Below are 62,538 nucleotides of genomic sequence, written 5' to 3' on the forward strand. Positions count from 1 at the left end.
GACTGATATAGATGGACCTGATCAAAATATTGTACGCAATTAACACATAAAGAGAGAGTCGGATAATCTTGCGAGGATTAAACAAAGAAACTCTGCGCCTAATTTTCAATTACGAGATGGTTGTATTCAAATGTATTCAGCTGAAGCTACGAAGGAAAAGCATAAAATTTACCAGATAAATACTTTATAAAGCTATACTGAAGAATTATTGACCGTATTCCCATGACTTTCAATTTATCTGTGTCAAAATCAATAGTAATAAATCTGAATATAATCTTGAGTCAAACGCTCAGAAAGACTCGCTTCATGTTGTTCATGTTGCCTATGGGGGGGGGGGGGGTGGTTACGCCATGATAAAGATTATGATTCCCCCTCATTGACAGTGAATTGGTGGTCAATCTTCTATAGTACTCTCGTACACTCTGTTAGAGACGACTGAGCACCCTACCTTCCTTAAAACCATGTGATCCTCCCTCCATCAAAGAAAAAAAGGAAGAGGAATCTCCCATCCCCCGGTGGTAAATAAAATGTTTGGTCTCTAAAACTCTTTTCATGACTGTGGGAGCAAGATGGGTTGACATTCACTCTGACACCTAAGTTTGTTATCCATTCGCCGAATTTATTTAAAAAGTTATTTCCTACATTCCCTAATTTAATTTATAATAAAATTCGGATATAACGAGCGCTGTCATTGGTTGAAAGAGCGTGCTCTATGAGAGTATAGAGCATAGAGTTGAGCTAAAGCTGTCACACCATCTGCCAATTGTACTATGTTCGACCTTTTCCGGGACTTCTTTTTAGCTTTTTTCCGATAATTGAAAGTGAAATTTCGGAACTGAGGCGAGCCGGCAAGTAGCGACAGAAGAATCAAACAAAAGTTTGTAAACATACCAGACGCCGTAATTTACGTTATTAAAACGTGAGCAGATACGAAAATCCTCAAAGGAAAAACAAAATAGACATTCCGAGTTTTAAAATTTTCACGCTCAGTTAGATTTTCAAGAAGTGAAGACAACTCAAGAAGTGGGAACACTTCTTTCGTGCTCTAGCCGCTTCCTGCGTGCTTTATAACAGAACAGAGCACAGTCAAGGTTTCTCTATTTGTTAAACGTTATTCTCTTCATTAACCTGTAGAACTGGTTTTTTTGGTCTTTCACCACAGGTATTTTAGCATTATCTCGACCAAATCCTTAGCATCCAAGCAAACTTCTTCCATCCTGTTTCCTTAATATCGCATGTCAATGGAATCGCTTCGGTAACAAAACTGTAATAATAATGGCGTGGTACACTTCCGTTATTGGAATGGAGCAGATATTTCAACAGAAATCTCATCTTTGAAAACAAAGTTTCGAAGAAGTTACACAGCTTACTGCAAACGGCTTGATTGTAATTCCATTATAGGGTGCGTGGATTAAAACGACTTTCAAAAGAAGGAAAAGCCATCAGGGTCCTTAAATCAGTTTAGCGCAATACATATGACATTGGTATATGAGAAATACTACCTTTTGCTCTCAGAATTGTTTCCTCCTTTTATTTCTCTTCCCAGGAGGATATGTTGGTGTCAAACATCAGAAGCCACTTACTTCCGGGAAAGACTGGAAATGGGCTTTGACAACAAAAACAAATGAGATGGGAGGGGGAGGGGGGGTCAGAAGGGAGGGGAGGGGAAAACTACTTTTCTGTTTCTACCGCCGAGCTCTTATTAAACTTACTGATGGAGTTTCAAGTTTTCCTCCCCTTACAGCCTGTGTGGTCAGGCAATTAACGGAGGGATCATGGCTCTTGTAGGATAAGGAATGGATGAGAGGTGAGAGGGGAGGGGAGGGGAGGGGTTGTACGGGGAGTGAGGGAGCATAGCAGCGTTGCCTTAGCAGCAGTCAATTTCCTGTCCTTCCCAATCCCACTATTATGGCTTTGCTGAGGAAACATTAAGATTTTGCGATGTTTCGTTTCCTTTACATGTTTTTGCTGTTAGAAATTAAAAACCCAACGAAAACAAAAACACTTACTGAGTTGTGCTCCAAATCGTTAACTGTGAATACTACCCGTTGTTTAGATCACTCGACTAGCTAACAGTCGTCCACCTGGTCCTCATTGTTCGATAACGATAATCACTGCATAAATCTCCATCCGATGGATGGTGCAGTATTCTTTGTTAACACATCCGCTGGATAGCGATGTATTCATTGGATAGCGTTATCCGCCCTTTGAACAACTGGGTCCTGTTATATTTTAGAATCTATTAATTTTTTTAAAGTATTTTTAAATGACTTCGAGGATTTCGGTTTACGTTTCAAATCCGTTGTCTTTATTTCTGATGAAAGTGAAAAGACTTTATCAGCTCTATCTTTCAGAGAGTTCCTTATAAAATTTGTTCAAACGATTTGGCTACAATCTGTTGACCAAGCTCTAACTGCCAGTCTCTTTAGCAAAGAATCTATAATTGGTACAAATCCAGATCTTCCTGCATGGGAAACCGACAATCATCCCTTCATTTCTGGGGCTATGCGTCCTCGCCTGCCGAATGGCACATCTACTAACTCGTAATTAGGCCCCAGACCTGTGTGGAAACAAGCATCCGCTGGCAATACATTACCCTTTAAGAGTTATCCACAGCACACTTTGTTTACCTCGCCCCTGTTGTGTCCCCACCCATCCCCTTTCCCCGCACACCTCCCCTTTAGGAACCTCCCAGTGGTCAAATTTCATTTAATGGCTGTGCAGATCGAAATAGAAATTAAAAACAATGCCTATAAACTTTTTTTTGCTTTGGTTTATATTGAAAGAGAGGCGCTCGAGGCTTATAAAGAATGGAAAAAATATTGCTGCTCGTGGATGATACATGCTTATGATATTCCTTTCATAACAAAACTCTAAAAACAATGGCGTTTTACACTTCTTTTCGTCTAATGTAAATACCTCAGAAGCATAAGCATCACCTTAAACGAAAAAAACATCACAAAGGTAGCTATTATAACTTGAATGTAATCTAATCAAAGAGCAACTAAAGACAATTAAAAAAGCTCCTTCCTGCATCTGCAAAAGGGAAAATTTAAAAAACGTTACTTAAAAGGAAAAGTACAAAAGGAAAAGTACAGTCACTTCAATCATTCCCCCAGAAGTCAGTTCAACTCACTCACAGTCTTGTTCACATTTGTTACCATTGTTAGACAAATCTTAATTGGTCAGAGTCTTTCTGACTTTGATTGCCTCGGCTTAAAAGGATAAGATATGATGAGGAGAGACTTATCACCGCCGCAGTGCAATCGAGTCAATCAATATTTCCTTCCATAGCAAAGTTCGAAATAAAAGATTTAATGGAATCATAATGTCATAATTCCACCTTCAAACAACTTATTATCCACACGCAAAATGGTATTTCTGACGAATGAGTCTGCGAATAGGGCAGAAATAAATATTTCGTCGGCACGAGATACGACAAGGCCTGGGCCTTAGGCCCGAGCATCATGGGTAATGATGCAGTGGTATATAAGGGAAAGTATAGCACGTGGTGTCCATCTAGGCCTCAGAACCAACCGTTCACCTCTGGCTGATGACAAATTTATTTTAGTTTGAAAACATATTTTCTTTAGCTGTGAAGCCTCGTAGGATGGGCTGCCAACTGCTCTGAGTTTGGGCCATGGTTCCTACCCAGATTTCCTGTCATGTTTTTTCCCCAAAGGGGTTTTTTCTGGCAGGTTTTTTCTGGCCTCTGTATAACCGTAGTTATGTCCTTGTAAGCGGTTGCCCATCTCTGTTAATCCAGACTTGGTGAAGTTTGCATGTTAGTAATGTATACCTTTTTTTTTTAATGTGTAAGGAATTGACTGTATATCAGGATTGTATATGATATATCAGTTGCGAATATATGTATGTATGCATTCCCCGGACTATATATGCCTCGGGTTGGTTCTCGGCAGGCTTCCCTAAATAAACTTATTTGGTGTACACTACTGTGTTATTTGTTGTGTAGTGGAGACAAAATTTGCAACTTGTCACTTGAACGAATTTTCCCATGGTTAATATGTAATCTGGATTGCTTCATGTCCTTCAGGAAAAAGAAGAGTCAAAGGTCTCTTTGATTTTTCCCTGAGGTGACCGGCTCACCAGGAGGAAACAGGAGATCGTTCGGTCCAATAACGTTGGTCTGTAGAGATTATCAAGCTAATAACTGAGCAGATGGTGCCCTTGGGTAGTGTATACCTGAGGGTTATTTTTAATCCCTTCTATACCCTCTTGGGTAGTGTATACCTGAGGGTTATTTTTAATCTCTTCTATACCCTCTTGGGTAGTGTATACCTAAGGGTTATTATTAATCACTTCTATACCCTCTTGGCTAGTGTATACCTGAGGGGTTTTTTTAATCTCTTGCATACCCTCTTGGGTAGTGTATACCTGAGGGTTATTCTTAATCTCTCCTATACCCTCTTGGGTAGTGTATACCTGAGGGTTATTTTTAATCTCTTGCATACCCCGTTGGGAAGTATATACCTGAGGGTTATTCTTAATCTCTCCTATACCCTCTTGGGTAGTGTATACCTGAGGGTTATTTTTAATCTCTCCTATACCCTCTTGGGTAGTGTATACCTGAGGGTTATTTTTAATCTCTTGCATACGCCGTTGGGAAGTATATACCTGAGGGTTATTCTTAATCTCTCCTATACCCTCTTGGGTAGTGTATACCTGAGGGATATTCTTAATCTCTCCTATACCCTCTTGGGTTGTGTATACCTGAGGGTTATTTTTAATCTCTTCTATACCCTCTTGGGTAGTGTATACCTGAGGGATATTCTTTATCTCTCCTATACCCTCTTGGGTTGTGTATACCTGAGGGTTATTTTTAATCTCTTGCATACCCTCTTGGGTAGTGTATTGCTGAGGGTTATTTTTAATCTCTTCTATACCCTCTTGGGTAGTGTATACCTAAGGGTTATTATTAATCACTTCTATACCCTCTTGGCTAGTGTATACCTGAGGGTTTTTTTTAATCTCTTGCATACCCTCTTGGGTAGTGTATACCTGAGGGATATTCTTAATCTCTCCTATACCCTCTTGGGTAGTGTATACCTGAGGGTTATTTTTAATCTCTTGCATACCCCGTTGGGTAGTGTATACCTGAGGGATATTCTTAATCTCTCCTATACCCTCTTGGGTAGTGTATACCTGAGGGATATTCTTTATCTCTCCTATACCCTCTTGGGTTGTGTATACCTGAGGGTTATTTTTAATCTCTTGCATACCCTCTTGGGTAGTGTATACCTGAGGGTTATTTGTAATCTCTCCTATACCCTCTTGGGTAGTGTATACCTGAGGGTTATTTTTAATCTCTCCTATACCCTCTTGGGTAGTGTATACCTGAGGGTTATTTTTAATCTCTTGCATACCCCGTTGGGTAGTGTATACCTGAGGGTTATTTTTAATCTCTCCTATACCCTCTTGGGTAGTGTATACCTGAGGGTTATTTTTAATCTCTCCTATACCCTCTTGGGTAGTGTATACCTGAGGGTTATTTTTAACCTTTTCTTATCCCTCCTAACTCGGCAGTCGCGTAAGACGATATTCATACGTGTGAATTTGTTCCCAATGACCTAAAATGCAATAACGATGTTTTAGACCAGCTTCTCCTCTGTTATAGTCGATTTTGACAAGGCTGTTGTCTTCGGAAAAGCTATACCGTTCCAAACTGAAATCTTCGCACATAGAAGGTCATTATAAGAATAATTGCATTGCGCCGAAGCTTGAAGACCGAACGAGGAGACCATCAGTTGGAAGCGATGTGTATTCTCTGGATTATCTAATCAACACAGTTTCTGGACTTTAAAAGTTAAAAACCATGACCTGTATGAAGAAGGTTTTGTCGGAGTTAATCTTACCTAGGCCTAGGTCTTCGATCATGGAGGTGAAATCAGCTTTACCGGTGCCGCTTTTTATGCTATTTTTGAGTTTCTTCGTTTTACGTGTTTTAAATTATTCCTGTTATATGTTTCTGTAATATTTGGTCAGGAATATTCGTGGACCTTGTGTTAACGATTTACTGTTGTCTTCTTTAAGACATGTATTGTCTCTACAGAGAAAATAAGTGAAGTGTACCGCCCTTTAAGTTTTTTCGAATTAGACCCGTTAAGTTTGTATGAGACATTTCTCTGGACTCTTGTTTCTGGAAAATGAGTGAACAAAGTAGAGTTGCATCTTGAAAATGATTAGAATTGTAATCATCGGAAGTTGCGGTTTTTTCCATTTCATGCGAGGGGAGCATAATTACATTTTTTGAAGCGATTATCGGATGTCCTGGAATGTTTAGAGAACACCTCATGCCACCAAGAGGCGTCGAACCTTGGCTTGAATTACTTATGCAAATTAGCTGGCTGCACATTCAATGTGCAGCCAGCTAATTTGCATAAAAATTTTTTTCCGACGCAAAGCTCGTCATGAAGGAAAATAAATCTCAAGGCTCAAAGCCAATATAACGTTCGAACACGTGAAAGCCTTCCTGAAAAAAGCTAAATTTTTGGAAATTGATTGTGATGAAATCCCTGTTCCGTTTGCTGTACTGCAGGGATACTGAGTAGTTCAAAATCTCCACTTGGTGATGATTTTCGTGCGAGTCTTACAAATTGCTATTGTGGCGACTGGGTTTTACATGTAGTACTGCCGCTGAAAAGTTGTGATTTCTGCCCTCTCAGTGTTTACGAGCGTTCAATCGAGGTTTTCTCCTTTTTGGTTGTTTTCACCTAGAATGCGCGGAAATCTGCTGATATTTCGAAAACTGTCCATTTCTCGTCTTCTATGGGGCGACCGATGGAAACTTCATGGAGAAATACGGATTCACGCCATCGTGACAAACTTTCATTCCCAAAGATGTTTGATTCTTACAGAGACTTGTTCTTAATTCGGCTGTTTCGTTCTGGTTAGCAGCTAAACCTCGTCGCAAGCGCCCTCCAAAGGTTTTCAACACAGCACCACCACCAGGTCCAGGATCTGCAAATGAGGATGTTCCAGTGATAATTGTACATGATGTTGGTATACAGGCAACTGATGATGACGCCCAGTTATTCTATTCTGTAGAGGAAGAGGTAGAGGAAATCTCCAAAGCCTTGGAGCTGCCAGATTTGGATGCCGAAGATTCTGATTGCAGCTCTGAGTTTGAGTTTTCAAAAACTCTACAAAAAGTGTCAGTTTCACACTTTATCACTTTATTGATAAAATCGATGCTGAACATTTGGAACTATACCTGTTGGATGACCTAAATTGAGATTTATTACCGGACAATGTCAATACTAACTCTTCCCACCTCTTGAATATTATGGATATTTATGATCTGATTCAGCTGATCACTGAACCTACTCGAGTAACGCAACATTCGCGTACCCTCATCGATTTATGCTTAACCAATTCTCCAGATAAAATATCTAATTCAGGTGTTGTTGACATTGGCATCAGCGATCACTGTGCCATTTTCCTGACACGTAAACTTTCACATTTTCGCTCTTTTGTTCATAAAACAGCTGAAGTGCGACAGCTTAAGAATTTTAACGAAGATGAATTTTTACGTGATCTTCGTATGAATCAATGGAACCGTGTTTCCATACTCAATAACCCAAATGAAATGTGAAACTCTTGGAAATACCTTCTGCTGAGTGTTATTGATAAGCACGCACCACTGAAAAAAAAAAGAATTAGAAAAAATAGATCTCCATGGATTACTAACTGCCTGAATCTGCTCTTTGAAAGGAGATGCCTATGTCGTTCAAATTGCGATTGCAACCGGGTTTTACATGTGGTACTGCCGCTGACAGTTACGATTTATACTCTCAGATTCTCAGTGTTTACTAGCGTTCATTCGAAGTTTTTCTCTTTTTTTTCTTTTTTTTTTTTGGGTTGTTTTGTTTTTACTTCAGAAAGCGGAAATCTGCTAAAATATATGAAAAATATCCATTTCTCGTCTTCTTTGGAGCGACCGATAGAAACTTCACGGAGAAATACAGCATCGTGATAACGTACATGTTTATGACAAATGACCGGTTTGAGGATAGTTTCGTGTAGGTCCGCCGACTTCAACATGTTTTAAATGACATACAAGTTGAACAGTGCACCTTCAGAGGACTTCGGATTGCTCAAATTCCCATGAAAGAAGGTGCAGAATTCTGGACTAGTGCAGCACTATCTGCATGATATGCACACGATTTGAGGTATATGTTTGTAGCTATGTCGAGTTGTCCGCCATGAAGCTTGATCAATTTTTTTTTGATGACAACCAGAGGCAAGATTTTAATACGACTCTAACCAATTTGAATTGGTATGACAATCATATTAGTGATGCCGGTGCTGCATCTATTGCTAAAGCAATCAGAGTCAACCAGACAATAACCAATTTAACTTTGTCTCACAATCGTACTAGTGATGCCGGTGCTACATCTATTGCGGAGGCAATCAAAGTCAACAAGACGCTAACTAATTTGAATTTGTCTTAGAATCGTATTAATGCTGCCGGTGCTACATCGATCGCTAAGACAATCAAAGTCAACAAGACACTAACCAATTTGAATTTGTCTGTCAATCTTCTTAGTGATGCCGGTGCTACATCGATCGCTAAGACAATCAAAGTCAACAAGACACTAACCAATTTGAATTTGTCTGTCAATCTTCTTAGTGATGCTGGTGCTACATCTATTGCTGAGGCAATCAAGGTCAACAAGACGTTAACTAATTTGAATTTGTTTAACAGTGGTATTAGTGATACCGGTGCTACATCTATTGTTGAGGCAATCAAGGTCAACAAGACGCTAACTAGTTTGAATTTCTCTCGTAATCGTATCAGTGACACTGGTGCTACATCTATTGCTAAGGCCATCAAAGTCAACAAGACGCTAACCAATTTGGAGCCTATCCGGCAATGATATTGCCGGTGCTGCATTTGTTTCTGGGCAAATTTAAGTTAGCAGGAAGCTAACCAATTGGCATTTGTCTTAGAATAGTATTAGTGATGCCGATGCTCCTTTTTATGCCGAGGCAATCAAAGTCAGGAAGACTCTGACCAATTGATTGAAGTGACTGTACTTTTACTTTTGTACATTTCCTTTTAAGTAACGTTTTTTAAATTTTCCCTTTTGCAGATGCAGGAAGGAGCTTTTTTAATTGTCTTTAGTTGCTCTTTGATAAGATTACATTCAAGTTATAATAGCTACCTTTGTGATGTTTTTTTCGTTTAAGGTGATGCTTATGCTTCTGAGGTATTTACATTAGACGGAAAGAAGTGTAAAACGCCATTGTTTTTAGAGTTTTGTTATGAAAGGAATATCATAAGCACGTATCATCCACGAGCAGCAATATTTTTTCCATTCTTTATATTCCTCGAGCGCCTCTCTTTCAATATAAACCAAAGCAAAAAAAAGTTTATAGGCATTTTTTTTTATTTCTGTTTCGATCTGCACAGCCATTAAATGAAATTTGACCACTGGGAGGTTCTTAAAGGGGAGGTGTGCGGGAAAAGGGGATGGGTGGGGACACAACAGGGGCGAGGTAAACAAAGTGTGCTGTTGATAACTCTTAAAGGGTGATGTATTGCCAGCGGATGCTTATTACCACACAGGCCTGGGGCCTAATTACGACATCGGCAGAAATATTGGACAAGATGGCGGCCGCGCTGGTGCATTTCGTTCATAATGGCGTCCAAATATTATATTAAGAAACTGTATGGAAATTTGTAAAATTTCTAAAATATAACAATCAGGAGCTCATGGTCCCGTCTGCTCTCGATCGAGACATATTCATACTGATTCTGCTATTCATCAAACCTCACAGGGACTCGATAAATAAAAACCACTTACTTCCCGAGCCAGTTCTTTTGTCATTGATTATTGACCTAGGTCGCCATATAATTCTTCAAAATCCGTCGTTCTCTATCCCAAACACTCGCCTATTACAGGAAAGTGCATCAATAAAGTCAACTGCTCTCGATCGAATTGACTGCTACAGAGTTCGAATCGTCCAAATATCCTGTAAAATTGCCATTTCCTCCTATCAAAAAAGTTCCCAACGCGCCAGAATATCCCTTATTTTCCATGTTGAGTAAGTGACGAGACGCCATGTTGAAAACTATGACTGAAATAGTTAAACACGAGCAACGCTGATCTTCGAATCGTCGGCCATATTTGTTTATGTTCTTGTATGGGAAATACATTAGTTCTCGGTCCTTTTCGGAATAAAAATATTCCAGGCATTGAATGCAAATTCAGTAGTCTTAGCGCGAAAATTAAATTAAAGCAAATCAAAATTCTGACATCATGTCATCGCTCTGCCTCGAAAAATCCCAAAGATTTACTTGCAGGTCTTCTTTTCTTTTTCTTTTCATCAAATAGAAGATCTGCGGTGCTCAAATTGTATAAGTCATGGTACGAAACACTCTTCTTTGCAGATCGAGCCGTAATCGCCGTCATATTGAATTCTCTTGATATTCTATTGTTCCGGAGTGTAATACGATATACCGCTGATAATTGTTAGCGGGCTCGAAATGTCCTTGATTTCTGGCGATGAGTTAGTAGATGTGCGATTCGGCAAGCGAGGACGCATAGCCCCAGAAATGAAGGGATGATTGTCGCTTTCCCATGCAGGAAGACCTGGATTTGTACCAATTATAGATTCTTTGCTAAAGAGACTGGCAGTTAGAACTTGGTCAACAGATTGAAACCAAATCGTTTGAACAAATTTTGATAAGGACAAGACAACGGATTTGAAACGTAAACCGACATCCTCGAAGTCATATAAAAATATTTTAAAAAAAATAATAGATTCTAAAATAGAATAGGACCCAGTTGTTCAAAAGGCGGATAACGCTATCCAATGAATACATCGCTATCCAACGGATGTGTTAACAAAGAATACTGCACCATCCATCGGATGGAGATTTATGCAGTGGTCATCGTTATCGAACAATGAGGACCAGGTGGACGACTGTTAGTTAGTGGAGTGATCTAAACAACGGGTAGTATTCACAGTTAACGATTTCGAGCACAATTCAGTAAGTGTTTCTTTTTTCGTTGGGTTTTTAACGAAACGAAACATCGCAAAATCATAATGTTTCCTCAACAAAGCCATAATAGTGGGATTGGGAAGGACAGGAAATTGTCTGCTGCTAAAGCAACGCTGCTATGCTCCCTCACTTCCCGTACAACCCCTCCCCTCCCCTCCCACCCCCTATCCACTCCTTATCCTACAAGAGCCATGATCCCTCCGTTAATTGCCTGACCACACGGGCTGTAAGGGGAGGAAAACTTGAAAACTCCATCAGTAAGTTTAATAAGAGCTGGAGAAGTCTGGGAAGGAACCATGGCGGACGGACGTGTTCTTCGCGCTCTGTGATTCCTTCGTTGAGAACAGTCATACCAGGCCATTTAAGTTCACCCAAATGTAACAAGAAATGTATTTTTCTTAACATCGACACAACCAGGTAATTAAAACAATTGTTGCTCGCTGCTTATTCTCATGTCAAAACGCTCTGAACGCTCGTCAAGTTCAAGCTCCGCCGACAGGCCAACTCCGAAACGAAACAAACAGAAGAGCGAAGAAATGGAAAGAAACCAGGAGACCGCCTCGCTCAGCTCTACGGAAATACTCCTTGATAAATTAAGTGCCATAGAATCTCGTATGGAAGACAATTTCTCTAATCTACACACACAGATCTCAGAGCTTACGTGTGAATTTAAACACGAAATCAATGTCGTCAAATCAACACTGAATGAGCTAGAGAAATCCGTGAACCTCGCGTGGGCAAGCATCGAGGACCTACAGCAAGAGTCAAAAGCCTTAAAAGATTCAAAAAGCACTCACCAAAAAATGATGGACGAGCAGTCTGCGGAAATCGAAAGCCTAAAAGCTGATCTGGAAAAGCTCCAAGCCGAGAACGAGAAGCTTAAGCCCGCTTTGAAAGAAGCACAGGAGAACCTCGTCGCTCTTGAGAACTATACGAGACGAGAAAACTTGCGTTTCATGAATATCCCCGAAAGTCGAGGCGAAAATTGCCAGAATATCATCTATGATGTTCTAGAAAACGATCTTAAAATGAACATCCAGCATATACGTTTTCATGCCGTCCACCGCGTGGGCAAGCCACAAAGCAATGGAGCTACTCCTGCTAGCCCTCGTCCGATTATCGCTAGGTTTGCTGTGAGAGAAGATAGGGATGCTGTATTCAATGTTAAAAACCGGATCAAGTCCTCACCCAGACACAGTGAGGCATACATTACCCAAGACTTTGCTCGAGAAATCCAGAAAGAAAGGAAAACCCTTATACAATCCATGTTTGCTGCTAAACAAGCTGGCCGCGTCGCGAAGGTAGTCAACAGATCTCTCTTTATTGATAATAATGTTTTTAACATCTCGAATATTCCAGTTGAATATCAAGTAGCTTCTACTTAATTTTTGTTATCTGAATGAAGACATTCAAAGTCGAAAAGAAGCCTGGAAAACTGTGCCGGGTTAGTGACTCTATCTCATCGAGCTAAGTATCCAAATTTCCTTTTTGTCCATGTTATTACATAAGCACTATGTGGTTGTTGTAGTCTTCATGTTTATTATGCTTCACTTTCTTTGCTTTACATGTTACACCAACACGCTTCGGTTGAAACAACCATCTTCTTTTTCTACTCGTTCACGTTCTCGTAACAGCCCATCAGCGAAAATTACAAATTGGTTCATGTCCCAATTTGTTGTGAATCAACACAATTCGGTCGGAAGAAATCAGTGTTTACTTATCACTCCGCCTGGCTTGTGTTTCTTTAAATCGCCAACAAAATGAATACCGTTAATACTGCCATTGCTTTTGACCTAAAATGCCTGTCATTAAATGTTAGAGGTCTTAATTAATCGATCCAACGTCGAACCGTTTTTCGATGGTTACACAAACAAAATCATCATATCATATTTTTGCAAGAATCATACTGCTCCAAAAATCTTGAACCCATCTGGGAAAACGAAAGGGGTGGCAAAGCTTTCTTTAGCCACGGCACAAACCGCAGTAAAGGTATCATCACACTAATTAATCCCTCTGTGAATTTCAAAGTTGAAAAATTCATTCCAGACAAACAAGGAAGGTTCATTATTTTAAAATTGTCACTTGAAGAGAAAGCTATTGTTCTCGTCAACATTTACGCGCCTAACGATGTCGCTCAGCAAGTTTCTTTTTTCAAAAGACTATACCAACAACTCGAGGAATTCGCGCAAGATACAATTGTAATTGGTGGAGATTTCAATTGCGCACTCACTCCAAATGATAAAAGAGGCGGAAATCCTGTGTCTAAAAAGGCAGCTGTAATCCAAGAAATTAACACGCTTTGTGATTTGTATAACCTTAGTGATATATGGCGAATCCTGAACAATGATAAGCAATGTTTTACGTGGAGAACTAAATCGTTTAAAATTCAATGCCGCTTAGATTTGTTCTTAGTGTCGCAGGAGTTAATTCAATTAGCAAAGAAGTGTGACATAATCCACACACCCGAATCTGACCACTCCGCTGTCTCACTTGTTCTACAGTCTAATCTCCTAAACCAAAAAAGAGGACCGGGATTCTGGAAATTTAATACAGCTTTACTTAAAGATGAAGCATACGTAACAGCACTTAAGATAAACATTCCAATTTTTAAAGAGAAATACAACGAGACTCATGATTTAAGTTTAAAATGGGACCTCATAAAAATGGAGATAAGAGGCTTCACGATCAAGTACTCCAAACGAAAACCAAAAAAATATCGAGATGAAGAAAAATTACTGCACAAAAAAGTAAACGACCTCCAATCCAGAGCGGAAAATAACCCGCACGACAGAAACATCTTACTAGAACTTCAACGTGCCAGATCGCATCTTAAAAAAATCATGTTGATTAAAACTCAAGGTGCAATCCTGAGAAGCAAAGTAAGATGGCATGAAGAACGAGAACGCAACACTAAGTACTTCTACAGCTTAGAAAAACGACATCAAGATATTAAAACAGTCTCAAAACTCAAAGTTGGGGATAATTGTTATATAGAAGATCAATTCGATATCTTAGAAGAAGAAAAAAAGTTCTATGAGTCGTTATACCGCTCCACCAATATCAATCCCGAAAATTTTAAAAACTCGCCTTTTTTTTTTCCAGAAAACGTAACCGCACTAAGTGAAGAAGAAAAGAATTCTTGTGAAGGATTGGTAAAGGTAGAAGAATGCCAAAATGCACTCAAAGACTTTGACAATAACAAATCCCCGGGCAGTGATGGTCTGCCTGCTGAATTTTACCGATTCTTTTGGCCCGACATCTGCCATGATCTGGTAGCGAGCTACAACTTTGCTTCTCAACATGGCATGCTTTCTATAAGTCAAAGACGAGGAATAATCTCGCTTATCCCAAAAAAATCTAAGGATAAAACTATTCTGGAAAATCTAAGGCCCATCTCACTTCTCAACGTCGACTACAAGATTCTTACTAAGGTTATAGCCAAGCGAATCGAAAATGTCTTGCCAACTTTAATAAACCCTGATCAAACCGGTTATGTTAAACGCCGCTACATTGGTGAAAATATAAGGCTAATTTATGACCTAATACATTACACAGATAAAACAAATAAAAAAGGTATTGCCATTTTCTTGGACTCCAAAAAAGCGTTTGATTCCGATGAATGGAACTATCTCTTAGAAACATTGCAGCTCTTCAACTTCGGCCACGACGTCCAAAATTGGATAAAAATTTTTTATAATAATGTTACTAGCTGTGTTCTGAATAACGGTCATGCCTCAACTTTTTTCTCCCTTCAGTGGGGAGTCAGGCAAGGTTGCCCTTTGTCTGGCGTTCTCTTCGTTCTCGGCATAGAACTCCTCTCTAAAGCCATAAAAAATGATCCTACTATTAAAGGTATCCAAGTCAACAAGCACGAGCTTAAAATAAGTCAATATGCCGACGACACAACAGTATTTGTTCGTGACCTCGATTCCATCGTGAGTCTACTGAAGGTTTTAAATGAGTTTAAGGAACTTTCTGGCCTAGAAATAAACACAACTAAAACCGAAGCAATGTGGTTAGGCAAATGGAAAGACAGAACAGATGAACACTTTGGTTTTAAATGGCCAAAAGAACCTGTCAATGCCCTTGGTGTCTATTTTTCTCATAACCAAGAAAGTGCTAATAGACTGAACTTCGGTGAAAAAATACGTAATCTTGAGAAAACGCTAATCACTTGGCAACGGAGAAATCTAACTCTTTATGGAAAGATAAACATAGTTAAAACACTTGGGATATCTAAGTTAATTTACTCAGCCTCCGTGCTCCCTGTTCCAGATCACTATATCCAAGAAATAAATAAGCTAACTTTCAACTTTACTTGGGCAGGAAAACCCCCTAAAATAAAAAGAAACACCATAATTGGAGAAAAGAAAGACGGCGGTTTGAAAATGTGCGATTTCAATATCATGGAAAAAGCACTCAAAATAGCTTGGGTCAACAGAATTCAAGATGACTCACAAGCCTCCTGGAAAATTATTCCTAACTAGCTCTTACACAAACATGGTGGTCTTGCTTTTCTAACAAAATGCAACTTTACACCAAGCACATTAGACCTCGATGATAAGCTTCATGCATTTTACAAAAAAGTGTTAGATTATTGGTGCGAGTTTAAAATCTCAACGGGCATCGATTCCAAAATAAATTCTAACAACGAAATAATGTGGAACAACAGAAAAATTCTTATAGGAAAAAAACCTGTCTTTTACCAAACTTGGTATGACGCCGGTATTACTAAGATAAGCGACATTTTAAACCAAAATCAGAAATTTTTGAAGTGGCATGAATTTGTCACAAAATTTAATTTAAATGTGCCTTTCACCACATACTATGGCTTGGTCAACGCAATCCCAAAAGACTGGAAAGCTATTCTTACAAACCCTATTCCAAACGTCACACACGCGAACACTACTGTAAACATCCTAAGAACCAGTTCTATTTACTCTACTCTTTTAAACACCGTCTTTGTTCCTCCCACTGCCGAAACCAAAATTCTACGCCACGGATTTACAAAAACTACCATCAAGAACGTTTATCTTATGCCATTTAAAGTAACAAACGAAGTTAAAATAATAATGTTTCAGTATAAAGTGATTCATAACGTGCTTCCAACTGGCGCCACTCTTTACCGAGACGGCATTTCAGAGAGCCCCTTATGCAACCTATGCAATACAGAAAAACAAACGTTGCATCACCTAGTAATAAACTGCACACTAATACTCGACTTCTGGATTCTGTTTCAAGACTGGTGGCACCAAAAAACAAATGAAACAATAACGTTATCCACAAGTCATATACTCTATGGCTGGCATTATAGGACAAAGCATTGGCAAGTCCTAAATTATTGCCTATTGTTAGCCAAATATCACATTTTCTGCACAAGCCTTTGCGGAGACATCCTAGATTTTCAAATCTTCCTACTGTTCATCAAGGGAAAACTTGAAATCCTAAAAGAGATCGCGACCGCAAAAAAAGAACTTCCGAAATTTTATCGCACGTGGGCTTTTTTACTTTAATTTTTCATACTGCTGTTGTTTTTAGGTTAGACTTATACTTAACTTCATTTTTGAGACCTGTATGTTTTACTTGTGATTGTCTTTTAATTGAAAAGAACTTTGTAAACACGCCAAACGTAAATTAAATTAATGTTAATAGTATTGTAATACCTGTATCGTAATGTAGTGTATGCATAATTTGTGTAAGTATAAGTATCAGTAGTGTTAGTAGCAAGTACAATGTAAGTGTAATTAATGCTGTAAGTAGTGTAAGTGATCGTCTTGTAAATAAAATTGTTTAAAAAAAAAAGTTTCATAAGAGCTTGGCGGAAGAAACAGAAAAGTAGTTTTCCCCTCCCCTCCCTTCTAACCCCCCTCCCCCTCCCCCTCCCATCTCATTTGTTTTTGTTGTCAAAGCCCATTTCCAGTCTTTCCTGGAAGTGGCTTCTGATGTTTCACACTAACATATCCTCCTCTGAAGAGAAATAAAAGGAGGAAACAATTCTGAGAGCAAAATGTAGTATTCCTCATATACCAATGTCATATGTATTGCGCTAAACTGATTTAAGAACCCTGATGGCTTTTCCTTCTTTTGAAAGTCGTTTTAATCCACGCACCCTATAATGGAATTACAATCAAGCCGTTTGCAGTAAGCTGTATAACTTTTTCGAAACTTAGTTTTCAAAGATGAGATTTCTGTTGAAATATCTGCTCCATTCCAATAAAGGAAGTGTACCACGTCATTATTATTACAGTTTTGTTACCGAAGCGACTCCATTGACATGCGATATTAAGGAAACAGGATGGAAGAAGTTTGCTTGGATGCTAAGGATTTGGTGGAGATAATGCTTAAATACCTGTGGTGAAAGACGAAAGAAACCAGTTATACAGGTTAATAAAGAGAACAGTGTATTAAATTAGGGTATGTAGGAATGTAGGAAAGAATTTTTTCAGTAAATTCGGGGAATGGATAACAAACTTAGGTGTCAGAGTGAATGTCAACCCATCCTGCTCCCACAGTCATGAAAAGAGTTTTAGAGACCAAACATTTTATTTACCACCGGGGGATGGGAGATTCCTCTTCCTTTTTTTCTTTGATGAAGGGGGGGGGTCACATGGTTTTAAGGAAGGGAGGGTCATCAGTCGTCTCTAACAGAGTGTAAGGGAGTACTATAGAAGATTGACCAACAATTCACTGTTAATGAGGGGAATCATAAATTTTATCATAGCGTAACCAGCCCCCCCCCCCCCCATTAGCGATAAATAATGAGCGACCGCTAACAACATGAAGCGAGTCTTTCTGAGCGTTTAACTCGAGATTATATTCAGATTTTATTACTATTGAGTTTGCACAGATAAATTGCAAGTCATTGGAATACGGTTGTTTCGTCAATATAATGAATATTGACTTGATTTTCCTGATTGATTTTGATTGACCCTAGCTTATGTAATTAAGCCACGTGAATAGTTCAGTTTTCAGTTCAGATACTTAAGATTCGAAGATACGTACAAGTTCTGCTAACCTGTCTTGCTGACCCGTGTTCTGTTATACCCTGACCTGTTTCATCTGTTGCTGACCTGTACGTAGCTATACACCGTGAAACAATCCTACTAGACATCGTCATAGAAGTAAGTTCTCAGTGATGTAATTCTATCTAATAGTTTTACTCGTGTTTTTATGAATCGATGGATCCTGTTCAATTTCTCAAATGTATCTCGTTCTTTTCTTTAGATCGAATAATAATATATTGGAATAGATTATACGATTTGCGTAGCCTAGTTGGATTGCCTGTTTGGTTTTGTTGGACCAACGGTCAATAATTCTTCGGTATAGCTTTATAAAGTATTTATCTGGTAAATTTTATGCTTTTCCTTTGTAGCTTCAGCTGAATACATTTGAATACAACCATCTCGTAATTGAAAATTAGGTGCAGAGTTTGTTTGTCCCCGCAGATTATCCGACTCTCTCTTTATGTGTTAATTGCGTACAATATTCTGATCAGGTCCATCTATGGCAGTCTCTCTGGCCCAGTCTTTGGACGGGTCGACGATGGAGACGTCAAAGGAATAGACTCAAAGGCTTGGTTTACAGTTTAGCTCTACTAATCAGATTCCAACAATTAGTCATGAGAAGGAGGAAAGTTTTGATTGGGATTAAGTCGCAACTACGAGCGTGGAAGGTTAGAGTTTCAAAGGGGTAGTGGGTGGGAGAGGCAGATTCCTGCCACTAAAAACTCTGAAAATATAAGAAGACGAACGCATCATTCGTAGTTTTGGCAGAAAAACGCTATCTGACGCTGATACGCCCAAATATACAAAAAAAAAACCACGAAGGATCATGTTTCTACTATAGAAGGGAAAACATTATCTTTCTTTGCCAGAGGAAAGGTGCAAAATAAAGAGATCACCAAGTGAAAACGGTAAGTCTTTAACTGCAATGCGGAAACTGCGGAAAATCTGCCGTGCGTGTCTTGTTTTTCAATCTTAAGATGCGTGACCTGTAGCGAGAGGTGATATGAAAGCAATCGCACGATGTTGTTTGGAAGCAACTTTAACGGCAACTCGTCTGCAGCTTAAAGAGAAAAAAAGTTACTTATTGTTTAGGTGAATCTTGAAAGAGTCCTGTGATAATTTTTTTTGAAACGATGCTTTTGAGTTTGTGCTGCCCTACTGAACTGTTCGCTTGAGAGAAGGCTAAAGAGCTAGAGAACTTGCTCCTGCTAGGGGAGGATTGTTTATACTGTTTGCTACATTTAGTACATGTGCTTGACCTTGTTAATTACCGAACTGCTTTTAGTCGCTTATCTTGGTCACTAGCGCGTAAACCCCGCAAATTCGCTTAGTTATTACTTTGTTTCACTGTTTTAAATAGTTTCATTGTAATTTTTTTTAGCCCCCTTTTGCATTTGCTTTTCCGTGGTTAGAAATCAGGGACACTTGCTCTTTTGTTTACTGCCATTTCTCATTTTATTTTCATCTGTTGTTATTGTAATTGGACACACGCGTTTGTTCAAAAACGTGCTCGCTTCATTCGTTTTTGTTTGCACGATATTCGCACAGTTCGTCATAATTTCAATCAGTTTATTGCAAAACAACCTTTATTCCTTTTACGACTCTTGTTGTTGTGCTATATTTTCTTAGTTTTGTTCTCACGTGTCGTTCGTTTGTGTCGCTTCAATTATAGTTTCTATTTTATATTTTTCCATCTAAGCTAGAACAATTAGTTCGCCAATAAGTGCTTTTCCGTTCCATTTTATTTTTCTAAGATTCGCTCTAACCTTGCATACTTGTATGTAGAATTCTCTTGTTGTTCAGTTGTAGTCGTCATACACGGTTTTACCGCAGCATTTTTCAACGTTTTTTGTCGTTCATTTTACGATTTTTATTCGGAGATTGCTGATCCTTTTATTTTCATTCATTATTAAAGTCAGCTTTTCTTGTCAGTAAAGGGCTGCGGTGTTTAAACGATAAACAGAATAATACATGGTTGCTTTCTGATATGGAATTTCTCATCTCACTCGTTCGCTGCACTATCTACGCGCGCCCTTAGAATAAGAGAGATGGTAAGTTTTAAGCTCGGTAAAGAAATGGAGAAAGATGTTTTTCGTCTTGTCACAAACGTGGGATAAATAGAAAATCTTTCTCTATTTCTTTACCGCGCTCAAAACTTTACCATCTCTCTTAATCTATTTACAAACATGACGTTATCGACATCGCTGATCCCAGCCGTGTGCAGGACGCGTGTCATATGAACTTCGCAATAGACTTCGCTCACTGTAGAGTCTCTGTGGCTCAGAGGTAGAGCATCGGAGCGCGGCTTCCGCAGGTTTGAAATTCGATTCCGTGTGGGGACTCAGATTTTCCTCTTTGTCCCGCGCTCGTGAAAAGACGAAAAACATTTTTCTCTGTTGACAGGATACATTGCTAAATAAGAAGTTCAGCTATTTTTCAAAAGTGTTAACTTTACATATATCCTTTATTGCTTTAATAAACAATGGGTGGATACAAACTCAAAAATATAAAAATCGAGAGTAGAGTTGCGTAGCTTTTCAATTTCCGGGAAAAACAATCTAGATTGCAAAATTCAAGTGAAAAGCAAGCCAACTGTCATTAATGCCTTGAACAACTGGAAGTCAAGATACTCTTTCATCGTCACACAACAAATTAGCAAACGTAAATATCATTCTTCTTGATGCCTCTCCCGGTGTCACCGATTTCTTTTCCCGATGCCTCCTTTGGTTAATATAGCATTTATATTTTTTGAAAAATATTATTACAGTCAAAGCGTTTGGAAAATTCCTTAACTTTTTTAATTAGCGAAGTATAACTTAGTGACACTACGGCTTTACAACACGATTCTTTTCCGCAACTACAAATGATTTGTCTCCATATGAATAGTTAAAACTTGTTTCTCCGCTGACCACTCACACTCTGTCGGACTATTTTTTTTCCCAGCTCGTCGCCCGTGACATATGAGTAAATGGGTGAACTTTATTTAAAACACGATGGCCACAGCTACGAGGCTGTTGTCCAGAGGGGCCCTGGTAATAAAATGAGCCGTCCACTGTTTACAACGCTGGAAAGTATTGTTGGACGATTACCGCTTGCTGACAAGGCTCTCCAATTGATTTATTTTTGAACCGGGTTTATATTTCCGGGTTATATTTCCTTAAGATTATGCCCGAAGAGAGATTATTTAGTGCAACATGATCTACAAGATCTTTGCTTCTTACCGATCGCGCCATGTTTTTGCAACCTAACACCTTCGAGCATACTCACTGTCACTGCTCTTCGTATTTAAGAATAAGGTCGACTTTCACGGGTATCCTTCGCGAAAAAAAGATACTGTTAACGCCTAGTTACGACGTAACCACCATAAACTATGTATCAGTGGCAAAGTTATAAAATGTGCTTTCTGGGAAAATCAATTTCCTTTTTAGCTTGATCTAATCGTAAACCGACTGAGGTGCAAAAATTCCAATTAAACGATGTTTCTTTGAGAAAATCGGGTATCGACACTGACCACACATGTAAATTTCTGCACAATTCCAATACTGAGGGGTTAGTCTTCAAAATCGTTTAGGGATTTTTCGATATCGTTATTTGTTGCTTTGCAATTCTCCAGTCCAGTTTGCTTATCAAAATTTTACTGATTTCGAAAAACAGAATTCCTTCATACAGATTTTTTATAGTTTGATATCTTGGGAGTATTTTGACCAAATTTCAGGGCAATTCGTGAAATTTTCATGCCTTATAAATTTCTTCAAAGAAGGTACGTTTGCAGAAAAACGAGATGGGTTTTTTGCATCCAAAGTTTTAGAGGGATAACCACATGTGGTTAGATGTCAGTATCTGTGCAAATGCATACCTACCCTTCCCCTAAGAGAACGTTGACCATAACTTGTTGTCAGTTGACTTTTGTTGGGTCGTTGGAGGGGTAGGTGCTCAGTTGTTCACATAATTTCCTGATTATACCCAAGCAATAATAATGTAAGCAGCAGAAATGGAACTACTGCTTGCCAAATGATACGGTTCTGGATGATATTAAAAAAAAAGAATAACTGACTGATGAAATAATACGCACCTCTCGTTTACCTTCGTCCATGGCGGCACTACACAACATCAGTCGTGTTTGCCTAATTTTTACGGCTACGGTTCTTCCAATATGTGATTGTGAAAACGTTTTTTACTACTGGCTGGAGGTACAGCTTGCATATTTAGTCGACTTTGCCCAATATTTACTATGGTTTGTTCCACATATTACTTTTCTGCACTCCAAACGAGTCGTACACTCCTTGGAATTATTTTCATGAATAAATTTACGTTTTCTCTTTTGTTTATTTAGTTTTGTACCTCTAGCAGGTAGGAATTTTAAAATCAGCGAAAGAAAGCAATTCTGCCATGCAATCACCATTTAGTAGAAAATGTGGTGGTTATTGCTCCTTGGAAAGCAGAAATGTGAGTCTTCTGTGTCTTTTATTTCATTATATTTGTATAAACAAACACATTCTGCACAACTATTTTCCCAGCTTTGGTCCTATTTTTTTTCTTTTTTAACTATTTACTTTTTCGCCTCACGGAGGCAAAGGTCACAGAAAACTGGCTTCTACAGGCTCGTGGATTAACATATCTTCAAACATTACGATAGTGTAATGCTAAGGTTTGTCACCATAGCATTTTTTCTTCGCTGCTTATCAGATGCATGCCTGTCAGTGCCCTGATGACAATCATACACACGCTTTCTAGTGATAACAAAAGGAATTCCATCATATGTGATCCTTGGTTGGAACATTGCAGTCTGGGAATCTTGAAAAAATACTTTTATTCTTTCATTTCCACATTCTCTGTGACAAGTCAAGGGGGCATTGAAGAGACATTCATTCATTCAGTCATTCATGTATTAATTTGGCCTGTTAGTCAGTCAGTCAGTTAGTCAATAAGTCTGTGCGAGAGGCATCTGCTGCAAGTATTGACTTCTGGATCATATCTGAAAAAGGGTATTAAAAACCACATCTAAACCCCTCCTTTTATCGGGCTAGCCACCGCATTTTAGCTTTTGAAGATCTGTAGTGTTTTTATTTTTTTATTCCATACCATGTTTTCCAATTTTTGCGAAGAAAAAAAATTAGGTGCGTAAGTGAATTACACACCTGTGTTGGAAACTGTACGATACGCTAGTTATTCTAAATTTGATTGACATTTATGAGTGATTTCGTTTATCTATACATAACCAAACAAACATGTATGCGACACGTGTTTTATAGCGCCATATATGGCACTGTTCCACGTGCTTACAACGGAAAGTTGGGTGTGTGTTTCTTTAGAATAAGCCGAGAGTTGTGTGTGGAAGTTAACCGAAGCGTTGTAGTAAAATCGTAAAATCAAGTGAATAAAACTTTTAAAATAAGGAAGCATGGTACAGCTTTTTCATGTTTTCGACACACCTGTCTTTTTCAAAATCAAAATAAAGAGTATCTTTAATTTACGATTTTTATGGAATGTTTTTGAATCCCCTTTTCCCTCTTGGTCTCCCCATAGCCCCTAACATTCCCCTTCGTAACCAGAGTTCATTTAAGGCGCCCCTCTGAATTTAGACTTACCTTTGCCAACACCGTAGCAGTAATACATGACAAAGCTAGTTGTTGTTACCACTTCGTGTGCGTGCAGTAGCTTCTCGGCTGATTTTAGGGACTTCAAGATGCAGGCTCCACCACGGCGACCGGAAGTCTACACTTAAAACCCATCGGACTGCGCAAGTCTAAGGCGGGAATTCACGCCGTACTCTTGCCATCTGTTACGGCAAAATCGCTTCGTTCCCGTAGTGGTGAATACGTCAGATTTGCCAAGATATTTTGTTTGAGGTCTTAATTATTTGAATTTTTTTTTGTAATTAAATTAATTACGTCTCTTTACGAGTTGATAAATCATAGCTGAACGAAATTTGGTCAAAATTTATCTGTAGAAAAAAGATGTCAAAACCAGGACAGCTTTAGGTTCCGCCGCCAACACTGCCAAGCGGCAATCGTAAGTATTTTTTTTTTATCATTTTCGTTCGTTTTATTCCTTTTGACTCAGTTGAGTTCTTCAGTTTGCTTTTCCGGCACTAAGCTGGTGGGTGCTGATAACAAGTTACTAGAAAGTTCATTCATTTCTGCTAATTTTGATTTTTACAACAGGCCAATTTAGTGGACAACAGCGCACGACTTGTTGTTGTGCAAAGAAATTTTGGTACAAGAGTTTTACAAGTTCAGGAAAGGAAGCAATGAAAGAGGAAGAATTTGGACACAATTTCCGAAAACCTGAACAGTGTAACTGCAGTCAAATTCAAAGTAAATCAATGGACGGTGAGAGAGAGATTTGACTTGCTACTCTAAAGATTTCGATTGCAAAGTAGAGAAAAGGCAAAAGCAAGCGGTGCATCTCCCAAACCAACAGAGCTCGGCGTACTGTTAGAAGAAATTTCTGAGCGAGAAACTAGCAGAATTAACGAGAGAATCTTGTAGCAGCAAGAGCGTAGAAACAGATCGCAAAAAAGGCGAGGAGATGCGTTCCCAAGCGTTGAAAAGAAAGGCTAATGAAGACTGTAAAAGAAAAGCGAAAAGACAGCTCCGCGAAGAAGCGGAGCTGATGTTACCGAATTTGCACGGGAAAAGTCAGAAAAGGAGCTTAAGATCCGTGAAGAGGAGCTCGCTTTGAATGTAAGAGAAGTTGAAAATGAAAATGGCTTTTTTACAATAACAATAACAACAGACACAGGCTATGATGGTGTTATTATAAAGACTTGCAAAAAAGTAATAACTAATTCCCCAACAGAGATGACGATGCATTGATTTACTCTTCCTTGTAAATTTATTACAGCTTCAAGTTACTGATTTTGTTTGTTAAATGTCATTTTGCATTTTCTGTTTTTTTAAAAGTAGGAGTAAATTCTGTTGGGTTCTGCAAATACGATTTCTACCTATTTTGTTCGAAATTTGTTCAGTGGTTTACACCATTCAAGAAATATCTTAAATGAATAAATTATTTTAGTGCTCACGATTATACTTTCTTTGCATTCAGTTTGAAAAAAAAAAAAGTATTATGCAAAATAAGTAAAAAGGTCCGTGGGGGGGGGGGGGGGGGCTTACACCGAAAGAACTCAGAAGTGTTACTTCTATACAGGCAAGTAAGGCTGTTCCTTAAAAGTGCGCGAACGATATTGTTAGAGGTTATTTCTAACACTCGTTTTGTTGACTATTTCTTCATTCTCTCCTTTTTCTACACAAGTTAGTATCACGGGAACTAGCTCAGATCTCTCAAGGAAAGTGTGGGTCACCACTTAAAAAGGCGACGCTTACTGAGCTATCAATCTCTAACCTTCGTCATCCTTTTACACTCAATTAGCGAATCACGTTAAGCTATGCAGAACGGAGTTCACATACTAAGTAGGAACCTTCGGGATGTTCACGCTTTACAAAATCATTTTCTACCTTAAATTTCTGACTCTTGCGGTCAAGGTTGGTCATAACTAAAACAAGATTGGTAATATAAAAATTCAAATGAACTTACTGACAGAATTAGAATCTTAATTGAAAAGATATCTTAAGAGAAAATAGTCCTCGAAGACTGCTACATAACAGCAGAATAAACAAAAAATTTGGAGAAGAAGGGGCATGCCCAAGGTACCGCCCCTAAAAGGGCTACGTGCTATTCATATAAGTTACCCGATTATAAATTCAGTGCGGAAGATGAAGAGTACTACTTGTTTACACCCTAAGTCACCTCTAAGAAAAAGAGGTGTCGAACGTGCTAAATTAAAATTTAAGAATTATTTTCCTTATCGGGAATTCGACAACTAGAATATCAGTGGTAAAAGTATAAGGACGGTTATTTCCAGGAAACTCCTGTACGGGATCAATTTTTTATAAGGTAAAGTCATTCTTCTTCGTAATTATACATCTTTTCGCAACCTAATAGCAATATACCAATATTTAGCCGCAAATTGTAATTTACGCAAACACATCTTTCTCCATGTCAAATTCGCGATCAAATTAAGAAAAAGGTGACCGAAATTCTACCTGTAAGGTAAGACCGCCAAAAGGAATAAGAAATGATCTACTGGCTTATTATAATTTTTACTAAATGGCATATGGCAATATCTTATTTCCACTCATTTTCCAACATTTAAGTAAGTCAAAAAAACACCTATCATGAAAATTCTTGCTAGATGCCAATTTTGTCTTTTAACAATATACATTTTCCCTACTGAGCTCAAAATCAAGTTTTAAGTTCTTTTTAAAATCTAAAAACTTGAAATAGTTTACAATGTCTCCAAAGAGCCATTCCACAGAAGACCTAACGGAGCTCATGGCTTCGTTATATGCCTCCCTCTGAGCAGTCAAAACTGCATTTCTGAATGGGCTTTGGAGGTTCAGTCGCAAAGGATAAGCCGGATCACCGTATATACACAGAGGCTGTCCAGCTGGCGAAAGGGCATATGGGTTGAGATCTGCCAACAGGTTGGAGTCTGCCAACATCCCGGCATCATGTTTTCTTCCCTCTGAAAAATACAATGCACAGACCGCGCAGCAAGTTTTTTGAGTGGGGGGCTATTTTTGGCTCCGTTATTTTTGTTAAATTATTTTTTGTTTAATTTATTTTTTATTTTGGAAAAAAAGTGTAGGGCTGAGGCCCCCTCAGCCCCTCCCTTGCGCGGCCCCTGTCACAGGACGAAATATCAAGAATCCGTAATCGGAAACGTGGAAGAAATATGTGAAACCGTTGCGGAAACACGACGGTTAACACGCGTTTCCGATGTCGGTTTGGTGACGTTTACTCGTGTTTCCGTTACTGCGGTCACAGCGGAACCGTACCACTTTTTTACATGTTTCCGTCAGGTTTCAGTTGAAGGAAACAAATGTTTCTGCAAGTGTAACTTTAATATTTCCATCGACGTAATCAGACCTAAACGTTCACGGAAATACAAGGATACGTTCCGGAAACACGTTTTTCTCTTGTTTCCGTTGACGTAATCATACAGAATGCCGACGGAAATACTAGGTTACTTTTCGGAAACAGATTTTTGTCTTGTTTCTGCTGATGAATTCAGACCTAGAGGGGACGGAACACTAGATTTTGTTCCAGAAACACTTTTTTTTTCTTGTTTCCTCTAAATATTGGACTCTTTCAGCACTCGTTATTCTTGGTCTTCCTTTTTCATTGCAGGACAGGTAAATATGTTGTGATCGTGCGATTTTATATAACCCATACCACACTGTACTTTTACCGTCCGTTTGCGAAATATATGCTCCACTATGTAAAATCACACATATACAAGAGCTATATTTTCTTTACAGCTTCAATAAATTTATTTTATACTTCTTCTTTTCCGCAGTCGAAGTTAATTTTTTGTAATGAAAGATCCTCTTAGAGCGTAGATATTTCAACACAAATTCTGTAATTCCTATCTTGACCATAAAGCGTTGACATGAAGCTAGTGCTGTTTGTTGAAACTTCAAATTTAAGTTCCATTCAATCAGGTTATATTAAACTTTTTGACTTCTACTTTTTGTTACCGATATGACGTTGACTAGCATTTGCTTTAGTTAATTTCCAATGTACTAAAAGAACTGATTGCTTCCGGCCAAAAGTAGATTTAGCTGAGCGACACTTAGATAAATCATTTCCATATAACCGAAATTGAGAGAACCAATAAGAACACTAGAAATGGTTAGTGAGTGCGTACGACTTTTATTCAGTTGGGACTCAAACCTACCACCTCTGTTCATTACTTCAGACACTCTAACGATTACATACAGTAGACTTGTGCCAAGCCAGCTCGATTACCTGTGTCCATGGAGGTAAACTTCCTGCATATTGCAAGCATATGATTATTGATATGTGATTCTTACTCGCAATGCTACATTCATTAGATTTCTAACTCATTTTACTACTTCTAAGTATTTTTGATCCAACTGAGCTTATCAATGGAATTCGCCAGCTGTACAAGACTCGCGAGGGATGGCTCTCACCGTCTCCATGGTGAGAAGAGTTTCAGTTTTTTCTTGGCTATGTTTTTACAAGGCTCAAAGTGGTCAGAAGAGAGAAAATGAGAGGAGAAGTCAGTTACGTATTTGTTGACATGTCGTCAATACTAGACCGGCATGAAGTGTGTGTTTAGCCCTGAGAACAGTGTTGATTGAAGGAGAGCCTAGTATGAGAAAAACCACCTATTGTAAAAAGTACGCCTACGACTGGGCCACCAAAAAGCAAGCACCTCAGGGCTGCGGCTCAACAGCATTCAAAGCAGTATTGCTGCGGAAATATCGAGAAATGCATTCTGATGTTTGGGGAGCCATTGATGAGCAGCTTCTGCCCTGAGACATCGATGAAGAAGTCAAACATCAATATCGTTTTATTGATATTGGATGGATTGGATGAGTTACCATCCAGTAAATTGTCGATTTTTTTTAAATTAATTGAACGAAGAGTACTCCCCAGATGCCACATAGTTGCAACAGCAAGAAACAAAGCTGGAAAAGAGGTGAGAAAATGCTGTGACACGCTGCTTCAGATCGAAGGATTCACTGAAAAGCATGTGAAAGGATTTGTCACCAAGTGCTTTAAAGAAAGGCACGATTTAGCTCAACTGCACTTGGATATGCTTAAATGTGTCTTGCGAAGATATAGAAAAATAAGGGACTATTAGAAACGGAAGAAGACCTGACAGATCTTTACAAACTGCAATTGAATCGCTTCGGGTTGGTAGCGTTGAATGGCTTACTTAACGACAAATTGGATTTGAATGAAAGTGAATTGGGAAACCATGCAAAAGACTTGACTGAATTTGGATTTCTTCCATAAAAGTTTTCAAGAATTATTTGCAGCATTCTTCATTTGTGCTCAGATTCAAAGCAAGGAAATTAGACCTGACGAACTAGTTTCCGATCCAAGGTATTTTGTTAAACTGGAAGAGATACTTTTCTTTTTGCGGAATTTTAGTCATGAAATGCAATGAACAAGTCGTGGCTCTTGTAATGAGTTTAACAAATGAAGTCAACGAAAATGAAAGCAGCAGTTTAAAAGTTGTATTGGAGGCTATTAACGAATGTGAAAGACAAAAGAGTGATTTTCACTCACGGTTTGACCAATCTGGATTTGTCTGACAATGGTATGAGTGAAGCCGGCGCTACATCTATTGCTGAGATAATCAAATTCAACAAGACGCTAACCAATTTGAATTTGTGTAGCAATGGTATTAGTAATGCTTGAGCTACATCTATTGCTGAGGCAATCAAAGTCAACTAGACGCTAACCAATTTGAATTTGTAGAGTTAATCACATGATTTCGAGCTCAGTTTGGAATAAATGAGCACAAGTAAATTTTTTCAAAGACTAAAATTGAGTTATGTGAAGAGTTTTAGAGACCAGACACTTTGTTTATCACTGGGGAGGGACGATTCATCTTCCTTTTTTTTAGGGGGAAGGGGGACGGGGGATGGGATTTATATCGTTTTCGATGAACAGAGGCTGATCGGTTGCCGCTAACAGAGTTTTAAGGAGGACTATAGTAAATTGACCGCCAATTGATTGTTGATGAGGAATCATAAGTATATTATGGGGGAAGCAAGTAAATTAAGTCGTGACACAACCAGAATCCTCCTCCATAGGCGATAAAAAATGAGCGGCACCTTACAACATGAAGCTAGTCTTTCTAAGTGTTTGACTCAGGGTTCAATTCAGATTTTATCTTCACTATTTGAGCATGCACAGATAAATTGCAAGTTATAGGAATAAGGTCAATAATTCTTTAGTAGAGCTTTATGAAGTATTCATTTTGAAATTTTTATGCTTTTCCTTTGTGGGCGTCAGCTTAAAAATATATTTTTAACATAAAAATTTTTCATTCCCATGGCAATAAGACACAAAAAATCCCTACGTTAAATCCTTACCTTAAATCCAGAGAATTTATCCTGTAATTTAAAATCAGTCGCAGAGTTCCTTTCTTTAATCCCTGCAGGACAATCCGACTCTCACGTGGCTAGTCTTGAGTCAGGCATGACTGACCAGGGTTAGGCAAAAGTCACATAGTTTGATGTAAATGGCCTTTCGTCAACAGACGTTTTGATCTGAAACATTTTCTATAATTATAGCGTGTATGAATAAAATGAAACTCTGTACCATGTGTAAGACCGGAGTACTCCTTGATCTCTTCGTGAATCTCATCGGTGTTTATCACCTTGCTCGTAAATAACATTTCTCCTATGATTTGTCGTCACAATCAGGAGCATGTCGCGAAAGTGTGATGATATTTTAACGCTCACTCGTTAAAATGCTCAGCCTTTCCCCTGGAGTTGTGTATTAAAACATTAGTGTTCTTTCCAGCTGCCTGGAGAGGATCAAACAAAAATAATGAGAACGAGTGCTAACCAAACAACCTTAGATCAGTCAACAAAAGTTAGTCCTTTGGGAATTATGGGTAGTTACCGTCATGTGAACTGCACTTTGTCACGAAAGAGGAACGAAATGGATTGGCGACGGGACGCACAATGTAGATTCCAGAACTCCTTGCTATTCCCGGCGTCCAGAGTATTGTCTTGGCTGGGATAAGACTACTTATCGTTTCACGTAATTTTCCTGATATGCCTTTAATTGTGTAATTCACTACTCAGGTAAGTGACTGTCCAATACGATTAAATCGTGTTAACTGTGTACGCATTGAATTAAAAATGTATCAGGTACAAAAATAATTTGGTGGTCGACTCATGGCTAATCAGTAAACGGTACACACCAAAGATGCGTAGATGAAGCCCGTTTTTATAAAAGTCCCCTGATGAGTGAGTAATCACGAAACAAGCTTGTAGGGATGAAAGTATAGTCTCTCTCTGTTTTTTCCCTATCTCAATATGTATATATATATATATATATATATATATATATATATATATATATATATATATACTGCAGACAGTACTGTTTCGGCCTTCTGGGCCTCATCAGTGCAGTGCTGATGCTAGGATGGAGGTAAGGCTGTATAGCCACCCCAAGTGATCTCACACGTGTGGTATCATCTAAGCCATGCCAGAGTGCTCAAACTAGATAAACTAGTGAGCATGCATATATATAGCATGTATATATAAACGTGGGGGTAGATTCTACCTTGGCATAAAGTGCTCAATGCTGTGGTAACAGAGCTGAGTCTATATAAGTGAAAGAATCAAAGAGGACGCATCGATTCTCTGTTACCCTGAGTTTCGCGCCTAAGCGCTCGTCAGACAGAACTTTATTCAATGAAGAACATACCTCCTTATATACAAATTAAATGAGTAGCTAATTAATTCACTAGTGTGGTGATCTGCTGTACGTGTGAAATAAACAGCTTGTTGTAAAATTGGTGTTATTGGTGTTATCTGATGTACGTGTGAAATAAACACTACGTTTGTTTTCCGTGGAGGGTGTCTTGCTTGTTTCGAGGATTTTTCTGTTGTGCTTCTTAATTATGGTTTGTAGGTTGTCTGTGCAGCTATAACTAACTTTCATGTTGTTTTGTTCAAAATTTTGCTGTACTGGTGACTTTTCGGAAAATGCTTACTGACGAGGTTCAGGAACTCTTTGCCGATGTTTGTTTGTACGTTCATGCTGTAGGGCGGATTAAACCAAATTATGTTTCTTTGTCTGTTCTTGCGGCTGTTTTGTATGGTGTGAGTTACAGGTTTCTTGCGCTCAGTGTAGGTTAATTCTTCGTCGTGTCCACTTTGTTTAAGTACACTTTCTTAGTGTGGTTTGGCTTTGTTAAAGAGTTCTTTGCTTGAGGAAATGTCGGAGATTCGTCGACACCCTCCACGGAAAACAAATGTAACTGCAGGAAAAAAAACGACTGCCCTCTGAAAAACAACTGCCTCACTTCAAGCGTCGTCTACAACGCCAACGTAACAATAGAAAATAACACAACCGGAGAGAATTACATTGGACTAACTGAAGGAACTTTTAAACAACGTTACACGCAACACAAACTTTCTTTTCGTGACGCCCCATCATCATTACGCCACGCTAAACACAGAAACTCCACCGAACTCAGCAGGCACATCTACTCCTATGCATCGAGCACTGCCAGTTACGAAAGTCAAAATTTTACACTTTAGATATATATGTATGTATATTTATATATATATTTATATATGTGTACCCAGAGGAAGACTTCTTTCCGTTCGTCTTTGACGCCTCCCCCCACCTCCACCCCCCACCTCCCCCAGCCTGTTCCAGGCCTTCAGTGGGTAAAACAAAGCTTAATTGTTAATGATGCGATGATAGCGGTTGATTGAAAAAAACGGGGCAGGTTTGGGTCGGGTCGCGTATTGCTTTGTTTCTACTATCGTGCAGTTCATTTATTTCGTTCTGTTTTACTAACTGAACGCCTATAACCGGCTAATGACTCCAAGTCCCTGCATTTTTTTAATTCAGTGGTCTTGCTTAAGAAATGGACGTAAGCCGTAATCAAAGAACTTTTGTCTTTCGTACAATTACTGTATATACTTATTATAATATGTGCACTATATTTAACAGTTGTTCCATGAGTGCGCACCTGATATGGGTTGGCTATACCAATCTCGTATCCAACAAGTCAGAAACAGGAGCCAATGATTACAGAAATAATTAAGGATTTAGATTTTTTACTCTTTGGTAATGCTTAGTCCGTTTTAACTCTCAATCGTTCTTCAAATTAAAGCCACTAGAAGTCAATGTCACATCTGATCGTCAAAACGGCAGAACTTGAATCACATAAGCAACGCTTAACTTACGTTCCAGGCTGAATGGAAATTCAACGTTAAGCAATTTACACAGTGGACACAAAATACATTAATATACGATCCAAGAAACGTTAAAGGGTACGACGTACAATATGAGTCAAGCATTCAGGTGTCTTTACGTTCCAGCTTATCGGCAAGCGAAAAATTTTGTGAACAGTTTGATTGTGTGTTTTGCCTAACTGGAACGGAGCAAAGCTTGTGATCGAGGATAGCTTTCGTTGCAATATCCTGACCTCAATTTCTCGCTCCGAGTGTACGAGGTAAGAGTTACAACCCTACTGAGACAAACATTCGGTTTAATCAATAAATCGTTATGCATACCCTAATGTTCAAATGTTTTACTGCGTGGTAACGAACGGAGAAACCAGTATTATGGTTACTCAAACAGACTCACAGTCGAAGGTGAATGTTTCTAATGAAAGATCGAAAGATCCTGTTAGAGCGTAGATATTTTAACACAAATTCTTTAATTCCTAGTGAAATTTTGAAGGTAACTGGCCGTTTTTTCTGTTGTGGCAACGTTTTACCTTTTCTTGACCATAGAGTGTTAACATCAAGCTAGTACATACGCTGTAAGTGAAACTTCAAATATAAGTACCATTCAATGAGGTTACATTGAAATTTTTTACTTTTACTTTTTGTTACCCACATGACGTTGACTAGCATTTGCTATAGTTGATTTCCACTGTACTAAAAGAAGTGATTGCTTCCAGCCAAAAGTAGATTTTGCTGAGCGACACTTAGATAAAAAATTTCCATATAAGGTTGTATATCAGATGGTAACCGAAATTGAGAGAACCAATAAGAACACTAGAAATGCAATATCATGATTTTGAAATTCAATAGCAATTGATGGTTAGTGAGCGCGTAGGACTTTTATTCAGTTGAGACTCAAACCTACCACCTTCCGTTCAGTACTTCGGACACTCTAACGCCTAGATACAGTAGACTTGTGGCAAGCCAGCTCGATTAACTATGTCCATGGAGATAAACTTCCTGCATATTGCGAGTATATGACTATTGATATGTGATTGTTACTCGCAATACTGCATTCATTAGATCTCTTACTCACTTTGCCACTGCTAGGTATTTTTTATCCAACTGAGCTTATCGATGGAATTCGCCAGTACAAGACTCGCGAGGGATGGCTCATTTCCATGGTGTGAAGAGTTTCAGTTTTTTTTTTGGAAATATTTTTACAAGGCTCAAAGTGGTCAGAAGAAAGAAAACGAGAGGAGAAAGTAGTAACGTATTGAATCTGTTGACATGTCGTCAATACTAGACCCGCACGAAGAGTGTTCAGCACCGAGAACAGTGTTGATTGAAGGAGAACCTGGTATGGGAAAAACCACCTATTTTAAAAAGTACGCCTATGACTGGGCCACCCAAAAGGCAAGCACCTCAGGGCTGCGGCTCCACAGCATTCAAAGCAGTATTGTAGCTGAAGTGTCGAGAAATGCATTCTGATGTTTGCGAAGCCATTGATGAGCAGCTTCTGCCCCGTGACATCGATGAAGAAGTCAAACAACAATATCATTTTATTGATACTAGATGGATTGGATGAGTTACCATCCAGTAAATTGTCGATTTTTTCTGAATTAATTGAAGGAAGAGTACTTCCCAGATGCCACATGGTTGCAACAGCAAGACACGAAGCTGGAAAAGAGGTGAGGAAATGCTGTGACACGCTGCTTTAGATCGAAGGATTTACTGAAAACCATGTGAGAGGATTTGTCACCAAGTGCTTTAAGGAAAGACACGATTTAGCTCAACCGCACTTGGATATGGTAGAACGTGTCTTGAGAAGAAATAGAAAAAAGAAGGGCGGGGTTTGAGCTAGGATTTGATCACTGGGGGACAATTTGTCCCCTTAGCAAAAAATTGATGGGACTATTAGAAACGGAAGAAGACCTGACAGATCTTTACAAACCGCAATTGAATTGCCTCGGGTTGGTAGCGTTGAATGGTTTACCTAACGACAAATTGGATTTGAGTTAAACTCAATTGGGAAACCATGCAAAAGAGTTGAGTGAATTTGGATTTCTTGCATAAACGTTTTCAAGAATTCTTTGCAGCATCCTTCATTTGTGCTCAGATTCAAAGCAAGGAAATTAGACATGACAAACTAGTTTCCTATCCAAGGCATTTTGTTAGACTTGAAGAGGTACTTTTGTTTTCGTGCGGAATTTTAGCCATGAAATGCGATGAACAAGTAGTGGCTCTTGTAAAGAGTTTAAAGAATGAAGTCAGCGAAAATGAAGGCAATGGTTTAAAAGTTGTACTGGAGGCCATTAACGAATGTAAAAGACAAAAGAGTGATTTTCACTCACGGTTAGCGAAGTCTTTTGGAACTTGTTTGAATCTGACCAATTTGAATTTGTATTACAGTGGCATTGGTGGTGTCGGTGCTACCTCTATTACCGAGGCAATCAAAGTCAACAAGACGCTTACCAATTTGAATTCGTGTAGCAATGGTATTAGTGATGCTGGAACTACATCTATTGCTGAGGCAATCAAAGTCAACTAGACGCTAACCAATTTGAATTTGTAGAGGTAATCACATGATTTCGAGTTCAATTTGGAATAAATAAGCACGAGTAAATATTTTCAGACTAACAAAATTGAGTTATGTGAAGAGTTTTAGAGACCAGGCACTTTATTTATCACCAGGGGAGGGACAATTCATCTTCCTTTTTTCTTTTTTTTCTTTTTTTTTTTTTTTGAGGGGGGAGGGGGATGGGGGATGGGGTTTACACGGTTTGCAATGAACGGAGGCTGATCAGTTGTCGCCAATAGAGTTTTAAGGGGGACTATAGAAGACTAACCGCCAATTGACTGTCAATGAGGAATCATAAGTATATTATGGGGGAAGTAGGTAAATTAAGTCGTGACACAACCAAAATCCTCCTGCCCCCCATAGGCGATAAATAATGAGCATGAACATGAAGCTAGTCTTTCTGAATGTTTGACTTAGGGTTTAATTCAGATTTTATATTCACTATTTGAGATTGCACAGATAACTTGCAAGTTATAGGAACAAGGTCAATAATGTTTTAGTAGAGCTTTATGAATTAAGTATTTATTGCGAAAATTTTATGCTTTTCCTTTGTAGGCGTCAGCTTAAAAATATATTTGAGAGCATTTATCCTGTAATTTAAAATCAGTCGCAAACTTCCTTTCTTTAATTCCCGCAGGACCATCCGACTAGCGACTCTCTGTCCATGTGTTGATTGCGTACAATATTCTGATCAGGTCCATCTAGGTCAGTCCTTCTCGCCTAGCCAGTCTTTGGACGGGTCGATGATGGAGACGTCAAAGGAACAGACTCAAAGGCTTAGTTTACAGTATAGCTTTCCTGATCAGACTCCAACGATTAGTAATCAGAAGGAGGGAGGTTTTGATTGGGATTAAGTAGCAACTACGAGCGTCGAAGGTGAGAGTTTCTGGCCATGTTTTTAAGGGGTGGGGGGGGGGGAGGGGCGGATTCCGGCCTTTAAAAATTTTGAAGACATAAGAAGACGAACGCATCACTCGTCGGTAGTTTTGGCAATAAGATGGTACTTGAAATTTGCCGTGAGTGTCTTGTTAAGATGCGTGACCTGTAATGAGAGGTGGTATAGAGTGAATCACGCGTTGTTGTGTGGAAGCAACTCTGACGAAAACTCGTCTCCAGCTTTAGGAGAAAAAAAAGTTGCTAGTTATTCATGTGAACCTTAAAAGAATGCCGTTGTAATTTTTTTGAACGATGTTTCTTCCTGAGGCCGAGAAACGCATTGCAAAGTAAGTTTCATTGCGTGATAGTCACGGTGTTACTCGATTTTAGGTGTTATATTTCATTTGAGAATAAATGAACAACCCCCCTCTCTGAGTCTTTTAGAATACCTACCTTTTATGACTTTCTTCGTTCTCTCGACGGAAGATCAGGAAACAAGGAAACGAATCGGTTTAAACTCACATTGCTGTGCGTGAGAAGAGTTGACCCGAAGAAAGAGCAGGTACAGACAACATAGTCAACTTATTCACTCCGTAACTTTAACTTAAACTTCAATTACCCGTTGTTGACTTACGGTATATCACTCGCGTAAATGCGTATGATTACGAAAGTTTTAACACAAGCCTTTGGAAATAAGCGTATGGTGAAGATAAACTTGATACATAAGCTAATTTTTTTCTCTTTTCAGGACGAAAGCGTAGCCTCTTCACGTTCCCCGGGTGTAATTATTTCATTTAAATCACCATTCTCAGAGGTAAGTAGATTCACGAGTTATGAATTGATGCGCACTAAAAGGTCACTTTATTTGAATTTCATACTTTAGTAAGGGTCTGTTTTGTACTCAGACCAGCTGTTTTACTTCCAGCAGTCGTTTCTGATCTAGATTAAAGGGACAGGGAAGTGTTTTAGTGAAGATTGGAACACGCCATACGTGTCAGTCTAGGCGGAAGTTGCTATCTTCGAAGGCGACAGGAAACTGAAAACGAAAGCCTTTACTCACAGTTCGTTTTCCAGTGCTAGAGAATGACTCACCGTCTCTAATTCAATGACATGTTTTCCGAGAACTCGAGTTAGGCATAATTTATCGATGATATTTTTTCAACAAAGTTATTGTGCCTTTCAATTCAATCTGATAAATCATAGGACATTTGACCACAAGTAATGTTTGGGACAAATCATGCAGTCTTTATATGATTAACTTATTTTCCACAAAATTTGACTCTTATTTGATGCATGTAAGCTGATAAATCTAATAGTGCTAAAACATAATATTAACAGAGAGGTTTTCTTATACAGAAAACCCAAAAGATAGGGAAGATTTCCACAACAAATAACCATTGAGTAGGTAGGGATGGAAAGAAAATGGCAAATGAGGTTCAGTGTGCACTGAAGAGGCTATTGAGCATTTGAACTCTAATCCCAAAGCAATCTTTCTTTGTGCCTTAGCATATAGCTTTACTTTACCAGTAACAGGAACCACTGAATAGTCTGCAGATGTTAAATTATGCAACAGTCAATTCAAAGCTAAGTTTCCCAAAAACTATTGAAGTTTTCCTTGGCAATTTGTTGAATGAAATATTTACATATTATCTATTATATTTATATATTATTCTCAGTTCCCAGTTCAACCTGCTGTGTTTTAAAAATAGCAAACACATGCAGTATCCATGAATTGAAATATCTGAAGGTTTTACCATTATAGGATTCCTCTTGAGTTCAATTATTTTCCAACAACCTCTTTTGAGCATGATCGAGTGAAACAGCCTTATGTCATCTATGTCTTTCAGATTGTCCGAAAGCTTTCTTCAGTTCATTTTATTGTTCTATAGCAACAATTACTGCCTTAACCCTTTAACTCCCAGATCCAATTTGTAATTCTCCTTACTGTCAGTTAAACAATTCTTATAATGTTAGTTCAGAGGATTTAGTATTGGATCAACTAATTATCCCTGAATTGAAATTTTTCTTAATTCTTGTCATTTATTTGGTTGATTGTAAGGAGAAATTTGGTGTTGGTCACTCGTGGGAGTTAAAGGAATAAATATAGCACCTTAAATGGAATTTTTGTGACTGTCAATATCTCTCACATTTGATTAATATTTATTTTATGTTTTTCTTTTTCAGAAATTATTGCATGTCCATCATTTTCTGACTGCTCATATTGTGATTTTTTGAAGGCAGGAAATCTTAACAGAGTAGGTATATATGTTTTTTTTCCATTTTTCCCTCTTTAATATAAGACATATATGTAAGGATTTTTTGTGTCTTATTCTCATGGGAATGAAAAATGTTTATGTTATTATGGGCTATTCTCTTTTTTTCTTGAATATCAGTTTGCTTTGAATATGAAACATAATGTTAAAGTAGCAAGATAGGCCACTTATTAAATTTGCATCAATCTTTAACCAGTGGTTCGATCCTTTGAATTTATGCTCAGGAGTATAAATTGAATGTTGTCATCCTTCAATAGTGTTTGACATCATGTCCTATTATATTGGACTTTGCAGCTGAAATGCATCTAATGATTAGAAAGTTGCTTTGGTTGTTATAGGTGTAATGAGCAGTATAGGATGCAACTGCTTGCTCTTATGCAAGGTTCTGTATTTGTGACCATCCATATAATTTTTGGGAGAAAGGTGATAGCAAGCTTAAGCTCACAACAGGCTTCTACTTGAAAACATCCATGTGTATAATTATTAACTTATTGATTAGCAAAAATCAAAGGTGGAACATTTGGCTGTGAATGAGTTGCATTAGGATTTAAAGCAGACACTTAAATTACTTTTTCTCATGTGGAGGTTACTTTTGATGATGTTTGTAGCATATTGAAGCACAAAATCTAACTCAGTGCTGGACGAATTGTGACAATTACATGTAAACAATCCAATATGTTCAAGATATTCATAAATCACAGTTATATACAGCCAAAATGTTTGTGTAAAAGTATATTTCATTGGATGACCAGAGGGATTTTTAGGGGATGGTAAAAATACCATTTTACAACTGCTTAAATGATGAAATTTAAAATATTTCATATCTAGCCCAATCATAGATTTTTAGATTAAGGAGACCCTTAATTGTTTAAAAAATAGTAATCTGAAAGTTGACTTAGTGGCAAATGGCTAATAGAGGCTGTTTATTTTTGTCCAATGAAAAGTGTGTGAAAATGGCTGGCGCATGCTGAAAGGTTTAAAATGATTTAAGTAAGACACATGTATTCATTAAATCTCACCAGAGGAACAAAGCTAACAGAACTCAACACAAGGAAGAACTTGAGGATAAGATTTTTTCTAAAATGGTAGTACTTTGTACGTGTAAATGAGAGCAAGTAACATTATTTTGTTATGGATATTACATAATGTCCATAATAAAACCAGTCCTCTTTTTTTGTTTTCTCTGAAATTATAAACCACTTTTTTTTGTCAGCCTGGCTCCTTTTTTACTTTCTAGGGGCCTAAACTTGAGTGTTGTAAATTATCGAAATCCTGGAAAACACATGAAAACATAAAGCCCACTTCATGTAATGGACATCATATTAAAGACATCATACATTACAGACATCACATTACAGACATATTATATATGTTATGGACATTATGACTGCATGACTTTAATTATGGTAATTCTTTTGGGAGAAATAAATGCTACATGCATACCAATTTTGTTCAAATTTGTCACATCCAAGTTTTCAGTGCTTTTAACTAAACACCATTAATAATAACCATAACAACAACTGTACATGGATTAGGAGAAGTTACACCACGCTGACATGAGGAGTATAAATTTTCAAAAAGTGTGAGTCCAAGTGTGAATTAAGTTTTCTGAGACATACATGTATATTTAGAGTTAGCACCTTCTTTTATAATATCTGAAGATAACAAATTAAAATATAACATGCAATGTTTCAGAAATGTAGCTTAAAACAAGCAATAATTCAACTTTCAAAGGCCACTGCACTGATAATACTATAGAGAAAGTTGTCAATTCATACAGCTCAGTGCATTGTAACTTTCCAAAATAGTATCAACTGGCTTATTAACAGTCAATGAATAGTACTCTTACAAAAAGTTCAGAACAATCCAAGTTTAGTAATTAAAGCAGTGTTAAACTACTGCAATCTGCAGCTAGTTTGATTATTTATTTGAAAACATTTTCTTTTTGAAGATATTTAAAAAGCCTCTTGATATATGAAAGACTTGGAACATGGAAACATCCAGTGCCTTTAAGCTCTTTGGAGTCATAGAAGACTCTTCTCTTGTGGACAATATCAATATTGCTTCTCACAGGCCAGTTAAATGTTTTGACAACTTGGTGAAGAAATTTGATTTCAACCTCATTATCAGTAACCCTAAGGGCTCTTCCAATGTAAAACTCGGTGTCACACTAGAAATCTGCACCAGAAAGCAAGAACCAAAAGACAGCAGAAACACTAGTTAGAGCATGCTCATTAAAACTGAATCGTAAGGAGCATGCTCTTTATGGAATACTCCAGATACCACCATTACATGTACACCTAAGTTTAGTATTGATGTTATGATTATCAGCTGAACCAAAAAAGAGAATTCACTTGTAATTGGACCTGATTAAGATAAATTTATCAGTTCTGACAAAGTCAATTATCAAAAGTTCATATTAAATAAATAAAAATATTCCCTTATTCTTACCAGTGTAAGAAAAAGTTCCACAGCGTAATGTCCGTAACAAAAATTGTATAATGTCCATAACAGGAAGTTTTTACCTCAAACACAAAATCTAACTACAGAATAAGGAATACAATACTGGATTTTAAAGTTATGCAATCTGCACGGTGTGTTGATGTGTTGTATGTTTTCTCATCTTTGTCCCTGAAATCATATGGAGGGTCACATTTGGTCAGCCTTTGTGAATCAAATTGGTGGTTTTTGTTGTTGTTTTTGTTGTTGTTTTTGTTGTTGTTTTTGTTGTTGTTGTTGTTTGTTGTTTTTTTTAAATTCTAGTTGACTTTTGATAATTATAAATGAATAAAGGGGGTTTAAGTTTCTAAGGAAACTGTGGTTGCTGCCTTGGTGGGAGAGTATACCAGGATAATTTAGTATTATCAGTTGAGTTGATAAGGTTTAAAAAGATGACATTTTGAGTGTTAGCCCTTTGTCAGAGCAAACAAATTGTCAGCTTTTAACCTCATCGCAGAGGCAAATTTACATTTATTTATCAACTCGGCTGACAATAAGAAAGTACTTTGATACAATTATATAATGTTGCCGTTAATACCACTTATAACCTTGGGGCACCTGTTAGTGCATTTATTTGTGACTGTCATTGTCTTTCATAACTGATATATAGTAACTGTTGTTCTGCTGCTTGTCTTTTCAGACTTTCTAAATTTATCCCTGATTCAAGGGTTATTTTCTTGAACCCAGGAAACTCTATACAAGGTAGGAAGACTTTCTGCTCTTTTTTTCTCTAATTTTTGAAACTTGTCTTCATTTTGTCAATCTGTATTAACCCTTTAATTGTCGTGAGTGACTAAGACAGAATTTCTCCTTACAATATCAACACAATATCAACCAGAGAAGTGATGACTGAGTAAAGAAATGTATAAATTTGGGGATGATTAGTTGATCCAATATTACTGTAAATTCTCTGAACTAACCTTAGAAGAATTGTATGGTTTGGAGTAAGGAGAATTACAAATTTGATGTGAGAGTAAAAGGGTTTACTTAATAATTTACTTGCAGGGAATAATTTTGTCCTGTTTGCATAAGTTTAGAATTCTGCATGCTCTTATTTCACTCATATCCATGTAGTATCAATTATTTTTTCTGGTAATGTTATGTCAAGAACTATGCATACCTATTTAATTATGTTGTGATCGATGGTTGTGATTATGTTTGGCTACAAACATGTGGAAATACTCTTAGAAAATGTTGCTGAAATTCTGGTGGTCCTTTTAATATATACTGCTGGTTGAATTACTGTGTACAGCTAGGTTTGTGGAGTGCTTTAACTATATGTTGACTTATGAATATTAACATTTGAGAGACTCGATTTTATGCTGATTGAGTCATCGCTTTGGTTCCTGTGTTGGGTGGTAATTTGGTCACTGATTAAGACTTATAAATGTATATAAAATCAAAGTTAAGCTCCCCTCCTAAAACAGGAATATGGAAGATCTTGTGCAGAAATCTGGTTCCATCCTTGACAAAGTACATAATCACCCCACACTTGCATGTCTTGGGAAATTAGCACATTCTTGCAAACTGTCTATCATAGGTTTTGCCAAGTTAAACCTAACTTAAGTCCTTCAAGGTACCCTTTGGCAATTAGCAGCTACCATGTTGATTTTGTGTAAATTATTTTTTTCGTGTGGAGAGGTTACTTCTGATGATGATTGTAGCATGTCAAAGCAAAAAATCTAACCCAATGCTGGATGAATCATGAAGATCGCGTAAACAATCCAACACATTCAAGATATTCATAAATTGCCATTACATAAAGCCATTGACGGCCAAAACATTTGTGTAAAAGTATATTTCACCGGATGGCAAGAGCAATTTTTACAGGATGATAAAAATAACCAAAACCATCATGACCTATTCTTTTTTACAACTGCACCTCAATAGTAAAATTTAAAATAAATTATTTTATATCTAGCCCAATCATGGATTTTTGCATAAATTATTTTTTTCATGTGGAGAGCTAGTTTACTTTTGATGATGTTTGTAGCATGTCGAAGCACAAAATCTAACCCAATGCTGGACGAATCACGAAGATCATGTAAACAATCCAAAATATTGTGGATTAGGAGACCCTAAATTGTTTAAAAAATAGTAATCTGAAAGATGACTTTGCGGGAAATGGCCAAGAAAGGCTGTTTATTTTTGTCCAATGAAAAGTGAATGAAAATAGCTGGCACGCTGAAAGGTTTAAAATGATTTCAGTAAGACACAATTGTATTCCTTAAGTCTCACCAGAACAACAAAACTAACAGAACTCAACACATAGAAGAACTTGCAGATAGGATTTTTTACAAAATGGATGTACTTTGTAAATGAGAGCAAGTGCAACTGGCTTACTAAGAGTCAATGAATAGTACTCTTACAAAAAGATCAGAACAATCTAAGTTTAGTTATTAAAGCAGTGTTTAACTATCGTAATCTGCAGTTAATTTGATTATTTATTTGCAAACATTTTATTTTCAAAGATATTTAAAAATCCTCTTAATATATGAAAGACCTGGAATATTGAAAGGTCCAGTGCCTTTCAGCTCTTTGGAGCCTCAGTAGACTCTTCTCTTGTGGACAATATCAATATTGCTCCTTAGAGGCCAGTTAAATGTTTTCAGAACTTGGTGAAGAAATTTGATTTCAACCTCATTATCAGTAACCCTAAGGGACGTAAAGACAGCAGAGTGGCAATAATTCTTAATAAAGAGACCACAACTTTTAGTTTGCAAGACATGTTTCGACATTCTTATGTCATCTTCAGTTGTAAATGCGATTTTAACGGTTGTACATTTGAATTTATATGAAATTACGTTACAAATTACGTATTGTTTACGTACGATTTGAATATTAAATACGAAAAAACGTGACAAAGCACGTGCTAGATGGGGAAAGATGGGGAAAGAAGGAGAAAAGAAAAATAATGATAATCATAAGAAAAATTATTATGATAACAGAATCAAAAGGAAAGAGACAGCTCTAGATGCTTCAATTGCTGATTAAGGATGGGTTTGTCCCACTTAATATGCAATGCCTCTTTGATCTTAATTTCGTATTTCGAAGCGGCAGAATCTAAAATGGTGAAACATTCTGTACCACAAGAGTCGAGACAGGCCTTTGATGATTGTAGGTGCTTGTAAATGTGTGAAGTTAACCCTAAGGGCTCTTCCAATGTAAAACTTGTTGTCACACTAGAAACCTGTACTGCATCTCAGAAAGCAAGAACCAAAAGACAGCAGAAACACTAGTTAGAGCATGCTCAATAAAATGGAATTGTAAGGAGCATGCTCCATATGGGATACTCCACCTATACCACAGTTACATGTACACCCAAGTGTGATATTAATGCTTTGGTTATCAGCACAACTAGAAAAGAGAATTAACCTTTAACTCCCAAGATCTAATTGTTAATTCTCCCCTCTAGCTGCTACACATTTCCTTGTAAATTAGTTATGAGAACTTGGTGCTAGATGAAGATAGCAGCTTCTATCTGATAAGTTTGAATATTCTCATCACCTGTTTCCTGAATAATGTATGGATTTGTAGGGAGAAGTTTTACATTAATCACCTCTGGGAGTTAAAGGGTTAACTTGTAATTGGGCCTGATTAAGATAAATTTATCAGTTCTGACAAAGCCAATTATTAAAAGCTCCTAGATAAACCAAACTATTCCTTATTCTTACCAGTGTAAAAAAGAAGTTCCACAGTGTAATGTCTGTAACAAAAATTGTGTAATGTCCACAACAGGAAGTTTTTAGCTCAAGCTCAAATCTAACTACAGAGTAAGGGATACATGTACAATTAGATTTTAAAAAAACTGTGAAGCAGCTTTGTTCCTATTATTTTAAAATAATTATTGTCTGAGTAGTCAATTCACAGGTAAAAAAAGTGTCAAGTGAACACAAAAAAATGTAGGTTGATTTTTTTGTAATGTTCATAACAGAGTTTAACACAAAAATTTTGGAAGCCTTTGTGAAAGAAAGGAAAGTTTCTTTTTCTGCTGATGGTCATGTACCCTGTGAGGAATAATGTTTGTAGAAATTATACATTGAAAACTGTGCAAAATAAGTTTGTAAAGGAAATTAGTTTCCAAAAAATTGGTCTCTGAATGTAATGTCTGTAACATGGAATTGCCCTCATGATTCTCGGAATCATGATGGCACATTTTGTTTCAAATGAAACGGGTGTCAAAGTGACTTTTAGGACTTTATTATGTACTTATGATCATACAAAAATTGTGCAGGCGGATTTTACCAATGAAAATAGAATCCTATATATGATTAATGATAGAACCGAAGTGTTATTGAGTAAGTTGTAGAAAGAGATGAATATGTAATGAAAGGTTTCAAAATTGAATGCTCATCCAGCTTATAACACAAGCATGAGGAGGTGATTTTTTCTAACAATAGCATAAACAATAACTTTCTATTAAGCTGTTGTTTCTTAGCTCTGCCAGAACAGTTAATGAGCTAGTGTGATATTCCCTGAGGAGGAAAGCCTATGTAATGTATGACCAATCAAAGCTCTCCAGAGTGCAGTTCGCCGCTAATATTACAGATCTATATATTTTTCACTACTGTTAGTAAATGTCATGAGAACAATGGGCATTCTGCACGATGTGTTGGTGTGTTTAGTGTGTGTTATCACCTTCGTTCCTAAAATCATGTAGAGGGTCACATTTGGTCAGCCTTTGTGAATCATGGTGGTTTTTTTTGTTGTTATTGTTTTTTTTTAAATTCCAGTTGAATTGTGATAATTATAAATGAATAAAGGGGGTAAGTTTCTAAAGAAACTGTGGTGCTGCCTCAGTGGGAGAGTATACCAGGATAATTTAGTATTATCAATTGAGTTGATAGGGTTTAAAAAGATGACATTTTGAGTGTAAGGCCTTTGTCAGAGCAATTGGGCTGACAAACAAATTGTCAGCTTTTAAACTCGTCATAGTAGCAAATTTATGAAGGGGTAAGTTTCTAAAGAAACTGTGGTGCTGCGTCGGTGGGAGAGTATAGAAGGTGATTTAGTGTTAACAACTGGGTTGAAAACGTAAATTAGCCACCGTAAAGAGTAAAAAAGCTGACGTTTCGAGCGTTAGCCCTTCGTCAGAGCGATTAGGCGATTAGATTAAATTTGGCGTGGCTACTGAAAGGAGTGGTGTGGAAACGAAAAGAAGGGCTGCTTACTTTGCTAGCCTTTGTTTTAATTAGCAAGAGCTTTGTAGCTGTCTGAGCGAGCAGTTTCAAATAATAATCATAGTAGCAAATTTACACTATCAATTAACTCAGCTGATAATGTGAAATTACTTCGATACAATTAGATAATGTTGTGGTTGGTACCACTTATAACCTTGGGCCACCTGTTAGTGCCCTTATTTGTGACTGTCATTTTCTTTCATAACTGATATAAATTATTATAGTAACTGTTGTTCTGCTGCTTCACTTTTCAGACTTTCTGACATTATCCCTAATTCAAGGATTATTTTCTTGAACCCAGTTAGAGTCATTGGTGATGTTTACTTCGCTTTATTCGCCTTGAGATCCTTATGAACTTTGTTGCAAATAGAAAGAATTGCTTTTTACTAAAGATCTTGTCTAGAGAGCCAAGTTTTCTTTAAAAAATCTGAGCGATTGACATGATGAGTCTTAACGGCGTTGTTGTCGCACAATAACTCGTTCGCGTCTTAAGCTGTTATAGTCATTGGTGATGTTCACCTATGTTCACCAATGTTTAAGCTTCTGTCTGATGTTCACCAATGTTCACCAGTGTTTTTTTACTAAATATCGTTTACTTTTCTGTATGTTTAACTTCTAATAAGTTGTATTGGATTGAGGACCAACTCGCCTACGTCTCTACTCGATTTTAAAACGTCGGCGAGTTGGCGTCGGCGAGTTGGCGTCGGCGAGTTGGTCCGTCGGCGGGTAATTGTGAAGAAGAGCTCCCCAAAAAACCTGTCGGCCGTCTGTCGGCCGACTGTCGGCCGACAGTCGACCGACAGTCGGCCGACAGTCTACCGACAGGTTAAGAAAAAAGAAAAAAATTGTGTTAAAAACGAACAGTTAACGTGACATAACAATCCGTAATGGTGATGTATGACTCGACAGACTTCACCTACTTACCGATCGACGGCAAAGTTGGTAGTATGTAAAGAAACGTTTCTTCCAAAATGTTATCAGATGCGTATAGGATATATCACTTGGTATGTTAAGTATGTATGTATGTATGTATTTGTTGCTAGCATCGTAATCTATCTTGCAGGTTTGGGATGAATTGCTATTTCCAATTTCAAGTTTAATAAATGATACAACTGTGAATCTTTTTACTCGTTATGTTAAGTAATAAAATACTATACGTAACAATTCGATAATTAGACTTGGATGCGTGATGCGATAATTGATTTAGGCGCGCGCCGCTAAAATCACGATTCTACGAGTGAAGTATCTTGTATATTTCACCACTCACAAAACGGCTCCTTTAGGAGCCACCAAATTTTGAAAGTCAATTGTCAACATATTACACATGTTGGATGTTGTATCAAGCGAAAACCGAGAGAAAACATTAAGGTTTGTGTTAACGTTTCACGGACAAGCTATCGACAAGCTACCGACAGGTTACCGACACATTATCAACAGTCGGCCAACTGTCGGCCGACTGTCGGCCGACTGTCGGCCGACAGGTAGCCTATATTTCAGGCAAAATCTGTCGGCCGTCTGTCGGCCGTCTGTCGGCCGACAGGTTTTTTGGGGAGCTCTTCTTGAGCTCTTGGTCTGTTTCCATATGTTTAAAATTAATCTGCATGCTCTCATTTCACTCATATCTATGAGAGTATTAATTATTTTGCCTGGTAATGTAATGTCAAGAACTATGCATTATATTAATTACCTAATGTATTGAATTATATTGTGATTAATGGTTGTGATTATATGTTTGGCTACAAACAAGTGGAAATACTCTTAGAAAATGTTGCTGAAATTCTGGTGGTCCTTCTGATATACTGCTCGTCTAATTACTGAGTACAGCTTGGTTTTTAGAGTGCTTCAACTGAAGGTTGACTTATGGTAATTCTTTTGGGAGAAATGAAGCTACATGCATAACAATTTTGTTCAAATTTATCACATCCAAGTTTTTAGTGCTTATGACTAAACACTAATAACAATAACCATAACAGCAACTGTACATTAGCAGTATCAACACCACGCTGACATCAGGAGTATAAATTTTCAAAAAGTCTGAGTCTAAGTGTGGCTTAAGCTTACAGTGTTCTCCTTTTCAGGCAGTAACCGGTAACATTTACATGTACCATCTGTAGTACCACTTATTACCATTTAAAATTGCTTGGAATTCTTGAAATTCAGCATGTAAATTAAAGGATTGCTTTACCAGTTTTAAAATTTATTTTACCTGTCATGTTTAAGTCAAGTACCCTGTGAGGAATGTTTGTACATGTACAAATTATGAATTGAAAACTGTGCAAAATAAGTTTGTTAAGGAAATTAGCTACCAAAAAATTGGTCTTTGAATTTAATGTCTGTAACATGGAATTGTACTCATGATTCTCAGAATAAGCAGACATGCAAGAAACTTCTGTTCGATAACGTGATAATGTATAACTTTTGATTAATACTTTAATATTGGAGTTATCAAACCACAAATTATCTTCAGCAATAAAAGAAAAAAAACTTGGTAACTGTATGAATTTTGTGCATACATCAATGTTTATGTTTGGGAACTATACAGCATTAAAATTCATTTCTCACACCCAGTTATCTACCAGTATTTACACTTACCCATCGCAATAATGAGTGCTATTGAGTTCAAAAGGAAAAGATATGGTTGAATGAAAGAAATATCTAATAACATTTCATTTTTCTTTAATTGTTGTTATTTAGGTGTGTTATCCTTTGTTAGCTTACACACTAAGCGTGACATTGATCACACTTTTAAAACCAAAACAAAGACCAAGCGGGCTAACTTGACCGAAACAAAACATAGTGAGTCCTTCATAGTTTAAAAATAATATATGCGCATATTGGACATGCTAAGCATGTTGTGTTGGAATGTTGTGTTGGCATGTTGTGTGAGAGTTATCACCTTTGGTCAGTCCTTGTGGATCATGGTGGTTTTTGTTGTTGTTGTTGTTTTTTTTTTTTAATTCTGGTTGACTTTTGATTATTAAATGAATAAAGGGGGGTAAGTTTCTAAAGAAAATGTAGTGCTGCCTGAGTGGAAGAGTATACCAGGATTAACTGGGCTAATAGGGTTTTAAAAAGGTGACGTTTGAAGTGTTCACCCTTCATCAGAGCGACTGGCCTAGCAAACGAATTGTCACCTTTGAAACTCGTCACTATGGCAAATTTACATTATGAACTCAGTTGATAATACGAAATTATATTGATAATTATGTGATGTTGCCATTAATATCACTTATAACCTAGGGGCACCTGTCAGTGCCCTTATTTATGACTGCCATTTTCTTTCATAACTTATATATAGTAACTGTTGTTCTACTGCTTCCCTTTTCAGACTTTCTGAAGTTATCTCTGATTCAAGGGTTTTTTTTAACCCAGGAAACTCTATACAAGGTAGGAGGGCTTGCTGCTCTTTTTTTCTCCCATTTTTAAAACTTGCCTTCATTTTGCCAATCTGTAAATAACCCTTTCTCCTTACAATATCAACACAATATCAACCAGATAAGTGATGAGAATAATGAAATCTATAAATTTGGGGATGATTAGTTGATCCAATACTAAATTCTCTGAAGTAACATTATAAGGATTGTGTGGTTGGGAGTCTTAGGAGGATCACAAATTTGGTGTGAGAGTTAAAAGATTAATAATTTATTTGCTGGGAATAATTGTGTCCTGTTTGCATTTGTTTAAAATTCTGCATGCTCTTATTTCACTCATATCTATGAGAGTATTTATTATTTTGCCTGGTATTTATGTTATATCAAGAACTATGCAAGCATGATATTATACCTATTTAATTATGTTGTGATTATATTTGGCTACAAACTTGTGGAAATACCAGAAATAGTTATATTAATATAATAATGGTAATGGCATTGGTACAATTTTGGGTCTGTTCATGGAACTGCAGGTGTTGTATGATGATCAAACAGTAAAATGTGCACTGATTTTACTGGTTTTGATCAATCTACCAAAATGAAGTTATTGTGATGCTCATTACATAGATGATCTACTTTTGAGAGTGGAGGTGTGTGATATTCTTTGGAAGCTCTGCAGTTATTTAAGTGTTTGTCTGCTTGCTGTCATCATTGTAGGGCTGCAGTGGCTAAGAGAAGTTTCATGTGAGTGTATATATTGACCATTCTTGCATGTGAGTCCAGGTGATACTGCATGTATGGAGCTTCTCAGTTTTATCAATTGAAGTAGTTGTCTCAGGGCAGCTAGCAGCGAGTTTTTTCTCTCAGGTATAACTGACTTGTGGGCTGTGTTCCGCGGATTTGTATGGTGTTTAGTGTTTTGGTGAAGTGTTAGGGAAACCTGATGTTATGCTGAGAGATTTTTCACTTGTGGTTGATCTGATAACACTTGTAAGCATTATGTTAAAGGAGATTGCGCACTGGTTTTTATCAATTATGCAATTGTTGGTCACCCACTTATAGGGCAGTACATGACGTATTTAAAATCCCCAAGTACGTGTGTTGCATGGTGCTTGTGGATGATGATCATTCTAGTTTATCACCCACTACATTGTTGTTTCAACATTGTTATCAATAGTTTGTCCATGTGGGAGTGGTGATGGATGATGCCTCAGCAATGTTGCTATAACAACTGTTATTTTGAAATTTCTATGGTCATTCTAGGGGTGGCCAATTGAAGGATGCGTATACTCAGTCTGATCATGCAATTGTATTGATTTATATCTTTCTTTGTAAAAGGATCTTGGAAAACATATGCCCAAGATTGTCTGGTTGATTATTTAAGGTGCTAGGTGATGAGAGATTTGAACTTCCAAGCACTGCAACCCCAGGTGCTAGCTGTGTTTAGATGTTTGTTTTGCTGTAAACAATTATGGATCAGGGGCAGCTAGAAAATATGGCTATGGCACTGGTGACAAATGGATAGTAATGCTGCACTTATCTTTATAATAGTGGCCAGAGCTTCTTTTTACTGTCGGACTTTGTAATTGTTTGAAAGTGGTGGTGTATACCAAGACTGCAGTTTATTTTGATGTCTGGGGCTTTGTTCGTGTAAGGATTAATGCACTGGAACACCAATTGGAGAGGTAAAAATAAGTGTCACTCATGCCGAATTAATCCTTTGGGTGGATAATTTACAACTGAAGGTTGTTGGTGAGAAAATTTACTAGTTCAGTTTGAGTTCTCCTCTCTTACCCAGGAATATGGAAAAGGTGTAGTCACAGAGTTGGTTATTTGGGTTGACAGAATAATAAATGTCAGTGGTTGACAACCTGCCAGCAGTTTGTGGTAGGGGTGCTAGATATGAACCTAGTAATTATAATGGCCTTGCTCACCATAGATCTATAGTTGCTGGTCCTGGCTTAGCGGAGGGTGGAATTGGCTGAAGGTCTAAAATTCAACTTCTCATGGGGATTCTGATTTTCTTCTTTGTCGCATGTACATGACAGGGCATAAAAATATTTTTCTTCTGGTAAAATAATGTTTACCAAAACCACTGGAAAACCTCTTAGCAGAATTAAGCTCCATTGTTAAAAATTATATTCCTACTGGTCTCATGAGAGTGCATGGCGATTGGATGATGCTTGTGCTGGTCTGTTGCATGCTTGTGATCACATTTAGCTGCTTTTTTCATTGCAGTTTCAGTTGCAGATGGAGGTTGCATCCCCTTTCTTTTGATACTGCATGTAGAACAAGGTTGTTTGTTGGGTTTCTTTGCCCTTATTGTAGTGGTAACTGCAACAGGTGGATTTTGTTGTTAGACATTTTTGCCAGTTGACACAATTTTTTTATGAAGGTGATAATATTACTGAGACTTTTAAGTCTGTTGACTTAGAGGTTATTATTTCACAGTTCAATGGCTTCTATTTAGTGATTGTTGTAAACACGGTGACCTGAAGTAATATAATTTCCGTATTTGTTGTGTTGATATTTCCTGGTCTAGTCACGGAGTTGGTCTATTAACTGGCTTGGTAACAGACTGATTCCCATATTGACGACAATTTTCCTAGCACAGTGTAGTTTGCTTGTGATTAAATATGTAGTTTGCTTATGATTATGTAGTTTTTGTCCTTGTTTGGATGGTGATGGATGATGCTTTTGGAATTGTGCTTCAAGTGACCAAGTTGTAGCAGTGATCTTTGTAGGGTGGTAAATGGAGGTTTTGCAGTCTTGCTTTGATGTTTCACTGTAGTTTATATATTTGTGTCTGCTTGTGGATCGTTTTGGAGCTTTGGAGGTTTTAAGGTTTAGGTATAATGGTTACGCTGGCAATGATTGCTTTTATTATTAGATACTTCTTAGGCGAAATAAGGTATTTTATTAGTTATGTCCTAAATTTTTAAGATTAAGTTTATCTTTTTAGATTATTTTTTATTTTAGCAGTATAGTATATATCATTTAATTATTTTAGTGATTTGTAGGTCCACATCAGCCTTCCTGGCTGCCGATTTGTAACCTACATTACCAAACAAAATGATGATGATGATGATTAAGAATCAAACATCAACCAGCCAAAACTGACCGGGTTTAAGGCCCTAGAGAGGAAATAAAAACTTATTTCCCCTTAACCTTTCAAATCGCTTTTCATTTCTGCTGTTTATGTCTCTGGTTGTTACTTTGTAAACTGAAAAACAAAACTCTTTCTTAATCTAGAAACTGGTTTGAAATGAAAAATCTCTCATTAAATCTCTTATTAGGTTCTTTGGTTGGTGTTCCTTGCTCAAAAGAATTTAGAAAATGACATCACGATTTGAAACCATTCTCGGTCTCAATTTGTTATCGGGAGTTTTTTTTTTTTCGAATGGGTTTGATTAACATTACTTAATGTCAATTCTCTGTTTGACAGGTCATCCTGAATTATGGCTACAGCTATTTCGCCATTTGCGTCTACGAAAGAAACTACCAGCTATGCAAGGCTATGCCGCCTCCTGGTGGATTTTGGATCTCAGGTGCTTCGGTCCACTTTTGACAAAATACATCCACCGGCGACTCTACATACAGTTTTGGGAAGTACCTCAGTGCATTACGCCACATTGCACTCACTGTACAGAGGGAGGAAGAAAGTGCTGAATCCTACGCAATGGGGAAAGTTGTACCCCACTCACGCACCCGTGTCTTCTGCAGCCTTCGATATCACACTTCTAACGGTGCTTCTTAGAAATATCTGTGGTTTGGGCCCTCCTGCCAATGGATGGGATCGTCTTCCCCTAGCTGCAAACATAGGCATCGCAGATGACATCGCCAGAGTTAAATATTATAGGAACACTGTATACGGCCATGCTTCTCAAGCCTCTGTGGATGACAGAAGTTTCAGTGCTTACTGGCAGGAGATACGAGAAGCTTTGGTGAGACTGGGAGGAGCTCATTTTAGAGCTGAAATCGATAATCTTGAGCACGACTGCATGGATCCAGATATCGAGGAGCATTATCGTGAACTGATGAAACAATGGAAGAAAGACGACGACAGCATCAAAGACAAGCTTGAAGAAATTGAAGGTACGAAAAACATCGTCCAATGCCATTGTGAATGAATCAGAAGGCTACAAAAGTAGATATTCTAGTTAACACGGCGGTGTAGGCTAGCTCATTATGTTTTCATTTTGGTCGGAACTACTCTCATATTTGAAAGGTTACTAGCGTTATGTGTGGAAAATGATGAAATTACCCAAATGTTGACATTTGGCTACTCGTGTACAACTTCTGGAGTGCATTTTTGTGATTTCTGGGCGTCTAATTAAGTTTCATCTATTCTGAATAGACTAGATATTGATATACGAATCATTGTTTTACCTGCACCTAAACGTGAGGCTGTGATATAAATATGCTCATGAAACTGCGCATACCTTTCGAAATTTTCAGGTTCGCTGGAAAACATGAAAAGCATTATGGAGAGAAACTTCAGAGACACAACTGACAAGATAGAGATTGAAATGAAGGAGGTGAAAGAAAAACTTAGTAGTCTGACGGACCCAGTTGAAAATCGCACACAAGAAGGTTGGTTGGTAGAAAGAGATATCACAGAAAGAAATTATTAAGAGCGACACAGCTCTTGTGCATGGCGACAGTAATAGCTGGATGTCGGCCAACACAGCATATTTTAGTACTTTAGCGATAAACAATTTTGCGATTTGGCAAAAAAAAGTACGCAGAGAGAGGTTAAAAATACATCAACAACTTCAAAAGTACGCGAATCTTTGAAAATCGCAAAAAGTTTAATTTTGAAACTCCCGCAAAAATAGGAAACCATTAGGTACGAGCAGTCATTCGTGCGACAAGAACACTGGAGAGCGGAACTGCGTGAAAATCTTGAGGTGGCCACTTTCCGACCACCATTGGTTTTTACTTTTTTGGCTCGACGGACGATTGAATTGCGAATCCGCAGCTCGCAGGTCTTTCAAATATCGCGCGTGCTAAAAAATTCTTAGTGCGCGTCTTGAGTAAAATGAGTTAGAATAGGATGCATGTGGTTATTTTACAATTCTTGAGGAAAAGACTGTGGGCAAAACCTCCCACTTCATCGCAGGCGAGCCTCCGGTTTTCTGCAGCATTTTAGACGAAACCTCGTGACAAAGCAAGCAGAAAGGCGTTGTTTGGTTTTCATTTATTAGTTCGTAGTCTCGCTCTATCCCGAAAAAGCCTTGCTCCGAGTACGGCTCCGATATGAATATTTATCTCGCGAGTAATTTATTTTACGATAGAGTTTCGCTGTCAGACACCGCTCAAGCCGAACAAACAGAGTAGTTTCAACTGGATTCATGATCTAAATGGCTTTAATCAGTAAGCTTGAATCATACACTAAAATCTTTTTGCATCGTCCAAATAATTTCTTTGGCAACGGTAACGTACTCATTCGCATATTTAAATTCGGTGCCAAATACCAGAGAGGGACCACAATTTTCAACGCTGCATTCATTAGATTTCTTACTTCTTTTGCAACTGCTAGGTGTTTTTGATCCAACTGAGCTTATCCATGGAATTCGCCAGCTGTACAAGACTCGCGAGGGATGGCTCTCACCATTTTCATGGTGTGAAGAGTTTCAGTTTTTTCTTGGCAATATTTTTACAAGGCTTAAAGTGGTCAGAAGAAAGAAAACGAGAGGAGAAATCACTGACGTATTTGTTGACATGTCGTCAATACTAGACCCGTATGAAGAGTGTTCAGCGCCGAGAACAGTGTTGATTGAAGGAGAACCTGGTATGGGAAAAACCACCTATTGTAAAAAGTACGCCTACGACTGGGCCACAAAACAGCAAGCACCTCAGGGCTGCGGCTCAACAGCATTTAAAGTGGTATTGTTGCTGAAATGTCGAGATATCCACTCTGACGTTTGGGAAGCCATTGATGATCAGCTTCTGCCCCTAGGCATCGATGAAAAGGTCAAACAACAATTTTTTCAGTTTATTCGTGAAAATCAGTCCAGCATTTTATTGATATTGGATGGATTGGATGAGTTACCATCCGGGAAATTGTCGATGTTTTCCAAATTAATTGAAGGAAGAGAACTCTCCAGATGCCACATAGTTGCAACAGCAAGACAAGAAGCTGGAAAAGAGGTGAGAAAATGTTGTGACGCGCTGCTTCAGATCGAAGGATTCACTGAAAAGCATGTGAGAAGATTTGTCACCAAGTACTTTAAAGAAAGGCCGGATTTAGCCACCAAGCTCTCGCAACGGGTGTTGCGAGATAAAAACCTGAGAGAAATAGCGGCCAATCCTCTAAACACAGCACTTCTTTGCCTTTTATGCGAAGAGTTTGAGGGCACACTCCCCGAAAGCAGAGCTCAACTGTACTTGGATATGGTTGAATGTGTTTTGAGAAGATATAGAAAAAGGAAGGGACTACTAGAAACCATCGAAGACTTGACAAACTATTACAAACCGCAATTGAATCATCTTGGAAAGGTAGCGTTGAATGGTTTACTTGACGATAAGTTGGATTTTAATGAAAGTGAAGTGAGAAACCATGCAAAAGACTTGACTGAATTTGGATTTCTGTCAGTGCAGCCTGGTGGCAGCAGCAAACTGAGACAAACACTGCATTATGCTTTCTTACATAAAAGTTTTCAAGAATTCTTTGCAGCATTCTTCATTTGTTCTCAGATTCAAAGCAAGGAAATGAAACCTGAAGAACTAGTTTCCGATCCAAGGTATTTCGTTAAGCTTAAACAAATACTTTTGTTTTCCTGTGGAATTTTGGCCATGAAATGCGATGAACAAGTTGTGGCTCTTGTAAAGAGTTTAACAAATGAAGTCAACAAAAATAAAGGCCGTGGTACAAAAATTGTATTGGAGGTCATCAACGAATGTAAAAGAGAAAAAAGCGATTTTCACTCGCATTTATCGAAGTCGTTTGGAACTGATTTGAATCTGACCAATTTGGATTTGTCTCGCAATGGTATTAGTGATGTGGGTGCTACATGTATTGCTGAGGCAATCAAAGTGAACAAGACGCTAACCAATTTGTATTTGCGAAACAATGGTATTAGTGATGCGGGTGCTACATGTATTGCTGAGGCAATCAAAGTGAACAAGACGCTAACCAATTTGTATTTGCGAAACAATGGTATTAGTGATGCGGGTGCTACATGTATTGCTGAGGCAATCAAAGTGAACAAGGTGCTAACCAATTTGTATTTGTCAGGTAATCGTATTAGTGCTGCGGGTGCTACATGTATTGCTGAGGCAATCAAAGTGAACAAGACGCTAACCAATTTGGATTTGTCAGGTAATCGTATTAGTGATGCGGGTGCTACATGTATTGCTGAGGCAATCAAAGTGAACAAGACGCTAACCAATTTGTATTTGTCTTACAATGGTATTAGTGATGCGGGTGCTACATGTATTGCTGAGGCAATCAAAGTGAACAATACGCTAACCAATTTGTATTTGCGAAACAATGGTATTAGTGATGCGGGTGCTACATGTATTGCTGAGGCAATCAAAGTGAACAAGGTGCTAACCAGTTTGGATTTGTCTCACAATGGTATTAGTGATGCGGGTGCTACATGTATTGCTGAGGCAATCAAAGTGAACAAGACGCTAACCAATTTGTCTTTGTCTTACAATTGGATTACTGCTGCGGGTGCTACATGTATTGCTGAGGCAATCAAAGTGAACAAGACGCCCACCAATTTTTTTTGGTTTTAACGACTTAAACAACTTTGAAGTAAAAGGGCACTGCCTTTAAAGTAGGCAGGTACCTTTGAAAATTGAGGGCCGAAGGCCCGAACTTCTAGGGGGGTCCTTCTAGGGCATGCTCCCCCGGGAAATTTTCAAAAGAAAAGTCACCCAGAAATGCATTTTCCTGCAATCTGGAGAAGAAATCTTCTTGCAATGATGCATTGCAATTTATCTATTATAACAAAAAAGAATGGTACTCTGGGAGAATTTGTTTATTTCACTGTTGTTTTCGGAGCCTCTTTTTATCCTACAGTTGCAAGTTTAAGGCCCATTTCCAACTTTGATGCAACTCGCGCCGCGACCCAATTTCCTGTAACACGAAATTCCCAGATCACTGAAAACCTTCTGAAATCGTCTTTCTCAAGAGCCATCCTGAACATATAGTCAACAGTTCTACGGTAAATACATTCGCCGTTCGTTATTTCACTGTTCCCTTACAGTATTTTGAATTTTGTCTTGAAGAATCCTAAGAAAAATTTTTTTAAGTGTTACGCCTGGAGCTCTTCGTACTCTGTGAGGAGTCGGCGAAAAGGACAATATTCAAATTTTTTCACTTTCTAGAAGCGCTTGAGGATTCTAATTGAAGACAAAATACTTCCGATAGAAACTGGTATTTTTCAAAGAGAAATATGGAAAAATATTAGACTGTCGGACGTTTAGTTATTTGAAGACCGTGTCCGGTAGTGTCTGGTGAAAATTTTCTTAGTGTCACGCTTGGATCTCTTCGTACTCTGTGAACAAGGTCAGCGAAACGGAGAAAGTTGGCATTTTTTCACTTTTTAGAAAAGCTTGAGGATTGTAAATGAAGGTAGAATATTTTCCAATAAAAAATTAGTATATTTCAAAGAGAAATATGGAGTTGTTTGAGGACCGTGTCCAGCCGTGTCATTGAAATTTTAAACGCTTTGATGGCTTCGTACTCTGTATACAGGGTTAGCGAGAAACATCAAGTTTGAAATTTTAGGCTGCCTGGAGGCGCTTGAGGATTGTACATAAAGGTAGAACATTTTCATATAAATATTTTTTGGATTTCGAAGAGAAATATGGAAAAATATCGCACTGCCGGACGTTTAATTATTTTAAGAGTAGTCACTTCATTGCAGGAACTCGAACGTCAGCGACACTGACAGTTTGTGTTACAGGTTGACGAGGTTTAGCTGCCAACTAGGACGAAACAGCCGAATTAAGAACAAGTCTCTGTAAGAATCAAACATCTTGGGGAATGAAAGTTTTCAACCCCCCTTCAAATTTTGCATGCAGTTAGGCGCTCAGGGGGATGCACAAAAATACCTTTTATAAAGGTCGCAGCACTCTTGTTGCCATGGTAACAACAGCTGCTTGTTCGAGGCCTAGGGCCTCGTTTTCACACGAAAACGTCGCAAAAAAAGAGTGAAATTTTTATTTCTCTATCTCAAGCTAAATAAAACATTACAAATTGGCACTTCTATCATACATAGTAACATCACTCGTCTCTACATTGATTCATTCAATTTTCCCTGGGAGTGAATGTGAACACACCAATAGATTATTCATCTCGGTACAGTTTCGGTCATTTTTGTTGTCGGGTAAAACAGGTATAACGTTTATCTGAATTTCTCCAAAAGTGCACCGATTCTGCAACTGAAACTACCCACCTAGCTGGTTATAATATTCTAGTTATTAAATATGTAATAATCTCTGCGGGCCTGCCTCTACTTTTTATGGAAGAAATTCGCGAACGAAGCTCAAAATCAGATATTGCATAATTTAGCGATGTTTACATCTAATGTTCTCAACAATAAATGTTTCAGAAAAATGAAACATTCAAGGCTTTGAAAGAATGTTATCTGATGAGCAATATCCCGAAGAGAAATCTCACCTCTAGTAGTCATCTTTAAAAAAAAAATTGATCAACCTTCATGGAGGACTACTCGACGTAGCAACAAACATATACCTCAAATCGTATGCATATCATCCAGATTCCGAATGCTGCACCTTCTTTTATGGGAATTTGAGCGAATTGAAGTCCTCTGAAGATACAATGTTATACTTGTATGTCATTTCAGACATGTTGAAGTCGGCTGATCTACACGAAACTATCCTCACACCGGTCATTTGTCATTAACATGTACGTTGTCACGATGGCGTGAATCCGTATTTCTCCATGAAGTTTCCATCGGTCGCCCCATAGAAGACGAGAAATGGACATTTTTCGAAATATCAGCAGATTTCCGCGCATTCTAGGTGAAAACAACCAAAAAGAAGAAGAAAACCTCGATTGAACGCTCGTAAACACTGAGAGGGCAGAAATCGCAACTTGTCAGCGACAGTACTACATGTAAAACCCAGTCGCCACAATAGCAATTTGTACGACTTGCACGAAAATCATCACCAAGTGGAGATTTTGAACTACTCAGTATCCCTGCAGTACAAGAAACGGAACAGGGGTTTCATCACAATCAATTTCCAAAAATTTAGCTTTTTTCAGGGAGTCTTTCACGTGCTCGAACGTTATATTGGCTTTGAGCCTTGAGATTTATTTTCCTTGACAATAAAATGCTATAGAAAGTGCTTGCAAAATTACAAAGGAACTATTTTTAGTGTCGGTTGGACCGAGAAATACAGATTTGAAATAGTTAATGCTGTCACTGATGAACCAAAGGGCACAATCTTCTCAGTTATTAGATTGATAATCTCTACAGACCAACGTTATTGGACCGAACGATCTCCTGTTTCTTCCTGGTGAGCCAGCCACCTCAGGGGAAAATTAAAGAGAGCTTTGACTCTTCTTTTTCCTGAAGGACATGAAGCAATCCAGATTACATATTAACCATGGAAAAATTCTTTCAAGTGACAAGTTGCGATTTGCGTGTGGATAATAAGTTGTTTGAAAGGTGGAATTATGACATTATGAAAATCTTTTATTTCGAACTTTGTTATGGAAGGAAATATCGATTGACTCGATTGCACTGCGGCGGTGATAAGTCTCTCCTCATCATATCTTAGGCAAATTTTCTAACAGTTTTCCGACAGTTTTCAGATGATTCGAAATATCTTAGTTCCTGTCACAAGGAAGTGATAACTGCCCAAATCTGCTCTTTGAAAGGAGATGCCTATGTCGTTCAAATTGCGATTGCAACTGGGTTTTACATGTGGTACTGCCGCTGACAGTTACGATTTATACTTTCAGATTCTCAGTGTTTATTAGCGTTCATTCGAAGTTTTCCTATTTTTTTCTTTTTTTTTTCTTTTTTTTTGGGGGGGTTGTTTTGTTTTTACTTCAGAAAGCGGAAATCTGCTAAAATTTATGAAAAATTTCCATTTCTCGTCTTCACGGAGAAATACAGCATCGTGATAACGTACATTTTATGACAAATGACCGGTGTGAGGATAGTTTCGTGTAGATCCGCCGACTTCAACATGTTTTAAATGATATACAAGTATAACAGTGCACCTTCAGAGGACTTCGAATTGCTAAAACTTCCATGAAAGAAGGTGCAGCATTCTGGACTAGTGCAGCACTATCTGCATGATATGCACACGATTTGAGGTATATGTTTGTAGTTACGTCGAGTTGTCCGCCATGAAGCTTGATCATTTTTTTTTTTTTTTTTTGATGACAACCAGAGACAAGATTTCTCTCCGGGATATTGCTCATAAGATAACATTCTTTCAAAGCCTCGCACGTTTCATTTGTCTGAAACGTTTGTTGTTGAGAACATTTAGATGTAAACATCGCCAAATAATGCAATATCTGATTTTGAGTTCTTCCTCTTGTTTACTGAATAATCTTCTCAATTACATTACATCTCTTTTGAGCATCACCTTCTTAGAGTTGAAATGCATTTTGAACGGAATTGTCAGAAGTTATGGCGAAACCATGTAGAAACCAAGCGACCCAACGATGGAGTTGTTTACGATGAGTTCAATTCCTATTTATCCGTGAAAGAATGAAATTAACTCAAACTAGTCACCAACGAAACGGTTTGACTTAGGAATAAGACTTCGTTTAATTCAATTTTTTTTTTTAACGAATGAAGTCGTTCAAGACTGAATCAAATTAATAGATTTAGAAAGCCGTGCCAAAATCGAGTTGATTGTCTTTTCTTTTCGAAGCGAGAGCATGACTTTCTTATCTTAGTTTTCACCGGTGCTGATCAAAAATTTCAAACATAAAAAAGTGCATACCTGAGCTGTTCTCAATTTTTTTCATCTCTGATTTCAATTCGCAGAAAAGTTTTCAATCACGGTAAAAATGACAATAACGCTGAATAATACAGTAGGTAAGCGTAGTGATATTTCATTTTGATAAACTTCAACATGAAGCAAGTTTAATTTATTGATGAATTGATTCATGATAAAATTAAAAGCGTCCCATTCTTAGAGTTTTCATACAGGATTAAAGAAATGTATCAAATAACAGCCCTTTCGCTGTTTTAAGCCTGGCTCAATTACAAGTGTGCTGAGCCCTAAGATCTTAGATCCGGCGCTTGCCAACGATTGTGTTTCCTTTCGTGAATTCAGCATAAATAAAGCGGTAAATTTTCCAAAAATACACCGAAGAAACCAAGGGAAGGGACTAGGTTATCCTGGAAATGAGTTCTGAAATAATTCCTGAAATAATTCCAAACAGCATTATCTCGTTTATAAGCGCAAAATTTACAAATTTACACAAATCCCAGGCATTTTGACCGCGACGGGAAAACCAGCGAAATGACGTCCTGAACTTGTTGGGGAGAACGGCAACGCTAACACCGGAAGTCGAAATAAAGTCGTGTCCAGACTATCCGTGTGCTTTCCCGTTCTTAAATAACGTTCCCGTCCTCTTGCTAAATCACTCTAATCTTCGTTGAAATATCAGGTCATAAATTACGCACAGTGTGGAGAAGATCAAAATTAAAGAATAGAGTTTGGCACTATAGTCATTACAGACATATCGCGTTGCTTAAAAAGACACAAGTTGAAATACGTTACAGTGTTCTTTACAAAGCAACATGAATACACTCTGAAAGACTTCTTATAGTTCCTCCCGAGATTTTGCACACGGAACACGCTGAACCAGACCCCCTTTCTTAAAATTGTTTCCATCATTAATGATTTTATGCTGTTGCGGACCACAACGGTTTTGTGCGGATAGACCTGATATTTCAACGAAAATTATCGAGAAGGCGCCTTCCGATCACTTTTGTTAATTTTGTAAGTCACGCAAGTTCGCAA

General features: G+C 37.9%; 1 protein-coding gene and 1 long non-coding RNA gene across 2 annotated transcripts; both read left to right on the top strand.

Moving 5' to 3' along the window:
• The first annotated feature begins 36,662 nt into the window (after positions 1 to 36,662).
• LOC149043748 (uncharacterized) lies at positions 36,663 to 51,944 on the top strand. The gene is made up of 5 exons (XR_016187985.1): positions 36,663 to 36,802; positions 36,989 to 37,054; positions 38,425 to 38,495; positions 41,653 to 41,714; positions 49,521 to 51,944. It is a non-coding gene; the product is annotated as an uncharacterized LOC149043748 (long non-coding RNA).
• A 9-nt stretch (positions 51,945 to 51,953) lies between these two features.
• LOC149043749 (uncharacterized) lies at positions 51,954 to 57,543 on the top strand. The gene is made up of 3 exons (XM_089210552.1): positions 51,954 to 53,658; positions 54,022 to 54,156; positions 55,106 to 57,543. Exons 1-3 carry the CDS (start codon positions 53,022 to 53,024, stop codon positions 57,307 to 57,309), a joined length of 2,976 nt encoding a protein of 991 aa, XP_089066678.1. The 5' UTR covers positions 51,954 to 53,021; the 3' UTR covers positions 57,310 to 57,543.
• The last annotated feature ends 4,995 nt before the right edge of the window (positions 57,544 to 62,538 follow it).

Source organism: Pocillopora damicornis, chromosome 6 (assembly GCF_964200805.1).
Source record: "Pocillopora damicornis chromosome 6, jaPocDami1.2, whole genome shotgun sequence".
Classification (NCBI taxonomy): domain Eukaryota; kingdom Metazoa; phylum Cnidaria; class Anthozoa; order Scleractinia; family Pocilloporidae; genus Pocillopora; species Pocillopora damicornis.

What these genes read in the sequence shown, in the direction of transcription:
- LOC149043749 (XM_089210552.1), top strand. Translation starts at nt 53,022, where the DNA reads ATGGCTACAGCTATTTCGCCATTTGCGTCTACGAAAGAAACTACCAGC. An exon ending in CAAGCTTGAAGAAATTGAAG is followed by an intron (nt 53,659 to 54,021) that starts GTACGAAAAACA and finishes CGAAATTTTCAG; the next exon opens with GTTCGCTGGAAAACATGAAA. An exon ending in TGAAAATCGCACACAAGAAG is followed by an intron (nt 54,157 to 55,105) that starts GTTGGTTGGTAG and finishes TGCAACTGCTAG; the next exon opens with GTGTTTTTGATCCAACTGAG.